At 40.1% G+C, this 51,614-nt stretch overlaps 2 protein-coding genes across 3 annotated transcripts; both read right to left on the bottom strand.

Annotated features, from left to right (window-relative positions):
- Positions 1 to 9,897: 9,897 nt before the first annotated feature.
- On the bottom strand, positions 9,898 to 26,056 carry LOC137284410 (probable flavin-containing monoamine oxidase A). 2 transcript variants are annotated; one of them, XR_010956900.1, is made up of 12 exons: positions 25,759 to 25,962; positions 21,894 to 21,999; positions 20,910 to 21,084; positions 19,767 to 19,881; positions 18,792 to 18,949; positions 18,367 to 18,456; positions 18,019 to 18,106; positions 16,737 to 16,837; positions 14,424 to 14,603; positions 13,397 to 13,584; positions 12,620 to 12,983; positions 11,403 to 11,468 (listed from the first exon to the last, which is right to left on the bottom strand). XR_010956900.1 is itself a non-coding variant. In XM_067816205.1 (11 exons), the coding sequence occupies exons 1-11, from the start codon at positions 25,874 to 25,876 to the stop codon at positions 12,677 to 12,679; spliced, it is 1,626 nt and encodes a 541-aa protein (XP_067672306.1). In that variant the 5' UTR covers positions 25,877 to 26,056; the 3' UTR covers positions 9,898 to 12,676. The 2 variants fall into 2 exon arrangements, 1 of the variants encoding a protein (XP_067672306.1); XM_067816205.1 differs by having other exon boundaries at positions 9,898 to 12,983; positions 25,759 to 26,056.
- A 3,979-nt stretch (positions 26,057 to 30,035) lies between these two features.
- Positions 30,036 to 46,516, bottom strand: LOC137284409 (probable flavin-containing monoamine oxidase A). The gene is made up of 11 exons (XM_067816204.1): positions 46,266 to 46,516; positions 45,624 to 45,711; positions 43,283 to 43,457; positions 41,701 to 41,815; positions 39,386 to 39,543; positions 38,703 to 38,792; positions 36,364 to 36,451; positions 35,747 to 35,847; positions 35,342 to 35,521; positions 33,914 to 34,101; positions 30,036 to 32,943 (listed from the first exon to the last, which is right to left on the bottom strand). Exons 1-11 carry the CDS (start codon positions 46,381 to 46,383, stop codon positions 32,664 to 32,666), a joined length of 1,581 nt encoding a protein of 526 aa, XP_067672305.1. The 5' UTR covers positions 46,384 to 46,516; the 3' UTR covers positions 30,036 to 32,663.
- Between the last annotated feature and the right edge of the window lie 5,098 nt (positions 46,517 to 51,614).

Raw genomic sequence — 51,614 nt, 5'->3', positions numbered from 1 at the left:
GCCTTAGATATGTGTATTTTTATCAAGTCGCGGTCGTATATCTGATATCAAAAGACACTTGGCTGAGGTTCTATATTCATCATATCACGACAAAAGAACTGTGAGATGTCAGTGGTGACAACGATTCCCAGCATCACAGTTTCAAATAAGAAGGTAATCTAGTTTATACTTCCCGTCAAAATTGAAGGTTCAAATTCCCCTACTTTAATACGGGTATTGCGAACAGCTGAACGAACTAAACTCGGTGGTCCCCTGTGTCCCCTGTGTAAACAAAATGGCCAAAACAATCATTCTGGAGCATCCATGACTATCTTAATTGTCACAGTTATTAAACAAGTCTGTGCCGGATTTTACTGTCGCCGTTATCTTATCTGGGGACCTCCAGAAAGTGACTCATATATGTACACCTATGCGACACATTCGCTATAAAACTCCCGGATGGGTGCACTCAGGTCTGTCAAAGCTTACTTTGATATGGTCACTTTGTGGCCGATGTCTGAAATATTTATCTGCCTCCCAAAACTCGTATCTCACGATACTATTCAAAGAATATTAAGTACAATATTATGTACACGCTTAGGGATGAGTTAGTTACGTTTTACGCCGCACTCAGCAGTATTTCAGCTATATGACGGTGGTCTTTTAATAACCGAGTCTGAACCAGACAATCCAGTGATCATCAGCAAGAGCATCGATCTTCGCAATTAGGATACGATGACATGAGTCAACCAAATAAGCGAGCCTGACCACCCGAAGTTGGTATGACAAAGGGTTGCATTGTGTTAGGGACATATGTAACTCAAGAGGTTTAATGACGTTTAATGAATTGAAAAACGTATATAATATCCGAGGAACTTTCTTAGATTATCAAAGACTGTTATGTAGCTTCCCCACTAAGTGGAAACAGTGCATCAACCCGCAAACTTGTATAATTAAAGCCAACTTGACTATTCGAAACAGTTTGCTTGACTTGCTTGAGCCTGGAAAGGGCTCCAGATATTTCTATGACAATGTCATTGCCACTAATACGTGTCCCACAGTGTGTGAAAAATGGGCGGAACACTTCAGTCTCGCTTCTCCAAATTGAAAAAAATATATTTCTCCAGTACAGGTGCTGTACAAAAGATGTAAAACTTTTGGAATTTCAATATCAATTTCTGCATCGTATAGTTTACACCAAAAAGGAATTAAAGGATATGAACCTAGTAAACGATGATATATACACACTTCGCTCATGTTTTTCTTCAATATGAACATGTGAAGCAGTTTTGGAAGAGTTTGAAGTTGTTTTTGCATACCCACATTAACATGGATATAACGTTGGATTCCAATGTAATTCTCTTTAGTTATCCTGACCAATATATCCTGATGAATCACTTAATCTTACTGAGCAAAAGACATATATTTCTATGCAGTCTAAAGGGCAACACCCTATTAACTGATAACCTTATAAATAACATCAAACAGGTTTATGCCACTGAAAGGTTTATTGCTTGTAAGAATAACAAATATGATGCCTTTGATAAAAAATGGTCGCCACTCACAAACAGTTTTAAACTTGAAGTCACGAAGCACACATATATTTCAGTTTTATTTGTGTTGCCTCTCAGTGTAGACAATCTACATTTATTAAACTGAGTAGTCTGCCTGTACAATCATAATCAGAATCTTTATATTCTGTCTAGGCGTTTGTGTATAACTGTCACAGCTAGCTGCTATACACTGTCTTCTCCTTGACAACATTGTACCATTATCTTTGGACTCACTATATGGAACCGCTTCAGATAAGTCGCTGGTCTTACTGTCCTATTATGGACCTATAAGCATACATTCTGCAAAATCGATGTGTGGCTCGAACACCCAGGTACAATTTTAATTTGACATAGTAACCATGATTGCTGTATGTTCATGCGTCTGTAGCTATTGACTGTCTTTAGTTTGAAAACATTGTATTACTAATATAGTTTGAGCCTTTGGACTCAAAGACTGTCGACTTTATTCAGGCAAATCACATGTACTTCTGATTTACTGTTGACAGCCATAGACGTTGTAGATACCACTTTCCTATTTTTGCAGATCAAATATGTGTGTACAACTATAGTTGGATAACGCCCATTTGATACGATAGTCCACTTGCTCACAGTCATGGTGCGAGCCTGTCTTTGCAACTGTTTTGCCACACTCCAAACTGTGGAAAAAAATAAAACATCCTTTGACTTTTTACCAGACAGTCATATTTCTGATTGTGTATTCTACTGGCCTTCTGGTATTGCTATTAGCCTATAGCCATTTGTGCTTGTTTCGAATTTTGTATCTCAAATAATCAGGTTACCGTTACCTGAAGTTATATGTCATTGGCTTATAGCCATAAAGTTTACTTATGCTATCCTGTAAGCAATTCTACCATAGTCATAGAATTACAACCTTATATTGTCAATGGCCATCGCTTTGCTCTATGTGCTGAAGTCTGTAACACTTTCTCACGACCGATACCAGTGTGATTGTGTATCTAGTATGCTGGAATGAAACAAAACAAAAGCGAGCCTGACCACCCGACCCCTTTACTCGCCTCTTACGACAAGCTGAAGTAGGGATTTCTTTCAGCCCATATTCTACTTAATCCTATCGAAATCCTATGATGTGGTATGATATCGGAATCCATCAGTCTCTTAAGTATGTATATTTGTGGGTAACAATAACACGATACCTACCATCGTAGGTTTTATTATATCCATGTGAGTGAGTGAGTGAGTGAGTGAGTCTTTACGCCGCTTTTTACAAAGCGTGGGACATCAGAGATTGGCTTCACATATTGCACTCATGTGGTGAATCGAACCCGGGGCTTCAGCGACGCCTTAACCATTAGGCTACCCTACCGCCCCATATCCCTGGCATGAGCAGGTGTTTTTATTGAAAACTGAGAGTGCATTCCAACTCGGACAAGCATCATTTACTTTGTCTGGTATGTCATCTGGACGATCTGTACACAGTCATATGATTGTTTATTGCATTCAAATTCGAATACCCGCGGTCACAGTAGTATACACGTATGCAACGTTTTTGTCTTAAAATATGCTTTCCGGCACACAAGCCTTTGCTCTAGCATTTCTCTTGACTTGGATACTGATGTTGTCTGTAAAGCAACTTATGTCATCGACGGATCTAACATTTGGGAGAAGTGGGGGTGCCTATATACCATGAAGTCCAAATACTCTTTACGCACATGCGCACGTACACGCACACACACGCACACACACTCACGCACAAACACACACCCTCTCTCTGGATCCGCCCCTGTATTTGTGTCAGCAGCTGAGAGAGAGAGAGAGAGAGAGAGAGGGGGGGGGAGAGGGAGAGAGAGAGAGGGTGATGAGACGGCCGCGGATGTACCATTCCAGCACTCACGCACCCACATCGCACATGCATGCACGCACGCAGAGAAACGAATGGGCTAGGCACTCGAGAATGATACATAAACGCCTTCATTACAACACCCCGTACCACTGTCACTAGCGACGATGCTATCAAATCCACAGGTAAACGTGACCTGACAACACCAATGTCAGCAACGAAACACACATCCTCTGTGTCCTCCTGCATAAGAACATACTTTCGTTAATCTGCATGAACAGTGACTTAATGTTTGGACACTTCATGTTAATGTTTTCTCTCAAGAGGTGCCGCGATTGGACTTTAAAAGGGCACTGATTGCTGTCTTCAACTGAGCAGTCAAACACATCCATCCAGGTATCGTTATCTGCCATGATGCGATGTGTCGACGTACTCAACGAGACTGTGCTACTATATATGTAAGGAGAGAGGACATATCCTTTTAGACAATGTTTACTATATACATGTACGCAAACACAAGGGCTCGTATTTAATAATTTTTCAAAGTACTCTCACTCGATAAGATCCGACCGGTTATAATTGATCTTCAGTAACTCATGCTTGTCACAAGAGGCCACTGGTCGGGTCGGGTGGTCCGGCTCGCTGACTTGGTTGACACATGTCATCGTATCCCGCTTGCGTAGATCGATGCTCATGTTGTTGATCACTAAATTGACTGGTCCAGACTCTGTTACTTACAGACCATCGTCATATAGCTAATGTATTGCTGAGTGCGGCGTTAAACAAAAATCAGTCAGCCAATCATTCAATCAAATAATCAATCAATGAATTAGAATTACTCTAGAAGAAAAAAAAGAACTATGGATGTCCATCAGATACCGCTGGAAAATATCCGTCATCGTTCAAATCTGTTATAAAACATCCCAACAGTACAAACATTTTTGGATGGATGACATGGTGACTGATATTTGGATAACACTTCTGTGTTTATACCTTGATATTTAATCATGACAAGTGATAATGTCATGTTAGTCGACTTATGAATATCAAACATACATTTGATTCATTTGAACCCTACATCAAATCAACCTCATTTTGTCATTGCTATGACTTAAACGTCCACTTTTTTAAAATATGTTACCTGACGTTATCTGCAATGTCAACAACGAGAAAACTGATTGTTTTTCCGTGAAGTGGCTTGACAATCTGAAATTTTACTCGTGTAGATTGATAGACGGTAGGTAATTGCCGCCTCTGGGAATTTGTATTCTGGACAGGTGCACGTCCTTTCATCTCTAGTCTCCATCTCCAGATATGGTGATGATGATGATGATGGTGGTGGTGATGATGATGACGGTGATGAGCACAAGCCGATCTATTTTTGTCATATTATGGATATACGTGGTTTTAGTTTCCGAACATTAATAGTGCCTATGATTGAACTGATCTGAACAAGACCCTAGCTGAAATATTGAGAAGTTTTAATCGAATTTGTCAGGAATATTTAGCTACCGTACGTCCTAAAATTAGTCCACAATATCTACTCAGTGAGCACTGCACCCAAATACAGCGAAGTCATAAAAGGATAATAACATTTTGGTGTTATTTTAGCATAGTAGGGTTTTTTTTCAATCAGCATGTGTCTACAGTGGTAGTCATGGGAATCGTTCGATGGCTGCCTTTAAGCGAGCACGTTGGTCTCTAATATTCGAAGCACACGGCGTTCCAGAGCAGTAAAATAGACACGTGTGGCCGAGGTACGACAGCACCGACATACCATCAGTCAAGTCATAAAAGTCCGAATATCGCGATCATATACAGATTTTATGACAAGCATGCGTTACAAGGGACCTATGCATCCCGAGATTTTCCAAGAGTCCACAAGAAACGGCATTGTCGAATAAAAATAGAGTAGGTACTTCGGTCTGAACTATTTATCCTGTATACGCATCTCCCTGGGGGCCGAACGTAAGTGAAGTTGTAGTGATTAAAATATTTTTTAATACATTTTCTTAAACGAATGGTTTTGAAACCAATTAACTTATTAAGTGCACGTACAGGGTCTCACACATTATGCGGATAATGAAAAAATGGAGAGTTTCAGAAGAATTCAGAAGAATACTCTTTCAAACTTCATATAAGCAGTCTCTGTTGTTCACGCCACTTTATGACTTGCATTAAAATCCGACTACAGGAAAATGGTCATTTCGGTGTAGAGTTGCATCCCTGTGAATCGCACTGATTATGACCCTCCGTTTTATCACCACTAAGTCCGTACTGCGTGACTGGGCGTTCCTGAAATATTAACCACGTATGCCATAAAAATTATATCATTAATTATTAAATCATAATAATGAGTCCTATTTCTATAACTGAAAATACTAGAAGTGAAGAAAGTGTTGTTTGGGGCTTTTCCTCACATATAACAGAAATCGCATTTATTTGTCTACAGCGTGTTATCAGTGAATTGTGTTTGCAGACGACAGAAACACTGAATATAACTTTTTAAAGAGACGAACCGATGCACAAAAAGCGTTTCCTTCTTTTCAAACTTCAAAAAGGAAGACCAAAGAAAACACGCCTGAAACTGTTGGAGAAATACGTGGATATGTGTCGATGATCACGTACGCTGGCCAACCTTTCTTTCTTTTGCGAAGTGCCGAGGTGACACCTGTACACGACGTCTCTTTACTGACGTCATAATCCATAGTGGTAGGTAAGCCATAAGCGGTGTTGTGATCTCACCAGTGGTGACTGTGGTTATCCTTTGACCAGAGGGATCACAGGACTTCAGATTCAGAAGTTGTATTGGCATACATTCACAAGAGTAATGCAGGAAACAAACCCACAATTTATATTACTAACGGACAACTCACATGATTTCGACAAAGATAGACAGTTTCACCACAAGTGATTTGGGAACATGTTATATTCAAAATCAGATTTGGTAGTTCCTGGATTTCTAAATAAATTGCACAGCTGCCGAAAGGACACACTTGAAAGCTGGTTGATTAAAATTACAAACGTAACAAAGATGAAAACAGTGAGTGAGTGAGTTCAGTTTTACGCCGCATCCAGTATTCCAGCTATAGGGCGGTGGTCTGTAAATAATCGAGTCTGGACCAGACAATCCAGTGATCAACAGCTGAATGCCTTTCTACCCAGGACCTTCACGAGTCAAGACGAAAACAGCCGTGGTTGATATGAGTCGTGATGTGTACGTGGTCTGTACCACCCATACCAACAAAAGGACAGTCAAATGGTCAGTTCATGTTTCTTTCACATCTATCGCTATCAAACAGGTATGTATACCGAGGGGGGAAATAAAGATTCAGCTTAAAGCAACGATGTTCCTTTAATTTTTAAAGTCTTCAAAAGCTTGTGGATCGCATAATCTGTGAAGATACCTGGGGAAAATACAGGAACAGTATTCTCTTATTTTCCCCTTCAGTATATAACTCCTTTGTACGAAGAACAGCGGGATAGCCGAGTGCTTAAAGGTTCGCCCGTCACGCTGGAGTCCCGAGTTCACATGTGTAGAATATCGAAGCCCATTTCTGATGTCCCCCGCCGTGATATTGCTGGAATATTGTTTACAGTGGGGTACTCCTTTACTCGATTCTTCACACGGGAAGGACAACAGGATGTAGTTACTAAAGAGGTTATTCTGTCTGCATAATTCTTACGTTTTCTACTCGTAACCAGTTAGCTTTCACATATGTGAGCATGAACTCACAGAGGCGTGGAAAGAACAGTCACCAGAGCCAAGATGGTTCGCTTCTCTGCGTTAAATGGCGTTAATTAAATTTTCAACCCTCTCTCGACGAGAACACACTGATTACATAACCCCAAGGATGACTGTTACATTTCGGGACTCAGAAGGCTGGAAGTTTATCATTAGATAATAAATATTAAATGTTTACTTTCAAGTTTAACTAGGTTGAGTAGGCAAGATTATGATCCCCTCAAAGACTTGGGCTGAATATTAAGCAGCTGGCATGTACATATCTGTCCTGTTCACCAGATAGCTTTATTCTAAGCCCGATGTTCATACACTGGTCTAATCTGAAGCGGGAGGGAGAAAAACAAGAACAGAGGGGAGATACATGCGAGAGAGAAAGAGGTGGGGGCCCAGAAATGGGCTTCAGGCATAGTACCCATGGCATATGAGGACTCGAATCCGGGAATTCGGCGTGACAAGCGAACGCTTTAACAACTAGGCTACCCACCTCCCCTAAAGGCGAGAGAGGCTATGGGTGGGGGCGGGAATGAAAGTGAAGAGAATCAAAGATGGGAAATCTATGCATGAGAGAGGGAGAATGTAAATGCATTTGATAAAGAGAAGAGGATAGGGGAAGCGAATGGCAATGCATGTGTGACAGATCTCAGCGAATCATAGGGTAAGAGGGATATATTTTAATACATGATTGTTGCAGCTTCACTAGCATATGTAGATCTCTGGATAGATAAAGTAACTCCACAGAGCACAAACGCGTTTCTGCTTTCTCCTAAATAATAAAAACACTGCTATCAAATTGCCTGTCTTATATATACAGCTCAGAGACACAAATCCAGACATCTGACATCGAAATATGATATACATGTCAATTAACTTACATCAACGCATTCAGAATATGTTTACCAACACTTGGCTGTTATCCTGCATCAGCAGACCCTCAAAATAACACGTGTCATTTATCATGCAGTGTGAACATGCTGGTTACCATTATTAAGTAAGGTTTGACTCTATTTTCAGAAATCTACACGGACTACATTCCGTGGACAATGTATATATGTAAACTAGCAAATCAGGGTCGATAATAGAAACATTACGGTAACTTGGAACGAATAATGACCCCCTTAACAGAGCATTAGCACCAACTGAATCGCGGGTCCTTTGAAGTTGTTTGTTATTTTAATAGTGTGCATTTAATCAGCAATAATCGTCTTACAGTCTCCCTGATTTAAAGGGTAATCGTTTAAGGACGGTATGAAAACCTATTTGAACTCAGCTGACATGATCACTGAACTTCGTCAACCTTTGGACAGTCGAAGCCTTTAGGTCGTACCGGGCCCAGGTGTGTTACATCAGCTATCTGAGGCACATAGTGGGGACGTAGTCAATTTAAACTTGTCAGAGGAATACACAAAGTACGTGATCTTGATCACCAGCTGCCACACTTCCATTTTGTGGAGGTCACGATGACTGAGTGGTTATGATTGATTACTTTGCGTGCCATCCATTAAGTGCCTGACTTTCGTGGCCCGAAAGGGAGTGAGTGCATATGGTTTTACGCTGCTCTTAGCAATATTCCAGCAATATCATGGCGGGGTACACCAGAAATGGGTTTCAGACACTGTGCCCCCTTGGAGAATCGTACCCGGCGGGACGAGCGAAGGCTTTAACCATTAGGTTACTCTGCCACCCAGAGACAGTGGTAAATTTGGTATAAGATCCATACATCCCCATGTGTGAAAACGAAGATATGTGATGAATTCGAAATGCATACAAACTGGTTTGAGATGTTTGATATATCCTGAAAATCATGACCACCGTGTTCACTCTGTAGTGGTGATTATTTGAAGATCGGCATTACACAAACGAAAAGGTAAAATACATAAACATTCCCGAAACGAAAAGGTTAAATACATAAAGTAGAATAATAAATTATCATAAATCTGAAACACCAACGACAAGGAACCAAGCACTCTAATTTTGCGTGGGTACTCGAAGTTCGCCGCGATTTCACCTGATGTAATCCACTAAAGAGATGTCGTTAGCTCTTTACGTTCAGAGCAAGACTTACGCAGCGGGCAAGACTTACGCAGAGAGCAAGACTTACGCAGCGGGCAAGACTTACGCAGCGGGCAAGACAAGTGTCATCGTACTCTAACGATGTGGGCGTTGATCATGTTATCGCTCACTGGTTGCCCGCATTGACACGTTTACCCACAATCCATGATCTCCTTTCTTCATGACAGTGGGCGAAACACAGCACACGAAAGGGGATCTGTTATATACCATTACAAAAGTAGGGGCTGTAGTGGATTTACTAGATTGATAAAATGAAAATGATGAAGCCAAGGAGGAAACAGATGATGAAGAGACTCAAAGAGAAAATGTAACAATTTAATCCACTCCATTGGAAATGCTTCATCTGTTAGGATATGTGTGTATATTACTTTTTCTCATATGACAATGGCTGGGACAACATGGTATGCTCGCAAAAATGGAATGTTTTTTAATGGTATACATGACCAAATAGGGTAGGATGTTGCACAGTCAATTAATTCAGCCTGCACTAGACTTCGTCTCCCGTCCCATAATTGCCGACTGCAAATGTATATACATTTTTAGATATAGTTATGGAACGCCTTCACGGGCTTTTCATGTCAGGACAATATTTTTGTCTTGCGGTCTTTCTGTGTCTAGAGTAAGTAACGTTTGATACCTTTGAATGAATATTTTCGTTGTCAGAACTTGACGTGTCCTGTTATCTGACAGTAGCTCAGCATCAACTCAGTCGAACTAACAAACAACGTATATACAAAACAAACAATTTATTGTACCTGAGATACATAATTGCAACATGAATATTGGTTGTTTTTTCACAGGAACCTATTTCTACCATTTTATATACACTTTATGATATCCTACATGTTATCATAACAATACTTTGTTTACGGATCCGTACAAAATCATTTACCTGCACGCGTCGACGGTAGAAATCGTTTTGATAATAAAATGTCAAAACATTCGGATTCGGATGAAAAGCTGAAACGAAATGCATTTGGTAATGCATGAAAGCAAAATACGACAGCATAATATTGTCCAAAGGAAGCTATTTTTCCTAACAATTGAACCAGTTAAGATCCTTTTTCTCACCTTTCGACTGAAATAGAGCACTGTCTGAAATAGAAAAAAAACCCAACTCTTTTTAGTCTGTTACTCTGTATCCCTTATATCTCTGCGACACTCGTAATGGTTCTGTATTTGAGACGACCCCTCTTATCTGTTTGTCGTTATAGTGACAATGAGACTCCATGGTATCTACATCCTTAATAGTTTAGCATGACGATTATTATTTTTAAAGCTCAGTTTCATTTGAAAATAGACTTTTTAAAAGTATCCTTTGTAATACAAAATATCCTCGCACACTATTTTGGTCTCATCAAAATAAGTCGTTTAGGACTTAGAAAATAAACACCCAAAACGCATTGCTCATATCTGCACCAATCACTCCTCAGTAAAGTCCCTTTTCTACGTTTCCTATCTCCCTACCAGTGAAACTGTAGTTCGGTCGAACTTAGTTTAACAGATATTGCACACTTTCACATATCAACTACCTAAACTAGACATAAATGTGAAAGAAAATTCTATTTCCGACAGCACTTTTAAATATGAGAGAACAAAACATCCTATCAAAAAGCTGTATACATGTATTAATTTTATTCGGAGTATTCGACAAAACATCAACACTAAAAAACGTAAATAGATGTAAATCTCACATAACCAAATGTCTCACAGAGTGACAAATCATAAACTAAGAGACGTTTGTAACTCACTACCAGGTAAAGTTAGCTAATTTTGTGTATAATACATTCAACGAAGGAATTCAAGACAATACTTGAATTAAGATACTTACAGAATACATGTAGTTTTGTTTACGAACACGAAAGCAACCATGTTTTGTGAAGTGATGCCTGGTCTTTCACAGAGAACGATGAACAAAAGCTTCGACGCTGTCTCATTTTTTGTCAAAATATACCCGCGAACATAATCACTGTGCTACATGACATATGATGACACATACCTACATTGCTTGCATATTAAATAATTGTTTGATCCGCATTTTAGAAGTTGGGGAGCTAAAACTGAAAAGAGAATCCCATTTGCTGTTCTTAGTCTCCAGCTGCATGGCCTCCTTCAGTTATCTACCAGTTGTTATTACACGTTATTACATATTATTAAATGTTATTGTTAATGTCAATCTGCTATTTGTCAAAACATAATATATACCCATGGAAACAAAAAAGGGAACACATGAAAGGACAAGTTTTCCTTTATTCTTTCCTAGATTTCTTCACAAGGTATGCATTGCACTGTGGGTGAAATTCTGAAAATAAAGGAACACTTATATTTTTACGTGATTCCTTATTTGGTTCTATGAGTATAATTACATAGCTCTCATCATTTGGTTGTAGTCACTGTTAGCTTGATAATGGTGTAAGAATCTTCATCGATTTGTAGTTCTGTGCAAAGGCAAGAAGTTGTCATTCATAAAGTCGTACGATTCATTCATGCTCAACTTGGAACAAGCCAATGTTCTGCGTCTGACTTTGGCCACAGCGCTTTATACTGATTTTATGGAAAATGATTTATTCCCTGGAATCAGGCCATTAGAGTTAGGTGTCAGATAATATCCTCGTTTAAGTAGGGAATATCTCCATTGGTATTCTTTTCGAATATAGCAACTAGTTTCATCATTCGTGGCACATAACAGCTCTTGTTTACGAGTATGGGCTGTTATTTCAAGTCTTCCTTCGGTGTGACGAGCTAGCACTTTAACCACTAGGCTGCTTCATCACCCCACTAAAAGAAGTGTAGATTGTACAATTCCGTACAATTATGCACCTGTGCTAGCTTGGGTTGCTTTTGTTTAGGCGCCTCGTTGATTTCTGTGGCCATAACAACGAATAGGTCCATGGTATTTGCAATAGAATGGAGATAAAACGTCAGTAAGGTCAAGGACCTGAAGTTCATGATCTGCGTGGAAAAGAGACTGTTTCATTTGCATTGTCGATATAGAATTTCGTAGGGCTGGGACAGGTCCAAATTTTGTACCCGGGTACCCCACTCCCTATTGTCATACCCTACTCGGATGCCCGTTATGGTAATTCCTGACATCAAGGAATGGCAGTACATTCTCCAGTTCGGAGGCTAAAATTTCCAGTTTTTCAATATCTTAACCACGTGTTCAATTCAAAAGCAGTGACTGTAAATTATGTCTAAATTTCAAAGACAATACAACCTTATGAAAAAGAAAAACAAATTATTGAGTCTAATCTGTTAGTCACATGGTCATAACGGGTTTTGGTATCAACACGGGTACCCGTGTCAAACTCTTTACCCACCCAGTGTGAGTGAACACAGTCTCAGTATTATTGGTCATACTCCTCTTCTGACGGGACCTCAGGGTTTGTCATACTCAGAAGCGGGATGTAACGAATAGTACTGAGACTAAGTTTACTTAGACTGATAACCCACCCGTCCCGGGTATCCGGGTTACTCGTCCCAGTTCTAGTATCTGGAACAGTCTGAATCCTAGTTTTGAGCGGAAACGCCATGGAGAAGGTGTTGCAGTTTGTCCCGAGTGCTCATGGCGATCAAGATGGTGATAAGCGAACCCAGTCCAATTGTCAGTGTCACCCAACTAGGCGCCTTGGATTTCCGCCGCACAGATTTCTTCTGGCGTGTTCGATTGGTGGTTAGAATAGCAAGGTCGTCTGGAGTCACAACTTCCGGTTTGATGATTCGGAGCACTTCCGTCGCAGCTCTCAAACCCGCCTGAACAGCACCGTTCATGGTGCCAATCCACACCGTCGCTGTCTCAGTCCCTGCGAAATGAATCCTGAAAAAAATATATTGGTAAGTGGTGAGGGTAATGTTACGTTAATATCCAATGTACAATGTACATTAATATCCAATTTCGTAGTATTGTTTCGAGCAACTTCAAAATAGATATAGATGAAGCTTTGACTTTAAATGTATTGAAGTGCACGAATACATTTGATTATTTACCTGCTTGTTTATCTGTTCACAGGCAAACTATAGCGCAAATAGTGTTGAACAATAAAGAGAAAATGACTGGTATTACTTCGCTCACATACAAAAAGACTGTGGTTATTTTTCTCTTTGTTGTGCTATCTTATTTGCCTGTGATCTATTATTTACCGGTCTTAAGATCTTGAGCCAATGCTCCACACACAACGCCACACCCAATGCTCCACAGCAGTAACTGTGTAAACTGGAGTCGCTACTCACTTGCCGAATGGTTGGCGTAGCGCCTTGTTGTAGTACATCATGGCTCCAGGGTTAGCGACACACAGAGGCCCCCCATCGGTGTACGGCTCCTGGCTCCAGTCCCTTTCAGCGTAGTCGATGTAGCCAAAGACGTCGGGGCCGAAGAATCGTGAAAGGGATTCAAGTACTCCGCGTTTCCTCTCCTCTTTCTGGATGACACAAAAGGGTTAGTGAGTGAAAATATTTTACTAAAATTCCAGCAATATTAGAGAACCAGGAATAGGTTCCACACTATCTACCCATGTCGGATATTCAACCCGGAACTTCGACGTGATGTTAAAAATAAAAGAATAAGATACATTTCTCCCAGAATATAATATTAACCAAAGTAGTATTACATATCGAAAAAAAATCATTTTTGTGTCTCCAATGCGAATCAAAACCTCTATTTCCATTCTTCGCCTCTCTGTTCAGTATTGAACCAAACAGGGACAAACCACAAACATACAGTTCCACACGGAAGATCTAACGCCAAATTTCAGGAACATGGTAACATCGATGAAAGTCTATAGTAACCGATGGAACATCGTTATACCAATATGTGCTTAGATCATCTCCAAAAACACATTGATATGCAGTCTGATTTGAGACATTCAGAAATGAAATACGGATTGTTGTCAGTCGTGGAATGAGTAAATATAGAGTTCCATCAATATTTCAGAAAGAGTCAAGCTAAGTCTTTATAACAACTGATTCATATCATGACCAATGAGGATACGCAATTACCCGTCACCGATCATGTGTAGCCTTTCTAAAGAGACCTAATACAGACAAAAGCATATTTTGCTGGGTACCAATACTAATCCAAAACACACGGGTAAGCCAAGAAGAAAGTATTAAGATTTGGTTGGATGACGATGCACTCAGCAATATTCCAGCTATATGGTTGTAGCCTGAAAGAGGGCGCCAAACAAGCTTGTTAAATATCATTGTTCACGCTGTTTCTTTCTCGGAACCAGTCTTACATATCTAACCCGTCACATCTGACCTGCAGCTGACCCCACTGGACAGCTTGATGACCGCCGATGAAGGCGATGATGGCAGGGTTGTCGCCAGCGGTAGTGGCGTCACAGGCAAAGCAGAGAGGACCGGAGTCGCACCTGCTAACTGTACTTGGTCCCCCACTTGACAAAATCTCACCCGACCATCCCCGGTCTCTCCAGAACGACTGGAACAGAAGAACCATCGTTTGCGTCAATAATAGTGTCCGAGGCATGATATATCCAGGTGTTCCCTCAAACCCTCGCTTATTGAACCTATAGTGTTCTTTAAACGACAGCCTTTCAAACCCTCGCTTATTGAACCTATAGTGTTCTTTAAACGACAGCCTTTCAAACCCTCGCTTATTGAACCTATAGTGTTCTTTAAACGACAGCCTTTCAAACCCTCGCTTATTGAACCTATAGTGTTCTTTAAACGGCAGCCTTTCAAACCCTCGCTTATTGAACCTATAGTGTTCTTTAAACGACAGCCTTTCAAACCCTCGCTTATTGAACCTATAGTGTTCTTTAAACGACAGCCTTTCAAACCCTCGCTTATTGAAGCTATAGTGTTCTTTAAACGACAGCCTTTCAAACCCTCGCTTATTGAACCTATAGTGTTCTTTAAACGACAGCCTTTCAAACCCTCGCTTATTGAACCTATAGTGTTCTTTAAACGACAGCCTTTCAAACCCTAGCTTATTGAACCCATAGTGTTCTTTAAACGACAGCCTTTCAAACCCTCGCTTATTGAACCTATAGTGTTCTTTAAACGACAGCCTTTCAAACCCTAGCTTATTGAACCTATAGTGTTCTTTAAACGACAGCCTTTCAAACCCTCGCTTATTGAACCTATAGTGTTCTTTAAACGACAGCCTTTCAAACCCTCGCTTATTGAACCCATAGTGTTCTTTAAACGACAGCCTTTCAAACCCTCGCTTATTGAACCCATAGTGTTCGTTAAACGACAGCCTTTCAAACCCTCGCTTATTGAACCCATAGTGTTCGTTAAACGACAGCCTTTCAAACCCTCGCTTATTGAACCCATAGTGTTCGTTAAACGACAGCCTTTTAAACCCTCGCTTATTGAACCCATAGTGTTCTTTAAACGACAGCCTTTCAAACCCTCGCTTATTGAACCTATAGTGTTCTTTAAACGACAGCCTTTCAAACCCTCGCTTATTGAACCTATAGTGTTCTTTAAAAGACAGCCTTTCAAACCCTCGCTTATTGAACCTATAGTGTTCTTTAAACGACAGCCTTTCAAACCCTCGCTTATTGAACCTATAGTGTTCTTTAAACGACAGCCTTTCAAACCCTCGCTTATTGAACCCATAGTGTTCGTTAAACGACAGCCTTTCAAACCCTCGCTTATTGAACCCATAGTGTTCGTTAAACGACAGCCTTTCAAACCCTCGCTTATTGAACCCATAGTGTTCGTTAAACGACAGCCTTTTAAACCCTCGCTTATTGAACCCATAGTGTTCTTTAAACGACAGCCTTTCAAACCCTCGCTTATTGAACCTATAGTGTTCTTTAAACGACAGCCTTTCAAACCCTCGCTTATTGAACCTATAGTGTTCTTTAAAAGACAGCCTTTTAAACCCTCGCTTATTGAACCTATAGTGTTCTTTAAACGACAGCCTTTCAAACCCTCGCTTATTGAACCTATAGTGTTCTTTAAACGACAGCCTTTCAAGCCCTCGCTTATTGAACCTATAGTGTTCTTTAAACGACAGCCTTTCAAACCCTCTTATGTATTTTCACTATCTGTATTTATCTTCAAATACAGTCCCTTCAAATACCCAGACCATATAACTATCTCAGTAAGAATTTGATGTTTAGTTTTAATATTCTGTCTGTCGCGTTAGGTGACCATCATGAGAACAAGACTACCAAAGTTGAGGACCCTCAGTGGGAAATTTGGTTTCGGTTCAGTTCACACTCGTTGCGTACATTCTGGATCGATCATAGATATGATACTATAGATATTTAGTTTGTGAACGATTTTTAAACGGTAGACGCCACGCGGTTATTTTATGTATTCCTTTCATTTATATCATAAAATGTACGTTCATAGTCTCTTGTGAACTTCCACTATCTGTAGTTACCTATTATTGAACAGTAATGGTACTTCAAACATCCAGAATATAAAATTATCATGGTAAGAATTTGGGATTCTGTCTGTCACGATATGTAACCACCGTTAAGTTGGCATCTATCCCTGCTAAATATTGCCCAATAATATGACTTGGAACTGTCACAAAGTGCACGAGGAAATGCGATTGTTTGTGAGTGGCGAATGTTACTCTTGTACGTACCTCTCTGAAGGTGACTACGGCTGTGATCCTGTTGCTGAGAGGAGCCCGGCCGATGTAGTCACGTTTGCATATTGGCAGAGTAGGCTCGAAATGGACTTTGTCTACAACACATAGGAGTTAGGACTGTTCATAATTCATGACTAGGGTGGTGGTGGTAATGCTTTTAGTGGGAAGGGTGTGTGTGTGTGGGGGGGGGTGGGGGGGGTGGACGCCACCCATTTTTTCTGGGGAGGGTGCGTCACTTACTTTGTACATTAATTTTAGAAGTTGAAGCGGGTGAGGGATGGGGGGTGGAGATCATTCAGGTTGTACAATTCCATAAAATCATCACCATCACCTCCTTAACTGTAACCATGAACGGTTCCTTACAATAACACTGTTGGAGCTGGCACATGGAGGCAATACAATTTATATTAAGACGCAGGTTTTGTTTGATGCTTAATGCCGCACTCGGCAATATTGCGGGGTTAAATGGCGGTGATCTGGAAATAATTACGTCTGGACCAGACAGTTCAGTGATTAACATAACAAGCATCAAACTGGTTATTTGGGATACGAGAGCACGTGTCAACCAAGACAGTGATCCTGACCACCCGATCTCGTTAGTCGCCCCTTACGGTCCGTTGGTCTTGTATGTTCGTGAGTACACAAAGATACATGTATATATGTTCGAGGCAAAACGAAAGACAAGGCAAATGAGATTTTATGACACAAGGTAAGTAGTATGTTGATGGGAGTATTAGCAGTACAAAGTAAACAAAGCATTGGTGATACAAGGTACAGGAGATTCTGATTCAGGTGCGGCTGGTACTGGTGGCAAAAAGTACAGATAGTATTGTGATATAAGGTACAGATGGTATTGTGATATAAGGTACAGATGGTATTGATTAAATAAGGTACAGGTGGTATTGGTGATACAAAGTGCAGGTGGTATTGTGATACAAGGTACATATGGTACTGGTGATACAAAATACAGATGGTATGTGATGCAAGGTACAAATGGTATTGTGATACAAGGTACACAGTGCATTGATCATACACACATGGTATTGAGGATAAAGGATTAGTATGTCAACAATGATTCACGACAAAGATGGTATTCATGACTCCATGTCAAAAGCCATAAAAGGCAGCCTGTGTTACCTATCTAGCTCACTGAAATCTGTTTCAACAGATAGTAGAGCCTCATTAATCAGGCCCCCACCTACATGGCTCCAATAAGGATGATAATACAAATAGTGTGATGATAGAATGACAAGACATTGGTAATAAGGATTCTCACTGAGTAAGCTAGGCGGAATGGTGACGATAGCCCGTTTACACTTGAACGTTGCTCCGTTTGTCGTACTGATGATGACGCCCTCCGACTCCTGAAACATCGGCAACGACAACAGAATCGTACAAACAATCGCATGTCCTCATACTCTCCTATACCACTAGTACTAATTCAGGGCCCTTATTCCCGAAGCGTTCGTAGCCCTAAGAATTCTTAACTTTGATCGAAGCCAGTGTGTTAAGAATGGGCTTAAGAAGTTCGTAGCGCTAAGAAAGTTTCGAGAATAGCTAGCCTAGTGCCTTCATGTCACAGACAATAGCATCAAGGATGTGACCACAGAGTTAGGTTGTCTACCTGCTTGATGTTTGACACTGGTTGTTTCAACAGGACACTGTTGTCTCCTATGGCTGCTGCCAGCTTCTCACATATTTGTTGAGCACCTCCCTGAAAGGCACACAACCGCCTGTTATGCTTTAACAACATATGTGTTGAGGACAGAAGAGGGAGTATTGGTTTACGCCGCCTTTAGCGACGATTCACACAGTACGACGAGTGGCTGCAGCAAAGATTAGCATAACACATGATGAATCACTGGTTTCGTAAATACTTCGATACAAGTTTAATTCAAATTCGTTTAAATAATCGATGTTTCGAGTTATCCACAGATCGAGCTAAGTGGTGTTACTACATTATCACGACAGATACAATTCCAACCTGACAGGGCCTTAAACAACACGTAGCGACAGGGACGCTAGAGAAAACGACGTTTCGCTCTTAACCTTAATCTTCAGGTCTTGTCCTGCATCTTCTGTTTTCTGCACGATGTGGTCAAGGCCGTCTGCTGAGTTGACGTACATGAGGAAAAACAGAAGCGACACCTGGGACGCATCGACTCCAAGGATGTACCGTACTACTGCGTCGATGGTATCAGCCGATCCTGTTGGGAGGAAATTATAGGGATAATACATGACACTGTACTGTGAAGACGTTACTGTCCCCCCCTCCGTAAGTTATACAGTGTATCATCGTGTATATATTTATCGGTTAGTTTAGCATCTTGACTATCGAGGCTGGTTACAAACATATCTGCGATGCTATAACAAATAACAAAGATAATCTACAGATGCATCAACATGACGACGGTCTGTCTAAATGGCAATAGGGTGATTTGCATCACGAAGATACGCATTTGGGATACGATTATATGTGTCAACAACGTTTCTATGACTGAAACTACAACTGCCCCACCTAAAGCCATTTTCACACACTCAACATCCGAATATCTTTAGTACTAAATATACATTTAAGGGTCCCATTGGATTCTTTGTAACTTGTTCCAAACCGAAATAAGAAGGTGGAAGGACATTCAACCAAGCACACAATTAATTCAGAAGCACTGGACATTGTTAACAACCCCAATCGCTGCAAGCTTGAATGTTTACAATGGTCTCTCATGAGACGGCTTTGAATTGGACTTCAGTTGTACATGCCTCTCGCAAGAGGCGACTAACGGGATCGGGTGGTCAGGACTGCAGACGTATTTAACAAGCGTAATCGTATCCCAAATGCCCATATCGATGCTCATGCTGTTGATCACAGAACTGTCTGGTCTTGATTCGATTATTTACAGACAGCCGTCATATAGCTGGGATATTGCCTTAAATAACCAACCAACCATCTGCATCACAAAACTCGACTATCCAGCAAGACATTAAGAAACATCGATGCCGTCATAACCACACTCTTTTATATACCTGCTGTCCAGAGGGTGCTCTGTTTGAATGTTTCAAGAGTCATCGAATCCCACTTCCTGGCCTTGTCGCACGAGAACGGGTTGTCAGCGGGTACCTGGCGCCTCATGGCATCGATCTAGACATGAAACAAACACCCATAATACCTCTACACACGTAGGTACCTGTATCGGACACGGATACAGAATTGTCAACTGTAGTGGACATCAATAGAGCTGCATGAGTGCATACTTATGATCCAAAGTTAATGATTTTACGTTACCACGTCGGCTTTGCTTGTTCTCTTATCGTTTTCCCGATCTGAATAGTATGTCGTTTGTTATCAACGTCAGTGAATTATGATTCTGTATATACAAATGTGGCTTAAGCTGCTACCCAAATGTCAAAACCTTCCACTGTGGTATCCTTCCAATGTGGTTTTCACATACAGTCTTACCCGTGAAGGTCCCGGGGTAGAATAGGCCTTCAGCAAACCCATGCTTGTCGTAAGAGGCGACTAACGGGATCGGGTGGTCAGACTCGCTGACTTGGTTGACACATGTCATCGGTTCCCAATTGCGCAGATCGATGCTCAAGTTGTTTGTCACTGGATTGTCTGGTCCAGACTCGATTATTTACAGACCGCTGCAATATAGCTGGAATATTGCTGAGTGCGGCGTAAAACTAACCTAACTCACTCACTTCACATACAGTCTAACACTACTGTGTTGAATTTATGGGTTGTTTGTCACTCACATCAACATGACGACGTGGCGTGTTAATTTACCCGAAATACACGTTAATTCGACACAGTACGGGTTAACAGAGTGGTGGTCTGTGTAATTCCAAGGTTGTTTGTATCCAGCAGGGCTTTGTTTACCTATGCTGGCTACTGTAACGGCACATGGAACCTACTTTTATGCACTCTAGGGTCAAGTATGGGTTTGTGTGGGTACGGGCAGACATTCTTATGAGGGACAAAAATGTTTCCACGACTGCCACAGCGAAAATGTGGCTTACAAACAAACAATTGTCTTTCGTAAGCACCGAAATGTTTTAATGCTCTTTTCGAGAGACAGTACACTTTCTAAAGGAATTACGGATGTAGAAATTCATTACTGCGGTCTGCACAGCCCAGATAGTCGTCCTCCAAAGAACCCAACTCACCTTGTTGATAAACCTGCGGAGGTCCATCAGTTCCAGGAAGGACAGGGTGGGCAAGGTGGAGGTGTAGGTACGGATGCTGTGGTCCTCCAGCTGGACGAACTTACTGCCTTCACTGTACTGGTGGTACGTCTCCAACCCCAGCTCCGACAGCAGCGACATCACGTGGGTCTGGCATCTGGATATAGTAGTACAGGCTATGTTAGAGGAACGCCCTTATAGTCACCAAGAGACATCAACAGAACTGGATGAGTACATACTCATGATCCACGAGTCCAAAGACAATCGTTAGAAATTCATTTGCACCAGTGACAAAATTACTGACAATGGCTGTCTCATTTCCGCAAACTGTGGGGTCATATGTTTTCATATGCTCAGAGGGACAACACATATATTCATAAATAGGCCATTGTGATATAGCTGTGATATGGTGACTACTGTGAGGGTTTAAACCATTTTATGAATATGACGCATGTCATTTGGAATTACGTTTGAGAAGAATAGGCCACATTTACCACTGTTAGACTCAGTCATAGGTATCTGCAGCCTCTAACTTGCATAAAGTATAAAGAAAGGAAGGTGTAGAGGTTTATGTCTCGGAAGTAAACATATATTTAATAGTGCAGTCTCTTCAGCCGCCATTATGATATCACTACAGCTTATTACACCTACAAAACGGTCTCACATACCTCCATTCAAACCCCATTCCACCGTTCTACCCGATCTCACCTGCCCACATTATCTCACCTTCCTACACTATCTCACCTTCCTATCCGATGACATCTTCCTACAAGATCTCACCTGCCCACTTTATCTCATCTTCCGATCCGATCTCACCTGTTCATCCGATCTCACCTTCCTTCCCGATCTCACTGCCATCCGCCTACCCTGTGTCATCTTTCTACCCGATCTTACCTGCTCATCCTATCTCACCATGTTACCTAATCTCACCTGTCCTCTCTGTCTCACCTCCCTACCCAATCTCACCTGCCTACCCACTGTGACCCGAGGTCCCAGACATCCGTTGCTTCGGTCCCATCGATCCCAGAGACTGTCTTCAGGGGAACACTGTACGTTCGGCCTCCAACTCGATCTACAATACACAAGTGGATGATACAATTAAGGCGCATTTAGTCAATCGCATAATCAGCTCTTTACCAGACAAACCAGTGACTGTAAAACGAAGAAAACTATTGAAGCAATCGGCTCATGACGTCTGCTGATCTTATCGTCTGGTCATACTACCCATACGATAGCAAAGGCTTACCATATCCTTAGATCGAATTTGAAGAACCGGCCCTTAAGCATGTCAGCTGAATCAATCAGACAAACCCAGCTTACTGTGACCATTTCCTTCCTGTCATATAAATATTTCATACATAAATATAATCTTACCGATTGTTTTCACAGGTAACGTTCGGTTAGTATGTTTGCATATAGATTCCACATTCCACTTTCAGCTGTAGTAGGGTGTAGTGGGTGTAAACAGCATGGGTGTAAATCGTGATAACCGGCCCTTATGGGTATCCCATGCCGGTATTAGTGCACGGACTTTATAAATACGAAAAGAGAGCAAAAACACTGGAGCTCTCCTTCCGAGGAGGAGTTAGTGGACGAAATTTTGTTATAGTCACTGTTGCTCACAACTTCTGTTTTAGAAGGCTTGTTTAAAGCTTTTTTAAACTGCATCCAGTTTTCTCGGATGACTGGATCTGACGGAAGACACAGATTGTCAGTTTCAAGTCATGCTTTGTACTTAGAGGAACGACAGTTTCCAGGCATGCAGTAGTTCACCATCTCAGAATTTGTTGACTGAATCGAACGCAAAGGCCCAGAGCAAAAAACACTGCAGCTCTCCTTCCTGTTGGGTATTTACAAACCCAACATCTCCATATACATTCTTTACGGATAACAACTTCTTCTATAGTATGTGAAGCGATGGATTCTTATACCGTTGTCACGCTTTTTTGAAACGTCACATCATATACAATAAAAGAAGTTGTTATCCATAAAGAATCTTACTTTCTTATTATTCACCATACTTCTAAAATGCCAGTCAAACAGATCATCTCTATATACACAAAATCAACCCTAACCGTATCGGCAAATGAACCAGCCAATGAAAAACTTCGTTACACTTGAGTGCACACCATCCGCTCTAATGGGCTCGATCTCCGGGGGCTTCGTTTCGAGGGAAGTAGACCTAAGTACAAAATTATCCACTTTTAATTCGCAAGTGTGCACTTATAATAATTTTGTATTTCGGTGGGATTTCTTTCACAATCAGCAACGTACATTATATGTCACGAATAAGCGATAATTATGTTGTAAGCGTGTTTGTTTTTGGTTGCATGTGACCTACATGTCCTAACTAGGACGGATGGGAATAAGGCTAACCTCATTTCAACCTGAGATTATATGGGTCATAAAAAGTCATAAATCCATGTTTTATAGTCGTAACACTCAAGCGAGGAAGACAGCGTTATTCTATGCTGATGCATTTGATATCGTCTCTGTGCTCTGGAAATTTAGTTGCAGTGTTTCGACATATTTATACTGGAAACGGTCAAATCCTACGAGACGTATACTTTCCTTTGCCAGCAGCTTATGTCAGTGCCTTGGGTGCGAGAGAAGGGGGCGTCGGTAATGTAGTCTAACGAAGTATGAAGATTTTATCATAAAGTGGTAAATGGAAGGACATGTAAATGTGTTAAAGATGACCAGAATGAAGGTCAACCACCACAATTAAGTAATTACGCACACGGAGCGCTGTCTTCTCTATCTTTCAGATAATCTTTCGATTTTATTCTTGTTATAACAGAGAGAGAAAGAGAGAGAGAGAGAGAGACATGGGTAAAAATTCCGGAGGCCGGAGCCGGAGGCTCTGTCCAATTTCCTATAGGAATCCCGATTATATACATGTAGTGCCCAATACAGGTAAGAATATTGCAGCTTTTAACTGACAGAAGTTTCACTTTCAACAGTTTCCTCTCTTCTTCAAAGGTATGGCGGTGGGTAGTCTAGTGATCTAAACATTCTCTTCTCGTGCCGTGGTTCGAGGTTCGATTCCCCGCAGGAGTACAATGTGTGAAGTCCATTACTGATGTTCCCCAGCCGGAATATCGCTAATTACTTTGAGAAATTGGCATTCGTTTTAAAGTAGCGTCAAGGTCAAATCACCACGTCACATCTTGACACTGCGACACGGAACATCACCATTGAAAGAATGCATGCCAGAGATTACCATGCAGTCTTCTGTTGCGAGGCGTCTGAATGTTAGTCTGAGCAAGATATCATGGCTTACACCTCATTGCAACCAAACAGGTATAACAAATGACCGTCCCCGTACAGGCAAACCTCGAGTTACCACTGTAGCCCAGGATCGGCACATTCGGGTACTACAGTTGCGTGATCGTACTGCCACGAGTGAGAGCACACCAGCCAGGGTGCCTGGACTTCAGAGGGTATCCGGACAAACTGTACGGAACAGGTTGAAAAAGAATGGTCTGAGAGCCAGGAAACCCGAAGTCGGAGTCGTGCTACGTCATCTCCGTTATATGTAAGTATCCTCTTGGTTGTATAGACATTACCTTCTTCTAAACTAGAGTAAAATTTCCTGCACTAAAGTCTATTTGTGGACGAGTTATACATGTTTGAAAATGCATTCCTCGTCTATGCGTTTCTTTTTAGGACAGTATATAAATAACACACACGTTTTTCCGGACATGAAGTATGAGCAAACACACACCTATGCAGACCCATATATACATCGCGGGGATTTATAATTCCAGAAAGCGTGCATAAGTGGAGGGTGCAATGAACACGTGCACAGTGTTGCACTATCAGAACGCAGGGCAATAGACACATTACTGCCGTAGCCTGAGAAACAGCGTTGGTGGGTGTGTTACTGAACTGGAATGTGGAAGATCTACAGGCTGAGGTTCTCATGATCATTGCGTATTGACAATGCGTTGAAGTATTGATAACACATGGCTCCTCTGCGTTTACTGATTCCATATACGTGCCTGGTGATGTTAGCCTAATAGTCTCTATTTACAATACTCAGCAAGGTTGTTCCAACTTCATGTGGTTAGTGTAAATAACAGATGATTAAAACATGTTTTTTTCAGAACATACAAAAAAGAAAAAAGGGATCTAGTACCCACCTTAATTTTCACACTGAGGTAAAATTATAAATGAAACAAGATACATAATACTCATTGGGTAAGCGTTCCATGTAGAAACAGTGTCTATGTAACAATATATATATATATATAGGCTTCTAATACAAATGCGTATGGTGGTCTAGGCCGATCTAAGGATCTTCATAATCATTTTCGGTAATCTTTAGTTTGAACCAGCTTTTTTATGAAAGAATCGTACGTTGTTATGAATGGTTGCTGAAATGTTTTCAGCCGTTAATTAACTAAAGTACATATTAGTAAGTTTGGCAAGTATCAATAGAATAACACGGAGATCACAAATGAAATTGTTGACATCATCAATTATGGAGATGGTGTATATCAGCTTGAACTTCATCACTTCAAGTGACGTCAGCATGTTTAACCCATGCATTATAATTTCTGAACTTCGGGTGAGTGCATGCGTACGCGCGTATGTGTCTTTGTCTGTCTGTGTCAGTTTGTGTGTCTGTTCGTGTGCAAGGGTGTGCACTTGCTCCTTTTATCAGAAGCCAAATATGCTATTTTTCAAACATCAATAGTCCGCATCTTTATTAGAAGATAAATTTACAAAATTACAATGTCTTTTGATTAGACCATTCAATTTTACTTCCATAACCTATCTACTAAGTGATACATGTATGTATGAAACACATAACCAGCGATCTCACCTTTAGCTTCTATGACCAGCACACGAACGTTCGGGTCTTTTTTCTTCAACCTGTGGGCTGCAGTCAAACCAGATATCCCAGCGCCAACAATAATGGCGTCGAAAGTATCAGAACTCATGTCGAAAATGCAGTTTCTTTTTCATTTCCTGTCGTTGTGAATAAACACAGTCGATGAATCGGTCGAGGTATGACAAGGATATATTTCACGAGCAAAGTCCGCTTCAGTTCTCTCCATCGCCATAATCATGTTTTATCTCTGGTCACATGACCGTGGTCGTCTGCTGCAAACGTGAAGACTCGCGCGTTTTTACGCTATCACGGGAATAGGGCTACAAGATACGAGAGGTACTCAGAGTGAGGCGCGTTTTTATCTGAGGTTGCTGGTATAAACAGTGACATGGATTTTTAATAGTCTTGGCAAGGTCGTAGACTACTGTGGAACGCGGATTATTTAGTAGAAAGCGTTGAATACTACTACAGTAACTCAATTTAACATCTTGGAGTACTCAGACCAAGACGGGGACATAGCTTGCATACAGCAATGGTGGTCAGATTTATGTCTGCGTCTGTGTTGGCTGCTGGCAATTCATGGCATGTTAAATGTTGCGGTACGAGTAGATAAGTGGATAAAGCGCTGGGTCATCTCGCAGAAGCGGCAGAACCCGAATCTATTCTCCGATTTAGTGTAATGCTAGTCTGCCGTACAGACCCTGAAACAAGTATATCCAAGAAAGCCCATGGAAGTCCAGATTATGTGGCAAGACTTCCACAGTTTAAGTGAAAATAAAGTTTCAGGGTTCTTTTTCAGTATATATTTCTTTTCATTGTGGACTGTTTTTTCTGTAAAGTATGTTCATTTCAGAGATAAGTTGTTAGTTTAGTGTATTGCATGAAGCCGATCCACTCTCTCACTCGGAGCACGCTGTTTGATCATTCCTCATCTGCGTTAGGTATGTAGGTATTGAGTAACGATATAAGTACTGGGATATTCGAGGTCAAGGCGGCACCCTTGGACGTGCCATTATAAACCTGTTATCGTGCGTTCGAATCCCTAATTATAATTCAAGGTTTGACAACACCATCCCTGTCCTCGGTGACAACAAGAGGGATCGTAGAATTAAGAAAAGGATGGTCTTCTCTTATCTGTAATCTTGTAGACTGACCGTCGTCGACAAGTGATTTGTCCAGTGCGTCTAGGCTCTGTTGCACCAAGCGAGCTTACCCTACCCATACCTTTGTGCAACACGTCGTAACACACGTCGCACGAAGCCGACGCTCGAAGGTTTCAGGGGCCCGTTTCACGAAGCCCTCGTAAACTTAAGATGCCGTAAGTTTCGTCGTAGAATCCTTATCTCCTATACAGTAACATAGGAGGTAAAGGTGTTACCAGAAAAGCTACGAGATCTTAGGCTTACGAGAGATTTGTTAAGGGAGGCCTTGAGCCGTGGTAGTCCTAATACAGGCCTATAATTATACAGATCGCATTACTTTAGCTGGAATATTGCAGAGTGCGGCGATAATCAGCAAACAAATCCTTAATCACGCGGACATGCGAAGACGAAGTTCAAAGTGGTGTTTGGCCTGACTCACTCATTCACTCACTCACACACTCACTCATTCTACTACACTGGCAGAAACTTCAGATAGTGTAAAGGTTAACGTCAATTTGACTCTTTACCCAAGGAGATAGGACAGAAAGGGCTTACTAATGCCAGGCCCATGTGATAATGAGTTGACGTGACGTGAACAAGTGTCAAGACTCAGTCATGATTGGTTATCGCCAGTACGTTATCTACGAGTCCCAATTACTCACGAGAAACTGACAGGTCAAGGTCGTGGAGATGCCATTTCATTGTGACACAGACAATACCGATGTCATCGTGCAACTGATGGCTGTTGATTAAATGGGAGATAGAGACAGACAGAGAGAGACAGAGAGATAGGTAAAACAATTCTTCCGGAGGTTCTGTCCAGTTTCCTTAAAGAATCCCGATTATAAGACATGCACTGCCCGATATAGGTACGAAAATTGCAGCTTTTAAATGACAGCAGTTTCACCATCAACAGTTTCCTCTGTTCTTCAAAATGTAGGGCGGTTAGTGGTCTAGTGATCTAAAGCGTTCTCTCGTCACGCCGTGGTTAGAGGTTCGATTCCCTGCATGGGTACAATGTGTGAGGTCCATTACGGATGTTCCCCCACCGTGATACTGCCTGACATGGGACCCATAAAGAAAGAGAGACGAGGCAACGCTTTAACCGCTAGGTAACACCATCGCGCCTTACCTGACTGTGAGTCAAGTTACCTGGGTCATTGAAGTTGAAACTATATCTGCAGCTAATACACTTAATAGATATGGGGGTGAGAGAGAGACCCAATTTTGCTTTTTTTTTCTTCACATAATGCTAACCGATCATCAGCCATATCACTGTAGCAAGCGTTTATGAGAACATATATTCTCCCTTCTGCAGTAATTCCTATCGAGGGCACTCCGAGAGGAATAAAGGAATGTTGTTTTATATCACAAGCAGTTCATGCTAGCTACACAACATGTGTTTGTAATCGAGCGACTGAAAGAATGAGGAGAATCAACGGAATTAGGTGCACCCACGCGTAATCGGCTCAGTCTGTTCTTACAAATCACAATGTACCCCTTGATACAAGTTTGGGGGCTCAGTCTAATGTGGGTACAGAAGCTGATACCCATTGCAGAACAATTTCTCAAAAGAGTGAGACTTAGTTTTCACGACACACATTCGTACAGACTGTAATCTAGGACCAGTACACTGTATACAGTTACTGGGACTCTAATAGGGTTGGTTTCTGTTTTCATAACCAGTGAGTCTCGGTATTAGTTGTATATGATATGAAACTTCAGTGGAAACCACATACATGTAGACGAATCGACTTTCAACAAGTAATCACTATTTCCGTGTGTGATTTGTGTTTTAGTATGTCTGTTCTTCCACGCTTGTTGTTTTGTAAGTTTACAAGGACAAGGGGTTAGTGTTTGACGCTGTACTCAGCATTATTCCAGCTATATGACGGCAGTGTGGAAATACATGTAATCGAATCTGGACTAGACAATACGGTGATCAACAGCATGAGCATCAATATACACTTTGGGGATTCGATAACATGTATCAACCAAGTCAGCCAGCGACACCTTCCGCGATGACATGTATCAACCAAGTCAGCCAGCGACACCTTCCGCGATGACATGTATCAACCAAGTCAGCCAGCGACACCTTACGCGATGACATGTATCAACCAACTCAGCCAGCGACACCTTCCGCGATGACATGTACCAACCAAGTCAGCCAGCGACACCATATGATGCGATGCGTTAGTCGCCTCTGTTGTGTAGATAAGTAGTAAAAGCACTTCGATCACTTTTTAAGGTCCAAGAATAGTTAAATTTATTTATCGTCGGTATGCAGATCAACTGGATGTCAATCTCAACTCCGCGATGATCATAAACTCTTGCAACTACCAGGCGCACCGAGTTTATGCGACTTTCCCATCCTTACAAGGTACCCGTTAACAGTTGAGACACATAGTCACAGTACTTTGTCCAAGTTAACTGCACGTTGCTGTATCCGCAATTAAGTGTTGGCATGTATTCATGTGGCCACCATCTGGTCACATACCAACGGATTCGTGGATTCTTTTAAGTGCACAGGGTTGTGTACTGCACACTAGGGGTTGTGACAACACCGAAAGAGTCTGCACACAAAGTTGACTCTACGGTTTTTGCACCTGGTCACAGGTGGGCTCGATCCCGTCACCACAAGCTCACTGAATCTATACTTAAATCATGGTCAAGACTTGTACTGTCGCAAAAATGGAATTTACATGTTCAACAGCACAATGGCATGGATACAACATTTTATCATGTTTGAACAAAATATGACTAAGTACTAGCTGTAAACAGCGTTACTAATGTCTGTTGTGGCAGACATGTTGAAAATGCATTTTTAAAAAATTTGTACAGTATGGTCTGAACAAGCATGTGATGGTTTGGTATTATTAGACATGTGATTTCTGAAAAGTTTATGAGGTATGACTATAGATTTTATGTATGATGTATTTTATTTTGTGTAAAAAGGGCTACTGCCAGCCATATCTGACATCCAGTCAAATTATCTTCAACAAAACTGGTACTATGCATTGTGACAAACTCACACACAAAGCTTCTAGATTATTTGTTCAGCCAGATATTACTGTGATGTAGGTGATCTAAATATCCAAACACATTGCATATTGCATATAGCAACACTTTTTCTCAATATGGGCAATGAAGCTTTGCTCCTGTCATGGGGCATTTTATTCTACAAAAACAACCATTCAGTGATTTGTGTCACAGGTCACAAAACAATAATATGAACACGTTCACATAAAACAATTCATAGGTCTAATTTCACTAACATGATATGAAATTGCAAAACAATACTGATGTTAAAAGTACATTTCAGTGCATTCAACAATGGCAGCAGCATTATCAATCTTTTCAATATGAAACACAAAATCTGTAAAAGCTACATAAACATACATAAACAATTCTGCTGAGACTAGAATATGCCAATACCTGCTTGGAATCCCTAAATATAATCATATTCACAATGTGATAGATTGCTTCATAAAAAAATTACAGACTAAAATGAAACTGACATATACCTAGAATTATTCTTCAAGTTCAAGACAGACAAAGAGACTTCCACACAATCAGGTTCACTGCTGGCATTATTTCTATATATTCCCATAGATATATTTTATAAATCCAGGTGCAAATTATTTTGAGTTTCATGAGTTTCAGGTGCAACCTAGCATTTAATGCCCCAATATTTCATTTGGTACCAAAAGCACAGCAAAGCCGTTCAAAAACGGAAAAAACAGCGTATGATTTTTGATAGACAAGGATAGGCATGAATGTGCAAAAACACATTTCGAGACAAACTTGATCCCAATCCAGACTGTTGACAACTGCATGGAGAGCTTGAGGCAGCTTAATGCCATCAAGATTGTTGTCAATGGCTAAAGCAAATATGAATACAGTCATCCATCACCATAACATGGGTCTTGGGGTCCATGGATGACCCCCTGCACGTTATTGGACACAAGTGTCATCCTTGATATCTCCAGGGTATGTGTTCAATATACATATGAACGTATACCCTGGAAATATTGAGGATGTAGTAACTTACATATAACATGGTAATAACGCCAAGTAAAATCATATTTTCCTTGGACATAAAAGAACTGCTATTCCTTGTTGTGTGGATTACAACAAAATGAACATGCCTGTCTTCCTCAACAGACAGATGAATCCATCACAAGCGTAAGAGTGCATGTTCTGACATTAACAAATGTCATAATGAAGACTGGTTCAATGTTGAGACCTAAAACTGACAAGCATGTCATTGTAAGAAGGGAGCTAACTCTGTGTCCATAAATAAAACTCATTTACATTTTAATTATTTCACCAAATTATGTGATATTAACCACCAGTATTGACCTTAAGTACAAAGCTCAGTTAGTAAATATATTTATCTGAGTTTCGTTGAAATGTCACTTAACAATATTTACAACAGAATCAGACAAATGTCTGAATCATGAGTGAATCCTACACATTCACATGTCTCCAGTAGTCTGAATATTGAACTGCATCACTCCAACTGTCTTAAATGAAAGTTCACCCTCCAATATTTTTCAACTGAAAAACATTTTCCAGTAGTCTGATTGTCTTGCAACAGATGGTCATGTTTATAATAATTGGTACTACCAGTGGATGTGTGCAGCATCTTTCCAGAGTAGAGGCAATGTGGTGTACTCACTCAATTGGAAAATGTGGCGGAATTCACATGCAAAAATATCAAACTCTCATGACTTCTTTGGCTGACATAACAATAAAAAATATAAACAAACATAATCTGTGTATCTGTACATGTGCATACAGGGTGAATATTGGCATGGCATGTATTTTAATGGGGCTTGTCTGAAGTTGAATACGTTTTAAAAAGTTAATTTATTTTGCATCAGTGTTTGTTGCATAATTGTACACAAGAATCCCGTTGGCCTGGATGGAACACTTCTCAGTAAAAACATCATGATACTTTGGTTTAACAAGGCATTTTCTTGGAATAACACTATAAATATTGACACTGTCAGCTCCAATCTTTGGCAAAACATTCTAAGTCAATCACTCTACTAATGTCTCTTATCAAATGACATTAGTTTGGCAGACTGTAGAACTAATATGGAGTATTATCAGTTGAGCACATTTGGCCAATCAAATCTTTATTGGTGGATTGGTTCGCTGTCTAACACCTCGCTCAGAAATATTCCAACTATATGCTAGAGGTCTGAAAACAATCAAGTCTGGACCATACAATCCAGTGATCAAAAGCATGAGCATCAATCAAAGCAATTGGCAAAACTTCACTTGCCTCAAGTTTTAGCCTAATGGTAGTATTTGTTTAGAAGATTAAGTTTTCAAAATGACAGTGTTTAAGTTAAACCAGGTGTCAGTGTTCCATTACTGCTACAACTATACCTGAAACCTCAGGGAAAGAAAACTTTAAATATTCCCCACTAGACCACAGGACCAGTGAGTGGACAATAATTAGTGGTCCTGTCTATACCTCACTGGTCCAAAATAACATTTGTAGATTTAACTATCAATACAAAATTCACTGGCCACCAGTATCACTGCAAACTTAGTATTTAGTGTTCCTGATGAATTATTACTAGCCAGTGATCACAGGACCAGCGTAAATTCCGCACTCTGATAATGTGATAAAAATGAGACATGTCGTCATGCTGTCAATGATGATTCACACAAACTACTCATGTTACTTTTAGTAAAGTAATCGTAGCACAAACTATGAAATTTATAAAATGATAAGTATCACTTCTGACTTATCCATGACAAAATGGATCCTCTTTTGGAGGCAGCAATGCCCATTGCAACACATGCTCCAAGACCAAGTGTCAATTTTATCCATGGTATGTTGGCCTTGACACATGGGGTCAGGACCCGAGTAGCATAAAGGTCATGGTCATCTTGTGACACAAGGTCAGGGTGAATGTGAGACAGAACTTCAATGGCGGCACGGTATCCGGCTTGCACTGCTCCACTCATGTAGCCACACCACTGACTTGCAGTCTCCGTGCCAGCAAAGTGGACTCTGGAACAGAGTGGTATATAGGTGGTACAAAGGTGGTACAAACATCATCATTCTTACAAATGTGAGGATCAAGGGTCACACCAGCATTTGTAATACCTACATACCTGACCAACCGGGACAGGTTATTATCAACACAGACTGCCAGATTCTCAAATTCAAATGCCCAATGGTCAGGTTAAAATTTTGACATGCATTAATCATATGTCAGGGTAACAAATCTTTCTTAATGAGTGATGATAAAGTATGTTGCTTGTCAAACCTAGGTTATTTGCAGGCAGGTAAATTTTGGTCAGGGCTGGCAAGTTTTACATCTGTCCAGCTCTGAGGTCTCACTGAAATGTTTGGGAGTTTTAACCCTATTCACATCAAATAAAAAAACCCATTTTAACTAAACTGAAGACTGGATGGACACCTAATCTACATATAATTGCGATAAAAAGAAACAAATCAGTTCTCAATGAAAACCAGCCCCAGAAATGGCTGTGAAGAAAGTAGTCTTGCTTGATTTAGTGCTACATCAATGACATTATAAGTACGAGGAACGTTGCCCCAATTGTGGTACTGTGATACAACTGTTGTCAGTATTATTATCATTAATAATATTATCACTATTTGCTTATATAAAGATTAATTATCAAGTATCAAGTATCAATTTAATTCAATTCAGGAAAAATAAGAACAGTGTTAAGAAACTGAATTTGTATAGATGTCTGAACAGCCAAAGAAATAGGTAGTGGGCAAACAATTTGATGAAATTTCATCCTTATGTGTCCTAATATTTAGTTTCTTCACATTGAATTCATGGCAGCTGCAACAAGAATCAGGCTTCTGTTATTTCAATGAACCCTATGACTGAGTAAGTGTAGTTTTACACGGCTTTTAGCAATATTAGCAATCGAAACGATGTCTTCAGTGTGACAAGAGAATGCTTTAATCTCGGGGCTACCCCACTACCCTCTATCCTTCTGACCTGTTTACTGGCTCCCTCAGTCCAGCAGCAAAGTAGCGCATGGCCCCAGTCCCAACACAGCAGACCGGGCCACCCCTCGTATATGGCTCCAGGTTCCAGTCCTTCTCCTGGTAGTCCAACACATCCAGCGCCGACTTGCCAAAGTATGACGACAGTTGATGCAACACACAGTGTTGCCGATCTTCTGCCTGTGTGAAACAAACAGACTGAGTTGTCAGTTGTACATCCAAAGGCTTTAACAATAACATGTAAATGTTAGGATATATGCTGAAGCAAGGCTTCAACAATAACATGCAAATGTTAGGATATATCTTGAGGCAAGGCTTCAACAATAACATGTAAATGTTAGGATATATGCTGAAGCAAGGCTTTAACAACAACATGCAAACCTTGGGATATATCTTGCAGAAAGACTTTAACAATAACATGCAAATGTTAGGATATATAATGAAGCAAGGCTTTAACAAAATCATGCAAGTGTTTGGATATGTACTGAAGCAAGATAGTCTAGATCTGACAGACAGACCCTCAATAGAATGAGCAACTTGATATATTAGGTGTGTTAATACGTATGACTTCTTCATTTGCCATATACATTGCCACATTAGGTAAAGAGGAACAGACCCGTGAAGGTTCCGGGGTAGAATAGGCCTTCAGCAACCCATGCTTGCTATTAAAGGCGACTCAGCTTGTTGTAAGAAGCGACTAACGGGATCGGGTGGTCAGGCTAGCTGACTTGGTTGACACATGTCATCAGTTCCCAAGTACGCAGATCGATGCTCATGTTGATCACTGGATTGTCTGGTCCAGACTCGATTATTTACAGACCGCCGCCATATAGCTGGAATATTGCTGAGTGCGGCGTAAAACTAAAACTCACTCACTCACTCACTCCCAAAGAGGAACATATTAGCCAAGGCATCGTGACATCATGGATGTTTCTGATAGTAATTAAAGTATGGTCACTGAGGTAACATAACTCCCCAAACATACCAGTCAATGAAACTTGCCACACACTTTATTATTTAGACACAGTTTTGTTTATGAAGTTCACTTCTTAATGAACATGAGGAATGATCCAGAATATCTTATAGGCAATGGTAACGAAAGGTCATCATGAAGTGTTCAATGTATCTGCTACACAGTTCAAATATTTCAGTGTCCATGTTTTCTACTCACAACCCCTTGCACAAACAGAATGCATGTACATACAAACAGCCATGACAGTTCCAGTAAATGGTCTTAAAATACAGTAAACTACACTCAACATATCAAAGGACAATGAATGTTTGTTGTTACAATAGTACTTCGTTACACACAACTAAAATGGACAGGAAATAGTCAGAACTACACAATAGTATGTTATATCAATGAATTCATTATAACCGTGTTCATTATTAAGGCAGTTTTTGGTATTTCTGCACTTACACTGGTTGCTGACCACTGTATTGCTTGATATCCACCAAAGAAACCCACAAGAGCCGGATTTCCTTTCGGAGACGTGGCATCGTAAATTACACACAGTGGCCCTGAATCACATGATGGCAACAGTGAGGGTCCACCATTGGACACTGCTTCACCAGACTGGCCCTGCTCACGCCAAAAGGCCTGTGAAAAAAAAACAGATTGTAACATATTTCTTGACTAGATACACACAATTTTTTAAAAATTTTGTGCACAAAGAAGAATCCAGGGACACTGGCAGAATAGTCTGGTTTAATGACTTTTTTTGGAGTTTCCAAATTTTCAAGCAATGAGGACATTGCTGCTTTACCCTTCCTAGCACTAGCACTGATGATGCATCCTAACCCTCCTGTGCCGTAGGGTTCTTACCTTCCTGTATGTAATGATGACTTTGATCATGTTCCCTAATGGCATCCTCCTGATCAGCTCCTGTTTTCTGGCAGGCAGCGGAGGGTGGAAGTCAATGTGACCTGTGGAAAATGATAATACTGTGTGCAAAACTGCTAAACCACTAGTCTTTTAAAGACAGTTCTCAATACTAGTGGCAGGAAAAAGAAGCACTTGTGTGAAAATCATAGCCCTAACATGATCATCGCATGGTTCTGGAATTTTGAGGCAGATCCACTAACAAGCACCTGTTGGATATTTTCAAGTATAATGTTAGTATTTAGTGCTTCGAGTGAATTTCTGTAGTTTAAGTCAGAAATATCCAAAGACCATAGTCTCAGCAGCATGTTAACAATCAAGTCTAGTCGAAGATAACCACTCTCCACATGATTCAGAGTGGCGTTCTAACTATGAACCCAAGCCTTAACAGTTGCCAAGGCAACCTAGGATTCCTGCAGTTAGGATAAATGTAACCTGATACATTTACACTAAATGGGTACTTGATGGTTCATGATTTAAAGAAATAAAACTCTGAACAAACTTGCTTGATTCCTTTGAGAGAACTCATAACCCCCAACACAACAATGCTACAGACTCACCAATGGCTGTGGGCGGCACAGCACAGATCACCCTCTTACACTCATACTTGTGACCTGGGAGAGTCTTTACTGTCACACCTGTCATGTTCTGAAACATAATGCAGAAGGACTGATTGTGTGTGCTATTGCAGGTCAGTCCATAACTGAATGAAAGCACTTCTGATACATTAATTTTTGGCTTCATTTTTCTCTAGTATTCCGATAATGAACAAAAGAAAATTAGATTGTTGTTACTATACATGCCTGCGTAACGGAGAGTGAAAACACAAAGAAAACTTACATGTTACCTTGTACCAGAGATGGAATCAGACAGGAAGCCTAGACTGTACACAAGGACCTAACTATATCAACTCCATATTAACATAGCCTGTATCTGGTCACACTGAATCTAACAGGCACACCTCTATGTATGATTTGAAATAGCTGTGGATACTGGTCCACCTACCTGTATGATAGAGGATACTGGTCCACCTACCTGTATGATTGAGGATACTGGTTCACCTCCCTGTATGATAGAGGATACTGGTCCACCTACCTGTATGATAGAGGATACTGGTCCACCCACCTGTATGATAGAGGATACTAGTCCTCCCACCTGTATGACAGAGGATACTAGTGCAATTAACTGTATGATAGAGGATACTGGTTCACCCACCTGTATGATAGAGGATACTAATGCACTTAACTGCATGATACAGGATACTAGTCCACCTACCTGTATGATAGAGGATACTGGTCCACCCACCTGTATGATAGAAGATACTGGTCCACCCACCTGTATGATAGAGGATACTGGTCCACCTACCTGTATGATAGAGGATACTGGTCCACCTACCTGTATGATAGAGGATACTGGTCCACCCACCTGTATGATAGAGGATACTAGTCCTCCCACCAGTATGACAGAGGATACTAGTGCAATTAACTGTATGATAGAGGATACTGGTTCACCCACCTGTATGATAGAGGATACTAATGCACTTAACTGCATGATACAGGATACTAGTCCACCTACCTGTATGATAGAGGATACTGGTCCACCCACCTGTATGATAGAAGATACTGGTCCACCCACCTGTATGATAGAGGATACTGGTCCACCTACCTGTATGATAGAGGATACTGGTCCTCCCACCTGTATGACAGAGGATACTGGTTCACCCACCTGTATGATAGAGGATACTAGTCCACCAACCTGTATGATAGAAGATACTGGTCCACCTACCTGTATGATACAGGATACTGGTCCACCTACCTGTATGATAGAGGATACTGGTTCACCCACCTGTATGATAGAGGATACTGGTTCACCTACCTGTATGATACAGGATACTGGTCCACCTACCTGTATGATAGAGGATACTGGTTCACCCACCTGTATGATAGAAGATACTGGTCCACCTACCTGTATGATACAGGATACTGGTCCACCTACCTGTATGATACAGGATACTGGTCCACCTACCTGCATGATAGAGGATACTGGTCCACCCACCTGTATGATAGAGGATACTGGTCCACCTACCTGTATGATACAGGATACTGGTCCACCTACCTGTATGATAGAGGATACTGGTTCACCCACCTGTATGATAGAAGATACTGGTCCACCTACCTGTATGATACAGGATACTGGTCCACCTACCTGTATGATACAGGATACTGGTCCACCTACCTGCATGATAGAGGATACTGGTCCACCCACCTGTATGATAGAGGATACTGGTCCACCTACCTGTATGATACAGGATACTGGTCCACCTACCTGTATGATAGAGGATACTGGTCCACCTACCTGTATGATAGAGGATACTGGTTCACCCACCTGTATGATAGAGGATACTAGTCCACCAACCTGTCCGATAGAGGATACTGGTCCACCTACCTGTATAATAGAGGATAATGGTCCACCTACCTGCATGATAGAAGATACTGGTCCACCCACCTGTATGATACAGGATACTGGTCCACCTACCTGTATGATAGAGGATACTGGTTCACCCACCTGTATGATAGAGGATACTAGTCCACCAACCTGTCCGATAGAGGATACTGGTCCACCTACCTGTATAATAGAGGATAATGGTTCACCTACCTGCATGATAGAAGATACTGGTCCACCCACCTGTATGATACAGGATACTGGTCCACCTACCTGTATGATAGAGGATACTGGTTCACCCACCTGTATGATAGAGGATACTAGTCCACCAACCTGTCCGATAGAGGATACTGGTCCACCTACCTGTATAATAGAGGATAATGGTCCACCTACCTGTATGAGGATGCTGGTTCACCTACCCGAATGAAAGCGGAAGTCTGTCCAGTGGTCAGCCTACCTGTATGATTGAAGATACAGGTTGATCCAGATTAACATTCATGGCTCCGACAGTTGTCACCATCCGCTGAGAAATCTGTTGTGTACCTCCCTGAAGAAGGAAATATATATCAATACCATTGATCACTTATCAAACTTCAGTGTTTCACAGAAGCCAACATACAAACTCTACTTTACCAAACAGGAATGCAAATGTGCTTGAATGGTATTTCAGTTTTATCATGAAATGTCACTTTGATGTGGAAGTCAAGTGATACACATTTTTCAAAACCACCCAAAACTGATCAAGAAACATGGCTTGCATTATTCTTGCTGTCACAACTCACAAATTTTCAGGCCACTTCTGACAAAAGTTGTGGGTCTTAAGTTTCTACAACATTACATCATTCAGAACATTTCTTTAAAAAGGCTGTCTTGTGAGTGCTGACTTGAAGTCATACTCAATCTAGCAATAACTCACAAGCCATTTGATGCATTTCAAAATTCAGAACCTTTAGATCATTAAAAGGCAGGAAAAGATAACTGTTTAGCAATAGCTGACCAAACCAGACCAACCATATTTTAAATTACAAGTACCATCACTTTCATTACAAACATGTATCCTGTAAACATGTTAGTGTTGTCATCTAATAACATTTTCCATGTTGATTTTGATTTTACTCTTTACATAAGTGACTTGGCTACCTGTACTTTAAACTCTTGAGCTGTGAACTCTGTGGCTTCAACAAGGTTCTTGATTCCATCTGCAGCGCTGACATACATTAAGTAGAACAATAACGATATTTGTGTCATCTCAACTCCAAGCATGCACCGTCCAGCAGCTTCAACTGTTTCCTTTGCACCTGTGTAAGTGAGTAAGTGAATTGAAACTTCAAGTCATTTTCAGATATATTTTCAATAGAATATGGTCGTCGGCACACATTTGTACTAAAAAATCCTTTTGAGAAAACCTGCTGCAACATATCACATTTTATTGTCAATTTTGAACTGTAAATTTACAATAAAATCTACATTTACAGTACTTATCTTATCTCATACTGTTCTTCTGAGATCCTGGTTTAAAACAATCCAAAAGTACCCAGTTTTTAAAATACAAACACCTCACCCAAACACAACCCTCCACATTATCAACCATAACTAACAATGGAAACCATGGAATCCCCCTCAAATTTATCATGTAACATCTCACACTTATTCATTTCTTTCATATGTTAGGAGTATCTCCACAGCAGAATGAAAAGCACAATGTGGATAATTTATTAAAAATTACAAAGATGCACCTGTGAAAAAAGAAATCAGGACATATATCTCCTCCAACCAACGACACACCAACATCCTGTTCATGGAGAAACACCAAGTTGGAGCTAAATGAAGCCTTAAGCTGACAGATATTGTTACCAAAACAAACTTAAATAAAAGCAAACCCAAAAAGAGGCAGAAATTAAAACAGAGGCATTCTGTGAATATGTGGAAGTATCAATTCTTGAAAAAATCTTGGTACCGTTGTACATGATATGATGAAAGGTAATGACAGCACTATTGAATATTAAATGTCCACTTGCAACAAACATTCTCAAAACAAAAGAAACTGTTGTCACAAAAATGGCTGCTTATCAAAATAATGATGATTTGGAAGCAAGTTCAGCTGTCAGTCTAAAGTAGTGAACAATTATAACGTTACGATTCATGGATGAACCGGTACATTGCCAGCATGCAATATGATACACAATTAATTTGTTTCAGTACCAATTCATATTTATACGTTATTATTTTGATACTGCACCAATATGTCATATACATCATATCTTGTTAAACACAAACAGGGCATAATTAAAAGTGAACTTGACACATGTTTCTCGTGTAATTTCTGGACACAGAACATGAAAGGTGATTAGCCTTGGTGAGTGTACTTGATTCATAAATGGCTAATGCACAGTCTTCTCTCCTCCAGTAATCTCTACCAAAATATTTGGTGACTGCTTGCTACATGCAAAATGTTGACAATGTAGTAGTGAGATACGAATCATATCGAGAGGCCCTTGTATCAATAAACAGTATTCCTGTCATCTTATGTTGTATTTCAAGAAAAACAAAGAATGTTTGGACTTTTTTCACTAAATCAGAAGAAAGACTTCAACCCAATCAACCACCATTGTGCATTGAAAGATTGCAAGATTATCTCCAGAACAGTTGGTACTTCAAACAATGGCACAGAAGAATCTCTTTTCCAAAACATGCAAATCACATTCATTATCTTTGTAGGGAACAAACCTTTGACAACAGGAAACTAGACAGTTACATAACCTTTTACACTGGTGTATATCTGTAAAACAAATTTACAACACCTTGATGAAAACACAGACAGTCATATACAGATTTGGTCTTCAAAAAAGTTCTACAAAGATTACTTACAGACAGGAATAACCTGGGTTTATCAAAGCAGAAGACAAATGGCAAAAAAAACCATGTACTTTAAACATTTTTTAAAAAAGCATAGGAAAAAATATGAACATGAATACAATTATTTTGACCTTTGGGATGAGTTTTGAAATGAACTGTTTCTGAACTTTGATAATAATTAGTCCATTTATATTGTAGTAAATACACATGGACAGTATGCTCATAGCACAGACAGTTCATTATTACCCCGTATAACCCAAACTGCCTAGCAGGTGCTAGAAGGTTATAGTCATATTACTCATCATTTTCTGAAGGGTGAACAAACTCAGTTGCCTAAGATGAGACCACGTGTATCTCATGTGCTTTGTTGTGGGGCAGGACTAAAGTCCTACAATCTCTGAGGAGTCAAGCTTCCAAACACGGTCATCCAGCCTAGGACTCTCAATGTCCAACATTGCTTTACCTCAACTGTTTGGCAAACCTAAGCTCAATTACAGGACCATAACCCACCATCTCTATGACTAAATGAATATATAAAAGATAAAGATGGCTTCTTAAGTTATTTGTAGAAAGTTAGAGAAAAAAGGAAATAGTTCCACCTTTTGTCCACATCGTCTGTTGCATGAAGGTAGCCACAGACATGGCGTCCCACTCAGCTGCATGTTTACAAGACCACGGTTCCTCAACATTTACCTCTCTACGCATCTCCTCGACCTGTTAAGATGTAAACAAACAGAATAAATATCTTCTACGTTAAATTCAGTTTTTACAAATTTAAAAAATAATTAAACCAAACACATATTCATATAACCATCTTTTCAAGTACTAATGACTTTTAAAAAAATAGTAGAGTAGCCAAGGATGTAGTTGCTGGGAACAACCTCAGCAATACAATGTTAAAGTACATATGACATGATAACCTCAGAGCTAACATTGGTACAACAGCACCTAGTTGTCTAGGGTGCTACAATTTACTAAGCACAGTTGCCTCCCCTCAAATCAGAAACCTGTGATCGACGAGTGGAAGCTAGGATCATTATGTTTCTTGATTTGACAACACCAAGTCAGTGGTATTCACCTAAGAATACTGTTCAATATGGGGCTTAAGTCGAATCATTCACACACCCATGAAAAATTATAGGGTGCACAATTATAAATATCTATAAAATATACCCCATCGAAAAGACTCAGGAAGTAAACAATGTCTGCATCACAGTATACTTAACTGATTACATGAGGTAATTGCAAAATATGTCATATCTACAGATTCAAACAATAATACCTAGCCTTTCACAAAAGTTTAATAAATTCAATAATCCTCTGTGAAATACCTACTTGGACTGCATAATTTTAGGAGTATGCTTGTATATTGCTATACAGTTTTCAAATGATATGCATTGCAATATTTCTTCTGTGATCTAGGATACTGGGTAAAGAAGATATATGAAGTTCTTGTAATAATCTTTATGGGATACATTAAAATTTGCACAGTTTCATTCACAACAAATGTTATCCCTCATTATTCAATGGCACAACAGCAAAGTGTAACACCATAAACTGTATAAAACAGAAACTAAAATCCATGACTATGCAACCTAATTTTGAGATTACTGTCAGAACAATAACATATATGTTTCGGGACTTATAATGTAGAAAATAGGAGTGAGTGAGTTTAGTTTTAGACCACTTCTAGCAATATTCCAACAATATCACAGTGGGGAATACCAGAAAATGGGCTTCACACATTGAACCCATGTGGGGAACCCATGTCTTCAGCGTGATGAGTGAACACTTTAACCACAAGGCTACCCCACCGCCCTATAGAGAATAGGACGGACATGTACAATTTCTGTCACTCAGTGTAAAACATCTAAGTTCTGAATATTTCCCAATACATGTATCTCACAATACAGGTACCTGATTCACAATGTATTGCAATTCAGTATATTTGCCAATACACAGCTTCAACAAAAAGGTTTAGTTTCATCAACATTTGAACTAAGTTTATGAACGTGCTTACTCATGACATATAAAAAACATAAGGTGGTTAATAGAGAGTTAAAAAATTGTGTATAAGTAAGGACTGGTCTGACACAAATATGATTTTATTTACATACAGTTTGTGCAGTGCATATACTTATGCTCCAAGAATGTAAGCAATCTGAAAAAATCCTACTCTACCTTGTTAATGAAACGCTGCAGATCGATGAGAGCAAGAACTGAGAGTGATGGGATATCAGACTTGTATGAGCTGATGCTATGGTCAGCGAGCTGCATGAACTTGACACCCTGGAGGAACTGGGGGTAGACCTTGAGCTGAAGCTCCTCCAGGAGAGCCATTATGTGAGGTTGACACCTGGAGAATACCAAATAGATATTACCATTTATCATCCCAAACTGTGTTCCACATGAGATATTGCTTGTGTGAGATCATATGATATCTACCCGTGAAGGTTCCGGGGTAGAATAGGCCTTCAGCAACCCATGCTTGCCATAAAAGGCGACTATGCTTGTCGTAAGATGCGACTAACGGGATCAGGTGGTCTGGCTTGGGTGGTCACTCAGATGATATCTAATGAGGAGATATAGTTTTGACAGCTTTTGTACAATGCCCTGACAATGCTATGATGTCATGAACTTGTTGACATCACAATGCAATGACATCGCTGCATTGCAAGTTTAATGGTAGTAGAGTGTTAAGAGATGGACATTTTTCATTGAAGAATGATTTTTGATGACAAACAGAATCTCACCCTCTTGTCTACTGATATCAATTAAATATCAACACTTGTTGATAAAGGTAAAAATATCCTCGACAAGCCTTGGATATTTATGTTAACATAATTGTCGTCAGTAGACATTTGGGTGAGATTCTCTATGTATCTCTGTATTACATGTCATGCACATTTGCATCCTTATGTCTCAAAGTTGACTAAGATCAGTGTATTGTTCATCCTGTACTTGTAAGAAAGCATATCATTATCAAATTATCATTCATTGAGAGTGGATTGTTATCCAAGGGTCAATCACAACTACATTGTTACAGTAATACCTTAAAGGTCACATGCAACGTAAAACACAACTTTGCAGATTCTGATACCTTTCGGTATGCACTTAACCAAACAAATCATCAAAAATGCCAATTCAACCCATAAAGTTGAAAAAAAAAACGATGAAAAAACCTGCGAAATAGGAGTTCAAACCATTCATTAAATTTCCCCCAGCGGTGGGGAAAACTGGTTTCAACAGCTGTGCTGTGCTGCGCCCATAACGCGTGCGTAGTGAATAGGTTCGCAGAGCTTGAAACAGTATGCATGCCCGGTTTATTGACACCTGTATGTCTGCCTGCTTGTCTGCTAAAGACAATATGCAATACACAGCTTAAATCACTGACCATATGCAGTTTGAACTTAACACCTATCAGGCTATATGCCATAAACAAAATAAATTGATTTATGACTCGTGCACCCAAGTCCTGTCTCACATTATGTAATTAGGCAGGTGCAATACTTGAACAGATGTTTTCATGTCTGTGGGTTGCAAACAAACTACACCCATTTTTTCTGGGATGACTGGATCTGTTGCAAACTGTTGTCAGCTTCAAGTCCTGCTTTGTATTTGGACGAATGACAGTTTCCAGCCATGCAGTTGTTAACCATCTCTACCGAGATAATATTCGATTGGATCAAAATCAAATTCAGAGAGTATGTAATTACAAAACCCAACATCTCTACGTACATTCTTTATGGATAACAACTTCTTCTAATGTATATGATTTTGTTTCATAACGGTTTATGAATCCATACTGAAATGAGTACAATTAAAGAAGCTGTTACCCACAAAGAATCTTACTTCGTGACTCGTGACTTCTAAAATGCCCATCAAACAGATCATCTTTCTGTACACACAATGAGCCTTCAGCGTATCAGCAAATGAACAAGTCAATCGGAAGTCGTCGTTAAACTTGGTGCACACCCACCCGTTATCACTAGGTTCGGTCTCCCGAGGGCTTCGTTTCAAGGGAAGTAAGCCCAAGTACAAAATATTGCACTATTGCACATTTGAATCACAAATGCATGCTTATAATTTTGTTTATTTGTTTTTTCAAAAACAGCAATGTATATTAAATGTCATGAATAAGTGAAAATTGTGTTTTAATTATGTTTGATTTTTTGGTTGCATGTGACCTTTAACTACGCCTCTGGTATAGTAGTAATAACTTGGGTAATAAAATGTCCTCCCAACTTTCCTTGTAAGGATGGCAGATTTCTTGGGTTGGCTAAGGAGACTGATAATCAGTAAAGTCCTTCATAAGAAAACTTATTACTGATTTTCGATTTGAAAATTGTGAGATCGATAATATCGTACATAAACATTTGTGACAGAATGAAGATTTCATTTAATCACACAATACACATTTCTTCATTTGTACTCATATGGGAATCCTATGGCATGACAAGGGAACATTTTAACCACTAGACTACCCCCACAGCCTCTTGATCAAATAGTAATCTGTGTTTACCTTCCAACCCACTGACCACCGACATCCCAGTGGTCAGTCCCAGAGGCAGCCTTCATCGGAACAGTTTGCGTTCGACCACCAACTCGGTCTGAATTGAAGCAAAGAGCAAATAAAAAGATTAAAAAATTAATAATCTTCATAAAGCCATAAATATTACCAACATTGTGCATTGTTATCTTGAAAAAAACTATTTTACAGTAATTTACAATTAATGATAGGAGGTAAACATCACTGTTTTGTTTTCTATTCAGATGGGCAGATAGACATGTTTTTGAGCATCTGAAGGCATCAGCTGAATTCTTTCTTGGTTTAATAATCTGTATTGTGTACTGAACTGTGATAAACATTCAAAAAACATCTGCCAGGTATGCAAAATAGGTCGACATCTCAGCTGAGATAATTTAAAATCAATGCTGACTGAAAGCTGAGACCATTAAATAGATATTACATGGTCTCTGCTGAAAGGATACTCTTATTTAGCACAACTACGCGTTTTATCATCATGCAAAAAATATTGAACTTCATTCTACTGTCTGGCCACAATTTCAATGAACAAGAGTAAAGTTTGCTTCTATTAACATATACAAACGAAATCCCATATTATTTGTGTGCAACAGTATCGATGTAAAGTTCGGGGACAACCTTTGGCCTCCAAGACAACAACATGCAAACTTTGGTCCTTCTTTTTCAGTCGGTAAGCAGCTGACATTCCAGATATTCCAGCTCCGATGACAACGACGTCACATTTGGTCGTGGACATTGTGGCCCTGTGTGTGTAGTACCAGTTCTCGATCTAGTTGTCAAAGCCAAATAAAGACAAGATCAATGCCTTAGTTTCAGCCAGCACGTCCACTTCCTCAAAGTCCATCGCCAAGTTAGGGAAAGATAACTCTAATCCATTATCACTGGTAATACCGTACGTTGGTAGAAGGGCCGTCGGATATAACAAACAATACGACCTCAATTTATAACTCAATTAAGTTTATAAAACTAAAACATGGTAAGAACTTATTAAAGTCATGAGCAATACAACTGTGATATTAACATAATTGGCATGATGTTATATGACCAGTTATTTTGAGCGGATGATCTACTTTAAATAAAGATTTGACAGGGATAGGTCACTTGCTTGCTTTCTTTACCATTTGTACTTATTAACGTGTGCCTCGTCATGCTCCAACGCACACAGTGACTTGGGTCGTTCCCAGCACAAATTCAGTTGTGTTTAACAGAACTTCAGCCAGTTTATTGTACCAGTCGTAATTTTACAATGAATGAATGAATGAATGAATGAATGAAATATGGTAAGAATTAAGAGCAAGAATTATATGAATGAATGAAAGGAATAAAGAAAAACAATGAAAGATAGAAGTACATATGTGAATGAATGAAAGAATAAATTATACACAGCGGCCTTCCCTCCCACAACATGTTAACGAACGCAAAAGTAACGCAAGAACAGGTGTTATCATAAGCTGTCCTTTTAAAAAAATCTACTTTGAGACATTTTTGTTTACATTAATAATTAATTCAGATATCTTATTGCATGTGTGAAATGGAGTGGACATAAACAAAATATTAACTGACACTGTCACACTGCCCTCAAAAATAAAGTGTAAAACTGTCACAAAGCGTTCTAAAACACCTTTCCAGTTTGGTCAAATAATAAGATCAACAAGAAAGAAAGAAATTATGGAACTATAACCCTCAAGCCTCAATGGCGATTCAGATCAGATTGGCAATATGTCATATTTTCCACACACCTCAAATACACCCCAACATTCTTTTTTAGATTATGAAACTATCACTATTACTTGCAAACACATTTCACCTGATAGTATATTCCCCTCATAAGAATTAAAGGTGTATGTGAAAGCTGTGTTTGAGGAAGTAACTAGGAGTACTCAAACAATGGCGTGTAGCATTTCAATGGCGGATCAGGACAGATCGGCGAAATGTCATATTTTTCACACACCTCAGTTACACCCTAACAATTTTTTAAGTCATTAAACTGTCACCATTACTTGAAAATACCTTTCAACTAAAGGTATATTTTCCTTCTAAAAATTAAGAGAATGTGCGAAAGAAATTTTTATCGGCACAATTTAGTCTATCTTCGCGGTGAACCGAGAATAGATGCCAGTGAGCTACAACTTACCGACGTGAAACTTTACTACAAATCTACTGGCCTAATACGGATACTAATACCAATTATTTGACTTAAACTGAAGTGACAAAACAGTTAACATATCATCTACATGTAGGATTTCAGTTGTTACAACACTCAACGAACTTAATCAGCTGTTGAAAATAAACCGGGCTCAATCTTAAATACTACGCTGCCACCATATTGGCTACATTGGTTACGTAACGAGTCTAACGACCCGAAACATACGTTCAGTGGCTTTTCGAGGAGTTTCCTACCCCCTTCTATATAGGCTCCCTGCAATAACCGAGGAATTGCATACCTCATTTTTTTATCACAACAAAGTTTAGCAGTTGGGAGAACCAAGGCCAGATTTTAATTATCTTGAAAACATCGAGGACTAACATCCCTCTATACTTTTCTCCAATGTGAACATAAATATTACGTTCAGGAGCCAAACATTATGAATGCCTCATACTGTTAGTCATAGGCAAATTGTCCATGTACATATTTACTCCTCAGAGAGAACATGCGCAACGCATGAGCTATACAGCTATTAAAGAACTCTGGTCTTGAAAGTGCTTTAAATGAGAGTTCATTAGCAGTAAGACTAGCAGTTATCCGGTTCAACAAGTAAGATGGGGCATAATATAAGGGGAGGTCCAGAGGAATGCAGGGGTGTGCAACATTAAAGTGCAAGCACAAACGGAATATAGTAAAACGACTTTAAAAGACTTAGTTCAGCGAGACAATTTTAATGCACCCGTTATTTTTAGTGGTATTCCAAATCAAAAGTTATCTGTCCCTGTCTGAGAAGCAGTCGTCTGTCGTTGCCATTGGCAACGCCATCATCTTGCCGCTCTACAGCGAGAAGGAATAGTCTCGAGAGCGCCACTTTTTAAAGCTTTGTTGTTACAGTAAAGGAACCAACTCGCATTGGGTGAGTTATGATTATGTTCTTTTACTTCCAGTGACTTTGTACATTGATCTGATTTATGTCCCTTTTCATCACGAGACCTCACGATTGTATCATGTATGTATTCCAGCGCGTAGCCAGTCCTCAAAGATTCATCGGAAACACATGGCAGTCCTTGCCGATTTTCGAAGAGAAACGTGTAAACGATTTCACCAATATTTGTCGTTGATGCCTAACTAAGTTGCGTAGTCAACAATACAACGAGACTTACCCGTAGAACCACAAGTATGCGGATTGGGTGTATGGTATCGATATATATCTGAAATAATGCCAGTGCGAGGTAACATTCCGCTGGAGTCACAAGACTTAGATCTGTTTGATTATCGTCGGATCTTACGTTTTCGCATGGCAGTTTTCACTCGTACTGTATGTAGTATAAAAGGGTGTTTCATCACACAAACATGGTAATGTCTTGACAAATGGCTTGTGTTTAGGATACAGTTTCCTTTATAAGTTAGTGACATGTCGTACAAGTTTTTAAAATACGGACAACGATGGAGGGGGTGTCGGAAAACTCAAAATCATTCCACGAACCAGGATATTCTCAATATTACAACCACGGTCGGTTGGTTTGCCAGTGTTGCGTATGGGGACAACTAAACCTCTACTACATACACTCTACAATGTTCTACTTTTTAGTTCATTATAAGATATGGATACAGTACAGAAAAAATGCTTTCTGTTAGGTCCGTGACATGTTTCGTTCAACAGCTTTATCCAAGATGAAATTGATACATACTGTATGGATTCAACTGCACGTTTTAACTGCACACGCATGGATACTTGACAATGTTTTAAAATATACGCATTTGTACATAGAAGAATATTTGAAACGTCAAGTCAGTGGTAGCAGACTGGCTGGGGTGGGTTTTTTTTATCTGTAGATCTAAGAATGGATCCCGTTTAAATGTATCAAACATACAATCATTCCAAGATACTTCACACCCATATATAGTAAATTTAGCTAGTCTCTTTAAAGTCTGAAAGTCTCTTAAATATCTGTGTGAGCTTTGGTTCCATTCGTGTATCCAAGGGGGGCGCAAAGACTAAAGCGCCAGACTAGTGATGTAGCGAGGTTGAGGTGTCGGGATCGAGCCCGCCTGTGACCGGGTGTGAAAACCTTGGTGTCAGCTTTGTGTGCAGACAGCCCTGTACACTTAAAAGTACCCACGAATCTGTTGGTATATGGCCAGATGTGGTCACCTGAATACGTGCAAACACTCACTTGGTGGAAGAGCAACGTGCAGTGAACTTGGACGAAGTACCGTGACTGTGTGTCCTAGTCAACCCAGTACCTCGTTAGGATGAGAATTCTTTATTTAACTCGGTGAGGGTATACTCCCAACGGAGTTGAGATTGATAATACGATGTGCCGCCGAGACTGACAACGATAGAGGGAAAAATATCAACAAGCACTAGTTGCGTGAATATTTGCGCCATATAGATAGCATATGGTAAAAATATAATATTCACCTTAAAGTTGGATCCTGTTTCCACCAAGCGCGATACTTATAAATCAGAATCTATTGCCATATTAATATTTTCCTTGAATGTGTTTTGGAAGTTTTTACAGATTTATCGCTGGAGACCAGGTAAGTGCGTTTGCGTGTAATGCTAAGTTGCCCTGGAAACAGAACTTGCTTTTTACCTACTTGATAAAATGGTTGGATTGTCTCAAAAGCATGAAAAGGTGATCTGGTGGTCGAAATGTCTGTTGGTCACTGTAAGTAATTGATCGGTGCTCATATAGTTTATCGCGGGTTTGTTGGGAATACGATTTATTGTTTTGTGTTACGTTTTGTTCACGTCAGACTAGCCGGTAGGGCACAGTTTGTACAAATTCGTTTCGTTGACAACAATAGCTAAAAGATGGTTATAAAGACTAGATTGATTGGTTGGTTGGTTGATTAACGCCTCACTCAACAATATTGCACTTTTGTTACAAAGGCGGTTTGGAATAATCGATCAGAAAATCCAGTGATCAACATCATGAGCATCGATATGCGCAATCGGGAAACAATGACATATATGTGAACCAAGTCAGCAAGCCTGACTCACCCATGGAAGGGGGTGGGGTGGTCAAGGACATGCGTCTCCTGCTGCATTATATAAATATGTCTCTATTCAGCTCATAATTGTTCTGATCTAAGATCCAACATGCCTGAGTAACATGATGTTGTTTGTGTGTGTTGCCATCTAAAATACTTTCATAATATTTACAAACTATTCCACTAATAGCGTTTCAAAAAGCATAAATCAGCAAAGCACAGTTCATCATAATTGCAACATTGAGTTTTTTTCTGTTGACCAGCCTTTTGTGCTTAGATGTTTTCGTCATTAGACATATACTGAGAGACTATGTTTTGTGTGATTAATTATACATGCAGAGATTGGGATAGAGAATGTTGACAATGGGACATTTTCAGGATTATTAGCCTTTTTCTGAATTTAGAATGGGCCACTGTCCTTTACCAAAAGAAAACTTCAAACTTATAATGGGCCATTTTTATTCTAATCTGCAAAATATCCCATGAGCCCCCCCCCCCCCCTCCCCCCAACACCACCACCAACACCACCACCACCACCTTTCGCAATCCCTGTACATATCTATAGGGCTAAAACCGTTTCTTCTACATCGTGAAGAGGTGTAGTTTCAAAGGCGTGAAATTCACACTCTAAGTAGGGTTTAAACAATATATCTCTAATATTTGCAGATAATTACGCCGTCCACATATTTGTGGTAAGTTATGTCGTTAAATGAGTGAAGAGAATTTAATATTTTACTACAGGATTTGCCAAAATGGATTTGGATGAAGATGCATGGGTTGGAAGACTCGTTACAACGACCATTGAAAACATCGTGAAGGAA

Source organism: Haliotis asinina, chromosome 5, assembly GCF_037392515.1.
Source record: "Haliotis asinina isolate JCU_RB_2024 chromosome 5, JCU_Hal_asi_v2, whole genome shotgun sequence".
In the NCBI taxonomy this organism is placed as follows: Eukaryota; Metazoa; Mollusca; class Gastropoda; order Lepetellida; family Haliotidae; genus Haliotis; species Haliotis asinina.
The sequence above is the reverse complement of the archived record's forward strand: the minus strand, read 5'-3'. Positions and strand labels throughout refer to the sequence as shown.

What these genes read in the sequence shown, in the direction of transcription:
- LOC137284410 (XM_067816205.1), bottom strand. Translation starts at nt 25,876, where the DNA reads ATGAGTTCTGATACTTTCGACGCCATTATTGTTGGCGCTGGGATATCT. An exon ending in GCTGGTCATAGAAGCTAAAG is followed by an intron (nt 22,000 to 25,758) that starts GTGAGATCGCTG and finishes TGTGTATTGTAG; the next exon opens with ATCGAGTTGGAGGCCGAACG. An exon ending in GACAAGACCTGAAGATTAAG is followed by an intron (nt 18,457 to 18,791) that starts GTTAAGAGCGAA and finishes TGTGCCTTTCAG; the next exon opens with GGAGGTGCTCAACAAATATG.
- LOC137284409 (XM_067816204.1), bottom strand. Translation starts at nt 46,383, where the DNA reads ATGTCCACGACCAAATGTGACGTCGTTGTCATCGGAGCTGGAATATCT. An exon ending in TGTTGTCTTGGAGGCCAAAG is followed by an intron (nt 45,712 to 46,265) that starts GTTGTCCCCGAA and finishes GCTTCAATTCAG; the next exon opens with ACCGAGTTGGTGGTCGAACG. An exon ending in TGCAGCGTTTCATTAACAAG is followed by an intron (nt 41,816 to 43,282) that starts GTAGAGTAGGAT and finishes ACATCTTAACAG; the next exon opens with GTCGAGGAGATGCGTAGAGA.